Below are 72,089 nucleotides of genomic sequence, written 5' to 3' on the forward strand. Positions count from 1 at the left end.
CTCTGTATCTATAGCCCGTTGCCGGCAGTTGATCGTATGGTGGAGCTGGTCGCCGGAGAAGAAGAGGGAGGAGCGTCGGAGTGTGCGCAAGTGAATCCTCAGTCGGCGGTTGAGGGGTCGGAGGGTGGTGGGATGAGTCTGAAGGAGAAGAGGAAGGCGGCGAAGAAGGAGAAGAGGAAGGAATTGGCGGCGAAGGAACAGGAAGAGGAGGCAGCTCGGCTGAACGATCCAGAGGAGGCAGCTCGGCTGAATGATCCAGAGAGCAGCGGAGGATTCAGTTGGAGGAAGAGAGAGAAAGCGAGAGGTTAGGGAAAGAGAGGAAGGAGTTTGAGGAGCACGAGAGGCAGGTTCTTAAGGCATTACAAATATTGTTGAAGCAAATTACAAGAAATGCATAGTGAACACCGTAATTTATTCAAACTTCAGAATAAGTGTGTAATTTACACTTTTAGGCTCACTTGTTTGAAAGTAAAATATTCTTTTCAAATTTTGTTTTTTAGATAAATTATTTTTTTATTTTTACTTTGTCAATATTTTACAAAAATTTATATCAAAATTAAGATTGACTTTATCGGATAAACATATAAAATAATTTATTAAAAATTAATAAATAAGTTATTTTTGTAAAATTTTAATATTTTTTTTGTTCATAATTATTTTATAATAATTAAACATCAAAAATAAAAAATATTTTTTAAAAAATAAAAAAATACTTTTTAAAAAATATTTTACATTTAAACAAAGATAGTCTAAATAAAAATTATTCGCATGAATCCTTCAAAAGAAAGGACTTAGGGCATAGGGTGCCACCTCACCACTCCGTCTTCCACAAGCCCGGTGAATGATTGACACGTAACGGTTGTGTGGAGTTGCGTAGAATTTATTAGCATTGAATGTAAAGCAAGCTTACGTGTGTTTGCTCTGTGTACTCTGTCATTTATTGGAAGGAGAAAAGTATTGTTTACAATATTCTAAATAAATATTTTAGATCACGAGAATATATTGAATGTGTCCCGGACCATCATCATATCTGCGCCATGTTGTGTATTCTAAATATATAGTTTAAATTGCGAAAAGATATTTAATAATCAATATGTATTGGATTGTGTGTTGTGGACGGACCATCACGACCGTTCATCGATGCACAATGCACATTAAATATATCATTCTCAATCACATCAATAGTCATAATTTTTCTTAAAAGCTGATCATTCTCACTAAAGTGAGCGGAACGCCTGTCTCGTCACGGAAAGGTCGCTTGGACCACTTACAGGCCCAAAGGGCTTCTACCACAAAACAGCCTTGGATCAAGCTCCCTCTCAGCGTGAGTATAGTCTCGTATAACACAATATTGAAGACCAATAAATTTTTTTTAATTTATTTTTACAACTGCAATAGAAAGTGTTTAGCTAAAAAACAACTCAAGATAACAAATTAATTTGAGAGTTCATTATTTTTATTTTTTTGGAATAGTTTTTAATATTATTATAATTATTATTTTACAATGTGAACTCGGCTTGCAACATTGAAGAAACTAAATGAAAAGTAATAATACCAATAAGAAGAAGCTTACAATGAGTTACATTTACATTTCTACCGTTGCTTGGTACAGTGTAACGATATACTATTCCAAAAATTACAAGGAGTAATACACCAACCGACTCTCATCTTCATTAATATTCTTGTCATGTGAATAATTCTGATCACATAAATTTTCTTTTTCCTTTCTCACCGAATACCAGAAAACTTAACTCGAATCCGGTACCATCGGGTATCCTTCCCCCAGAACGTCTCTTTCAGGCCTTTCAACCAATCGATACGACCTCGTAGAGCGGCTTTTGTTAAAACTCAGCAATTTCTAGAAAACTCACTTCAGATATGAAACTTACAAGTATTCAGATGCTCTTGTTATGCATTAAACATAATTACAGAGAATCCATGTAAATTTCATCTCATTTCTTCCACCAATCCACCCCTTTCGATTATAATACCATTTGACCAATACATTCACAATTCGAATAGTTTAAAAACCACTTAAATTTCAGTATTTACAGTGCAATTCTTTCGTAAATAAACGAAAAAGAAAGAAACATGATATAACAATAATCAAACAATTAAGGCCCCTGAGAACAATTAAACTACGATAAACTTACTAAAATTCAAGCCAACCAAAAAAAACACACAAACAACAACAACAACAATAAAACACAAGAATGTATCCATATGCAGGAGGGAAAGCAAACTGTAATTCTTCAAACTTGTTTGCATTTCTTACCAACTGCTTTTTAACAAAATTTGTGCCCTTCCAAATGCTTCTGTAGCCTAAGAGGTATGGTTGCTCCCCGTTATCCTTGGGAGCCCAGCTTAGAGCCTTCGCACCCACCTTCCCACTAATCACCCTTAACATTCTAGCCATGAAAATATAGTAAACACGCCGAATTAAGGAGGATTATTCTAGCAACAGCCCTAACAACTAACAAGCCCTTATTGGGGTACAAAAATACATTTCTGTATGTAACAAAAATGCAAGAGACATGCATGAACAAGTCCAGTAATCTCAGGCCTTACAGAACCAAAATTTAACTCCTTAACTGTGGACTTTGATAATAACCTCAGAACTGCTATCAATTATGCATAGAAAGCTTTCCAAAGAAATTAAAGGATGGAGAGCTAACTTAATTTACTATGCTATTATGTGACCCCCAATTCTTTAGATTGGGTTTTCTGGGAGATGGGAAGTCAAAAATGGAGAGAACCCAGCCTCTCCGTTCTACAAACCATGCTAGACCATTATGCTACAATAGCTTCGGCAGTTGCACGAATAATTCAAGTTTCAAATTTAACGGCCAAGAGAGAAGAAAATTCAAATGATGAAACAAAATCCAAAATTAATGTACAATGTACAGACGAGGAGGAACAATGATCAAAAAAAAAAAAAAAAAATTCCCTCCAAAATAGATTAGTTAACTAGTTCTCAGGCTTCTGTTTCACCAGCTACCATCACCATCACTTTCTCATCTGAAATTGTGTCCGTCTTTTCCCCCTCCACCACGTTCCTCCGTTCCAGCTCATCCTTCAACCTTTTGATCTCAGCATCCTTCTCTCCCAGACTCTCTTGCAAGATGAGCACCTGCAATTAAATATGACCATGTAAAGTTAGAAGGATTGAGGTAGTAAAAGCATTTAAGGAAGTGCATATGGATTAGCATCGAAAATAATATTTTTGAATTGCCTAGATAGGTAAATCAGTTGAGAAATTTAAATCCCCATAAAACAAAGTGTGTAAAAAGACCATATTTTCTACTTCAACTGGAGCGCATGGAAGGAGATTACAAAGTCAAAAGGTGATTATTCAAGCCAACCACACAATGAATTGCTTTAGGATTTCAGTCTATATAAGGTGATTACTTTTTTGTCGGCTGAAGTTCTATGTACAAGCTCGCATTTTTATTATATTATCCCAACTGCACACTAGTGAATTTTGATGCATCGGAGTCTTAGATTCAGATGTTTCTAACTCAGTAATTGATCTTTGACATCTATAACATGAACACATACTACTCAAAAATAAAAATAAAATAAAATAAAAAAACGAACTACTCACATATATAGACCATTGTTACTAAGATAATCACCATCAACCAAAGCCTCAAAGTAAGATTCCAACCATATGTAGAACATCATTAATCTAGGCTCATTATAAAGCTTTGTTCATAAACGATAAAGTAACATAACTGTGCTGAGTTTCAGACACACAGGAAGGAAAAACATTCATTAGGGTGCTGCCCCTTTAATGATTTTTATATCGTAGTTCCATAAAACATTCATTTTGACAAGTAATTTGGCATTGAAATCATAAGTCCCAAAACTGCATATTTTTTTGGGTAAAGCATATAAATTGTCGAAATTTAAAAACTGAGGGAATCAAATTATTGTTGGTTTTCATACTGGATTCTGATAAGAAAGCTACATCTTCATTATGGTTCTGCTATCAAATTCAGTTCTGAAAACCTAATATTGACATTAAACATAATAGTCCTCCCTAGCTTGCTTTTTTTTAGGGTTTTTCGAGTCTCCCTCCACCCTACCTCCCCATAAGACAACATATCAATTTTTTTGTGCACATGATGTACAATCAGTACAAATACTTAAATAAATATGTACATTACCCATTTAAATTAAACGGGTTACACAGGTAACCTGTTAATAAACGGGTCGTGTACGTGTCAAGGGTCCCTGACACGATTATTGAACGGACCGGGTTGGCCTGTTTAACAGAAAACTCATAGGTCAACATGACACAATTGCGACCCGCCAACACGAATTGCCACCCCTAAATTTTATATCCTGTACATTGGGAGGAGCTTTATTGTTGCGCATTTAAAATTTAGTACTTTTTCCTTTGAAGGCACAAGAAAAAAAATTCCATTCTAGGAAAAATCAGAAGTTATTGGACTCTGTAAAATGGATCAGTGTGTGAAATTTAGTAAACATCTGACATGTAGGCTTGGTTTATATCTACAAATTCAACCAAATAATTGGACCTCTGCAAGTACACTATATTAGGGATAACATTGAAAGAAACCCAATTACAAATTAAAATTTAATCAATATCCATGGGAAAAAATCAAAAGGATTACCATATGTAACAGAATAGCATGCCAAAATTGACAGGATTAGTATTAAGATGCAAGACGAGACATGAGTCTCCCAACCATAATGAAGTCAAACCTCCAAGGTTTCACTTGGTCCCTGAGGCATTCGTCTTAATGCTCCATTTGATTGCAAAGATAATTAAGAAGAAAAGAGGACTTGGAACTAAAAAAAACTGCAATGTTGCAACGTTTATGTAAAGATCCCCAGCTCCCATTTCTTCCCATCTCCTCAGCAACAACGGAGCACTAAGTTTCATTCACCTCTTAGAAGTTAAAACCATGATGATCATATGTTTCATTTAAGTAGAATAAGTGAATGAGAATATGTAGGATAGATGAAAACCATTTCATTCGACTTCTCCACATCATTTGTCAGTCCCTCCATATGGTTACACAATCCTGTATACAACACCACAAAAACATCAAAATGACGTGAACAATGATACTAAAACTGAAAAATAAAATTTTGAATGAAAATAAGGCACAAAGAAACAGCAATCAAATTGAAGTTATGCGTGCATTGTGTGCAACCACGTGCCCGCACAAAAAGAAGAAAGCAATCTCAGTGGTTCTAATGTTCTTCGAGCACGAACAAAACATAAAGGTAACGAAAATAAAATTTGATGAAAATTCACAAAAGCAGCTTTTTCGAGTGTTGGAATTGCCTGAGTTAAAGAGCTTCATGCATCCGGAAGCCCCTTGGGTCGAAGCTGATGGGAACAGCTTACACCACAAGGCACAAAGAAACAGCAATCAAATTGAAGTTATGCGTGCATTGTGTGCAACCACGTGCCCGCACAAAAAGAAGAAAGCAATCTCAGTGGTTCTAATGTTCTTCGAGCACGAACAAAACATAAAGGTAACGAAAATAAAATTTGATGAAAATTCACAAAAGCAGCTTTTTCGAGTGTTGGAATTGCCTGAGTTAAAGAGCTTCATGCATCTGGAAGCCCCTTGGGTCGAAGCTGATGGGAACAGCTTACACCACAAGAGCTTTCTTAGAACATGCGATGCTGTTTCTCTTTTTGATAAAACTTTAGCTGTTCCTCTTTTATCACTTAAGGTTATGCAGATGCAAGAAGAATCATTTAGGTTATGCAACTCAACAAAAAATCAACCATTGTTATTCTCTAGTCATCTGCAATTGCCATTGAACATTTGCGAGACTTATAAGGGGTATCTGATGATGAACGAGGCGTGACTCAAGGCAGAGATCACACGTGACTCGCCTCTACTTTTGGAGAAGGGGCAATGATAGATAAAATTAGGGTTAAAATATTTTTTTTATTTTTTCTAAGTTTAGATTTAGGGTTATTTTCATATTTTCTTAGTTTAGGTTTTTCTTCTTTTTTTCTTTTTTGAGTAAATTAAGCTGGATAGGTTTTGATGATTATTGATTATTGAGAATATTTGAGAAATGAAATTCTTCCCCCCTAATTCTCTTTCTTCTCTCTTCTCTACATTCTTCTTCTCTGCGACATCAATTCGGTACATAAGCACTACATGGTATCACAGTCAGGTTCCAAGTCAGAGCAAAAGATCCACCCATTCATTACCGTGTTCACAAGGTCAATTTGCATACTGTTCATCGAGTTTTACCTCTACAAACCACTGTGAACCAACCAATCACCATTACAGCCAAACCCACTGTTCATGCATAAAACCCTAACCCTGGTTGCGATGTCATCTTCACCAAACACAAAATTATGAGCCTTACCCCATCACAGTACTGTAAACCACCATCAAACAACAAGAAATAGAAAACCCATACCGTCACAAAAACCACACTACCATGTAACCAAAACCCTTACCCATCTTCACCACACCATTAACTCCTTACCCTACCACTGTAACAGCTTAAAACCCCAATCGATAACCAACAGTTCACACCAATCGATAACCAACAGCTACCTCATCCTCCCAGAAAATCTGTTGTCACAACCTTTTCTACCTACCCACTGTGCACAATACCAAAACCAATCATAACCCGAACCACAAGACCTTCAAAACCTAAGCCAAAAATCCCTTCACCATCTCCATCCTTCATCGGAAACCAGTCATTGGAAGCACCACCATTACCATCACCTCGCAATCTTCATTTCGTCGGCATCGTGTATTCGTGTCACCATCCAATTCCTCAACAATTCTTTGCCATCAACATCTGTTATCGTATCCTACCTTATTAACTCCACCCACACTTTGGTCTTCCTCTTCCCCTAATATTACCCTTAATGTTATGTCATACAGTGTTTCCATAATTTACATTGTATCATATGTAATTTTTGACAAAACATATGATTATAAAATAGATGGTAACCCATAGCTACGTTACCCAGACTCGCGTACGGGTGTTAGACACGGGTGCGAGTCTAAAGGTCAAATTCGTCAATTTATCAAATTAAGGGATGTGGGGACTCGGCTAAAAAGTGTCCCATATCTAGACAAGGGTACTTGGACACTTCTATAAATGAAAATTGTATAAATTTTTAATGTATGAGCCATCAATTTTGTAAAAAAAATAAAAATAAATATTGACCAGGTTTCATGCCATAGCTGTACCTTTTGTTTATGTTAGCTGTACCTTCGAATGCCATTTGAAAGAAATATGCCAGCTGTTTTTAAAATTTGTTTAATAAAAGTAACCAACAGTTACTGCTGTAACTTACGAGTATTGTATTTTTGTAAGTAAAAGTGCAGTTTAAACTTATACTATTACTTTTTTATTAGTTATAGCAGTAATTAATGCCTCACAGCTGTAACCCATTAGTTACAGTAGTAACCTGTATCCCATTAACTAAAAGGTTGCATCTACCATGGACAAGTGGCCTCACATTTGCCGTAAAAAAATTAAATAAATAACACATTAAGAGATAGCTTCATCTTAGCCACAAAAAAAAAGAAAAAGAAAAAAACATCTCAAGCACTCTCGCTGAGATGCAATCTTCAACGTTTTAGAACTAACACCACCATCAATGGAAGCCAACCCCTTTTGTTTTTTGAACCAGCTTCCTAGCACCACCATCAATGGCAGCCGTGTCCAGTAGACAAATGAAGGGTCGGACTCATATCTCGTGTCCGTGGCAGCATTGTGTCGTGCCAACACGGACACTTGCCGGTTCCGGTGAGTCCAGGTAACATAGACCCATAGAGGATATGCAATTCAAGGACAAATGAGACTTGAATTAAAAGGTCAAGAAAATTTTAACTGATAAATTAAATAAGAGAATGGACAAACATTTTGTTTTCTTTGTCATGATAAATAAATGAAGCTTCTATGTTCTGTAATAAGTGTATGGAGAATAAATAGAGCTTTTACATTACTAAACAATGTCACTTGTAAAAAAAAATCACCAAACAACGTCAGAAAGCACCTAGTGTGAGAGCAAAACAGTTATTTCAGTGATACAAGGCATCCAACAAATGTTACTGCCAAATATTGAAAAGAATCTCTTCTAACATTAAAAGCTATTCCAAAAATGTAGTTTCCAACTACGAATTCCAAAGTCAAATGGAAGCAATAATTTTGCTTCTCTCATTCTAAAGCCTAAAAAAACTCAAACGTGAAGCCAAGAAGATAGTGAGCAAAGTTAAGTAAGACTCATTAAATGACTTAAATGAAAAATTAAGCACAAAAGAGGGTGAAGGGTTATGAAGGACACAGATAATGCAATATTAGTTAAAAAAAAAGGATATATAGATAGATGGAAAAACTACTTCCAAAACCTTTTAAAAGAGGAATACCCTAGAGAGAAAGTATTAGTAAATGAATGTAACATAGGAATGGTAAATAAAACATCAATAAGAAAATTGAGGACACTTCAGAAGATGAGGGCTAATAAAGCATTAGACCAATATAATATACCCATAGAGACTAGGACAACACTAGGAAAGGGAATTGAGTGACTAACAGAGTTGTTTCAAACATTCTAAAAGAAGGAATGATGCTAAATGGGTGGAGGAAAAGTACAATAATACCAATTACAAAAATAAAGGGGATGTACAAAATTGGGGCAATTATAGAGGAATTAAATTAATAAGTAATACAATAAAAGTATGGGAAAGGGTAATGGAACAAAGATTAAAAAGGGAATCTATGGTATTTGATAACCAATTTGGATTCATGTTGGGGAGATATACAATGGAAGCTATATACTTGCAGACAATTAATTGAAGAGTGTAGGAGTAAGCAAAAAGATCTACATATGATTTTTATAGATTTAGAAAAGGCATATGAAAGGGTCCCAATAGATATAATTTGACGGGCTTTACGACAAAAACAAACTACAATGCAAATAATAAAGAGCATCCCAGAAATGTATACGAACACAAAAATTAGAGTTCGTAATATGTGTGGTGAAGCTAGCAAGTACTCAGTAAACATAGGATTGCACCAAGGATCAATGCTAAGTCCAGTTTTATTTGCAATAATTTTTTATGAAAAAACAAATACTTCCAAGAAGACATTCCATGGTGCATGTCGTTTGCCGATGATATTATGTTATTAGATACTTCTATAGAAATCTTAGAAATAAAATTACAAATGTGGAGAAATGCTTTAGAATAAAAAAGATTGAGAATTAGTCAAACTAAAATAGAGTATATGGAGTGTAAATTTAATGAAGTCTCGATCCTTGATAATATAATGAAAAAACAAATACTTCCAAGAAGACATTCCATGGTGCATATTGTTTGCCGATGATATTATGTTATTAGATACTTCTATAGAAATCTTAGAAATAAATTACAAATGTGGAGAAATGCTTTAGAATAAAAAAGATTGACAATTAGTCAAACTAAAATAGAGTATATGAAGTGTAAATTTAATAAAGTCTCGATCCTTGATAATATAATGATAACACTTGAAAGCAAAAGAGTACTCAAAATAACCACTTTCGCTAGTTAGGATCAATAATACAAAAGGATAGCAAAATAGAGAGCGTATAACTAGTAGAATTTGATCCGGATGGATAAAATGGCGACAAGCTAGCGCATGAATGTTCATTTTCGACGTTCATTTCAGGATTGGGAGTTGGAAGAGGTGACCATTTTCTTGGATCAATTGTATCGGCAAGAAGGAATTGGAAGGGGTTTTGACAATTTGATTTGGATTCCCTCCCCTCACGGGCGTTTTGCAATAAGATCTTTGTTCTTATGTCTATCTAAATTTGCATCCTATGATTTTCCATGGAAGACTATTTGGTGTTCTATGGTTCCTACTAGGATGGCATTTTTTGTATGGACTACTGTTTGGGGTAAGATTTTGACGATCAATAATCTGAGGAAAAGGGGAAATCTTATTGTTAACTGGTGTTGCATATGTAAGCGGGATGGGGAGTCAGTCAATCATCTCCTAATGCATTGCTTTGTAGCGCGCGATTGCTGGAATCTCATTCTTGGCCTATTTGGCATGTGTTGGGTAATGCCACGCTCTACTAAGGAGCTGATTCATGCTTGGAGAGGTTGTCGTGTGAGTAGGAGTGTTCATGCTTATTGGAGATCTGTTCCTCATTGTATTTGGTAGTGCATCTGGAAAGAGCGAAATACTAGAATGTTTGAAGGGAAGGAATCGCCTACTACGACTCTAAAATGTTTTATTCTTCGTTCTCTTTTTAGTTATGTGAACAGAAGTTCGTGTTCCTCTTCTGTTGATTTAATTTCTTTTTTGGATTCTTTGGGGCCTTAGACCCCGAGTTCTTTTATGTCTACGGGACGCGTTTCCCTATTGAACGCCTTTTTTAATTTATTATTACTTATCAAAAAAAAAATGATATGTGACAAAAGAATAACACATAGGCAAAAAGGAAAATTTTATAGGACCGTTGTTTGACTAACTACTATATGGAGCGGAGTGTTAGGCTTTAAAAAAGAAATAAGCAGAACACCTTCATGTTGCGGAAAAGAGACTGCTAAGGTAGATGGTTGGAGTGACTAGAAGAGAAAAATTAGGAGTGGTACCTATCAAACAAGAAAAAAGAGTAGACTTAGATGGTTTGCACACATACAAGGGACCTATAAATGCGCCCGTGAGAAGAGCAAAACTAATTTCCATAGAAGGTAAGAGGCAAAGAGGGGGACCAAAAATAACATAGGATAAAGTTCTTAGAAACGACTTTAAAAAGCTAAATACATTAGGTAAAATGACATGTAATAGAAAAGAATAGAGAAAGAGAATTCCCGTGGCCCTCATTCATGTGGGAATAAGGCAAAGATGATGATGGTGATTCTATTGCCAAAAAGTATATAAAAAAAACTATGCCAAATGAGGCCTTACTGGTCGTTCAAGAAGTCCCTGGCGTCAAATAAATTGAAAGATTCCTTTGAATAGGGATGCAGAATTAGCCACTCTCACATATCTAAGACTAATGTTATAAGATCCATTCAACAGTCTGGAACTGAAAATTGACATGCACTCAAGGTAACTAGAACCTGGATAACCCAAGGGTGAGACTTAACCTTAACTGAAAATCTCAAAGGCTTGTTTTCTCTGTTGACTGCTACATGAAAAGCTATCTTAACCATTCATAACCTCAGTAAGAAGAAGCAAGTTCCAATTGTTGATGTATGTGAAAGAAGCAAGGGAGAGTTAGAACTTTAATGCTTCATTGCGTGTGCTAAGGAACTGTGGTGCATCCTTTTACTCACTGTGAAGTTATATGGAGCCCAGAATTGATGTGCAAGCTTGACTAGTTGGTGGGGACTGTTTCTGGAAAAGGACTGGGAAAATTTGGGAGATGATCATTTTAGGCATCATCCACAAAGTAGGAGAGTAGGGAATCCCAAATGGATAGAGTTTACAATGCAAAATTGATTTTTTTATTGTGTGTTGAGTTCTTTGTTATGGTGACTACAGATTCTTTTGTTGAGTTATTTGATGATCTATATTTTTTATTTTGCACTAGTTGATCATTTTTACTCATCCTGTGCACATGGGTTGCACCCATTCAAACGCCAATGTTCTCCCACAAAGTACACACATAAACAGTTAGGATATGTATTCCAAGCCTTTCACTTGCTCAATGTTCCTATTCATTTCAGCTCCCACTAAGCTAGAAAGTAAATCAATCACTGCACTTGGAGAAACAAACGGCATCCTAAACAAAAGAAGGAAACAAAGACCACCCCTTCTCCACGAGTTCGTAATGTGTCAATGCATCTCTGCTGCCTATCTAAACATGCAAAACCATTTGCAAGAGACCTATAAAACCACGGCAAGAACTTTAAGAAAACAGTCTCCCCTCCAGGAAAACTGAACCTCAGTGGTGCCTGATAACAACTTGTGGTATGATTTAACACTAAAACCTCAAGATTACTAGGAACTTGAGCCAAAATACGAAGCCAAGGGCCTGTTTGGCAACCACGTTTGCTTTGACCCGAAGTAGAAGCAGTATTTCTGCTTTAGAGTGTGTTCCACACTATTTCAAAGCTTGTTTGGTAACGTACAATTGTTGCAAAATTTTTGGAAACAAATACATGAAAGCATGTTTGGTAAAAAGTGTTGGTAGTTTGAAAAATTAAATGGCTAGTTAAAAATGTCATTTAATAAAATAAAAAAAAAAATTTTTTTTTTTTAACAGTTCTTTTGCTACAGTGCGGAAGCAACCAAAAGCATCATTTTTATGCTTCTAATTTTGGCCTCTTTTTTGGAAGCGCTTCAGTACTATTCAAATGACAGCAAACGTTACCAAACATGCTTCGTGCATTGCTACAGTACACTAGCAAAAACAAAAACGAAGCAAAAGCATTAGCCAAACACGCCCTAAAGTAGCTATTTTTTTCACTCCCAAGGTAGAGCATATCTTACCCAGATCCTTCTTCCATAATGGTACTGAACAATAGTATCATTAGGGCAGATACACCATCAATTTCAATACCAATTTCAATACAAGGGCCAATAGCAAAAAAATCCTAATATGGGTTAGAAATTTGACTTCACTCTTCCCCAATTTTGTTTTCTTTTTTTAATGTTAGCTTCAGATTACCCGCTTTTTTATTTGGTCCCGCTAGATTTGGATTACTTTATAAACATGGGTAAAGTGAGAAAAACACCCTTAATGTTTACATTTTGGGCAAGTAACACCCTTATCCTTTATGTTGTGTATATAAGTCCGTTAAGTTTGAAAAATAAGCAAAAAAGGGCTTAAAGTTACTGTTCAGATATAAAATTTCGAAAACACCCTTATCTCTTCTGACAATCCCTTATAAGGGCAAAATGAGAAAAACATCCCTAATGTTTACATTTTGGGCCAATAACACCCTTATCCTTTATTTTGAGTATATAAGTTCGTTAAGTTTGCAAAAATGTGGCAAAGAAGGGCTTGAGGTCATTGTTTCATTAAAAATTTAGTCATGTGCATTGCACATGACATTTCTAAGATATATAATATTTCAAAAATACCCTTGTCTCTTCCGATAATGTCCCTATATATATACACTTATCACATTTAATTAGCTTTTTTACCTATTTTTTATTCAGTAATAGAAGGATACTTTAGTTTTTTCAGCATTCAAATCCTTGTTTGCACCAATATTAAATGTTAAGGAGGTTTTAAAATGTATAGGTTTCGGCATTCAGGTCCTTGTTTGCTCCAAAAATGAATGTTAATTATGTTAGGGACTTTTAAGAACGTATAGGGGTTATACACTTTATATGCATTCCATAGGGGTGTTTTTCGCTCGCGACCCTATAAACATTAATTTGTTGCAAAACCAAAGTCGTAGAGATAAACACTGAATAAAATTTTTTGGTGAGTCTGATAAACCACAGTTACTCGAACAAGCTGTGCAAAAATCATCGTAAAAATGAAATGAATGCGTAGTACAACTAACCCAATTTATGATTCAACACGCAATACAAAAATCACTGACCTTCAAATTGACTTCTGAGTTCTGCATTTTGAGATTTCTGCAAGGCAAGTTTCATTCCTAACTCATGCATCTGCTACGCCAGACAATGATATTGAAAAAACAAATCAATTAACCAGATGTTTTGGCTCTGAATCGGATGACATTACTTGAAAAGAAAAAAAAAAGGAAAAAAAAAAAGGAAGAACATAATAGTAATAATACACATTATATTCTATTTATCCCACACAGCAATAAATTAATAACTCTGCGTGCACGAATTTTAGTAGCATTCACCCAACAAATTGTCTGAATAACTGAGTGATCTGAATCGCTAAAAACGTTTCTAATAACTCTGTTGCTTTTAAAAATAATAATAATAAAATAAAAAATCAACTGATTATGTTGAGACAGCTCAACCTCTTCCCAAGCCCCTAACAACCAGACGCTCAACCAAACGAGGGGGGAAAATGAAACGAGAAAATGGAGGATTTGAAACAAAGGGCCTTGAATTTAAACAAAAGATTGTTCACTAAAATTGGATCCCAAATATCAAGGGAACAGGGGCAATTGCTTAGCACACTGGATAGCAGCCACTTTGTGCATATTAATGACAATGGTTAAGTGCACTGGGAGAGCAGCCACTTTGTGCATATTAATGACAATGGTTAAGTGCACCGGGAGAGCAACCACTTTGTGCATATTAATGACAATGGTTAAGTCTGCATCCAGTCCATCCCTCCCAGCAACCTTGATTAACAAGGACCACACTTGGTAATGATCCTTGATCCAACACAAGGAACTATTAGATTATAGGTGCGAGAAACATATTTTATAACAATTTTATGTAGTAAGAAACTTAAAAACCTTACCAGCATGGATTTCAAATAACTCCTTCCACCTAGTTGTTTGAAATCCGTACATAAAAAGCTCTCAAATCAATAAATAGATATTGAAACTTAAACATACTTACCTATTCTAGATTGAAGCTATAATACTTTAAATGATTGAACATAAACCTATTCATTTCAAATCCTTCAACCCAAATGTAGTGTAGTACAAACACCATCCAAATATGTTATCTATTTATCCTCTCTCCTCAAACAATTATTTGAAAACGTCAATAATATCCAACTGATGCAAACCAATACCTTTCCTTCGTTAGCTTGATTTCCAATCTCCTCATTTTCCTGTTGCAGGGTTCGGCATTTTACCATTAGCTGCCTCCCCAACTTGCTTTGTGGGGTAAAACTGACGGCGGCAATGTTGTCATGCAATTCCTTCACCTTTTTATCTTTCTCCTCCACCAAATTCTGCATTGTGACATTACAGAACAATGTAATCAGACTGTAATCTCAAATGGCAGCATAATATATATATATATAGGGTATATAATTTAAAGCTGGCAAGTCATACAACATCTCTATGCAGATGATACACACAGACATGGAAGGAAGGGCAAAAGACATGACAAAGCATAATCAATGCCCAAGATGATAGCAATCACTATTCCTGAATGATATCATTAACTTAACTAAATTAAAGAATATAATTTGGTATAAAGGATATTTATAAAAAGGACCCTAAAAAGTTGGGCAGCATTCTTCAGAAGATTAAAGAGCAATGCATCATAGTGTTCCTGAAATGATGAATGAACCAAGCTAATTAAAGTGTTCTCTTCAAAGAATTACATTGTTCATGATTTACATTCTAAGATTGTGATATTTTAGTGTGTAACAAAACTTACTCTTTGCTGTCTAAGTGAATGCTGAATATACTAGACATTGTACAAGTAACTAAGTAAAGAGAAACCATTGTTTCCATTACAGTCATCATGACTGCCATGAGCCAGCACTCCTGATCATCACCACCACAACTGTCATGCCACCAAGTCTCGCAACTATAGCTAAATTACTACAATTGCAACAGCATAGCTGTTAACAACAGAGAACCACCATTGCAACCACGCACCATTTTCACTACATTCATTGGCATCACCAATACCAGTAAAACAGCCATCAACACCGCAGACACCATTGTTTATGCACGCACGATTATACCTTCATTGTTGCTTGCTTCACATTTTCAAGAGCCAATAAGCCTTGGGGTAGGGGTGTGTGTAAATACTACAGAATTTCTGTAAGCCCACCACCACCGATAGACCACCAACTAGGCAACTACGGCTGCCCCCTTTGTAATTTGCATAAATACTTCTCTCAAATTACCAAGTCACAACTATATTGTTTACGAATTTTTATATGTACGATTCAAAATAAGATTGCAATTTATCAAAGATTACAGTAAAGTATAAACAAAGCACATTACTTTGCCAAGGACATGCAAAGAAATAAATAACTAAATAATCACAAAGAAAAAATTGTATTAGAACTTAATTTTGATGAAACAACATTCACGTAAATGAGTAGGAAAAAAATCTACAAAGTTAAATCTACTGTTTCGTAACTATTTAATATTTAGAAATTCCAGAATGGCCACAATGCAGCTCAAAACTGTGTTTCATCAGCTGTTAATTGGATAATTATCTCAAAAATGGTAGTAAATATTGAAAATTTGCCGAATTATCCAGAATTGGGGCCTTGTCGCAGCATACCCTTCTAAAGGAAGGACTCTTTGAAGTGGAAACTGAATGCTATTTTAATTATTCTTTTAACTAGCTATACATTCTGATGGGAAAAACTATCATCTTCGTTCTACAGCTGCCTTAATATGACATAGAAAGATCAATCTAAGACGATCAGAAATTTCTAGTCTTACAGGTCCAAATACAATCTGCTATAACTAAAGTTTTAGATTAGTTCCATCCACTTTAATCTAATGAGAATTCAGCAAAATCTAAAAACATCACAACTCTGCATGCCGGAATATTAACCCATGCCACGTCAGATAACCCCGAGTCTCGGGCTTCTTAACTAGGCATTCTACAACCATACCCTACTACCAAAGCAATCCTAAATGATAGGCCAATAGCACATCATACATGAATTATAGGAGGCAACCAGATTTTTCTTAAAGTTTAACACATGCAATAAAATAACCAACTGCAAAAAATTCAACTTGCAATTAGGATCAGGAGTCTAAAGAACGCACCTTTAATCGTGTAAACTCTTCATGAATTGCTGGATCTAGTAATAACCTCCTTGCCTGTCAGGTTTGCATAACAAAAAACTAAGCCACTAGCAAGACAGTCAAAACAAATAACCCAGGACAGTATTACACAACCATAGCAATATAGTGGAAACATTTAAGTGGGTCTAAGAAATCTTGATAACCAGAAGCTTGAGATTTATAGATTACATTAATACAAGGAATAAGGTGAAATATGCACATTTCTTGCTGAAATCTAAAATAAACCACAGAGCCTTTAGCTCAAGTGGCATTTCCTTCCAAATGGAAGGCTGAAGGTTCAACCCTTGGGGGCAATATGGGTGTGTGTGCAATTAAAAAGAAAAAAAATCAAATAAAATGCAAATTCAAATAAACCAATGAAGAGAGTATAAGTCTAGTCCACCCAACCAAAACAAAGCGTAAGCTATCATGTAAAATATAACCCATACATTTTAATAAAAACTAAACTCCAGGTTTGTATACATAGAAATAGTTTAATGAGATTTTTTCCATTAAACCTTCTTTTTTATAAGCAGTATTTTGAGTTTTTGAAAAAAATCTGATTTTTCCACGAAGAGGATATTTTTGGCCAGTACAGATTTGAGTAATTTTCAATTGGATTTATGACAAAATAGTTTTTATTAATCAAGATTGTTGACAAGCATATTTCAATCTTTTGTTTCTTTGGTAATGAGGACTTCTCATAACATCTGTTGCTTCTAATTTCATGCAACCACTGCATATGAAATTTAAAAAGGAAAGACCACTTACTTCTAGGCAAAGCAATAAGGTCAACAATAAGTACTTCCTTTTCTAATGCAACTATGCAAGTGAGAGTCTCACAAATAAAGGAAAAAGAGAGATGTTTGTAAACAAGGTTACATGCCAAGTCGAAACCATTCCATTAAAAACCAAAGACTGAAAGACTACTTAGACGACGTATAAATGCGAATATAAGAAGGAAAAAAACACAGTTTATTCATGTTAGCTTCTAGTTTTCCAATTCCAAGCACAATGAAATTTTTAGCCCAAAAAAAAAAGAACACTATTGTCATACCTGCATTGATGGTGGCTTAAGTTGCGCTTTCAAATCCCGAACCGCTGACTAAAAATTAAAAATGAATTCAGATTTAGAGTTTAAAAATAAAAGTACACACACACACAATAATGGTCAAGTAACTCAATTAGCATCCTAATCAAACTTCTCCTGAAGAATTTTCTTTTCTTTTTTTTTTTTTTTTTTTTTTTTTTGACAAGTAAAACTTCTCCTGAAGAAATTAAAATCAACAATAGTCATAACAATGCAATAAAAAGAAAAAGAAGATATTACAGTTCGGTGCACCTGTAAAATTCTCTTTGTGCATCTATTTTGTGCTTGTGAACATTTCAAAGTTATTACAAGCCAAAATCCTGTTTCTTGGCAAGATCAGTCTATTATTATACTGATACACCTTAAATCTCCATTTCAATAATTTATATTAAACATAACAGAAGCTCATGTAGTGATCAATACCACTCCAAAATAGGAGGCATTTCAAGAAGCATATAAATTGCAAGCCACAATCGTTTGTTGTCTATTATCATACTTTATAAACCTTGCCAACTCTGTTTAAATAATTTCTATCCAACATGACAAAAACTCATATAGTGATCGATACCACTCCCAAATAAGAGGCATTTCAAGAAGCAAGCACATTGGATATCTTTACATTTTCAGCCTTATTTGGTGGAGAAGAAACCTCAAGCCGAGCTTATTAGTTGAATACACTATTGTGGTAGCCGAAACAGCAGAGTCCCCTGCTACATTTCAATATTTCGCTCCTCATACAGAAGCAGCTCTGGCTGAATATTTTATATATCATGAATGACACACTTCCGCTATCAGGAAGAAAGAAGAGACAAAACCGTTCAGGCGTAGCTCTTCAGGCGGATCTATCCTGAATTGTCATGAGAAAGTAAAAGGGAAGAAGGTCGGAGGTCTGAATAATAAGAATGACCAACTTTGATCATCTTCCCAGTCATGTAGATTGAAGTAAGTGATAAGAAAATGTTTTCTCAAATTTGTAATAAAGTGACACATGGGTCCGAGACACCCATCACTAATTTGAAAGGAAAAATTAAGAAAAGAATCCCAACTGAATTCAAATCAACAAAGCCTTTTCAGAACTATTTAAGGTTGGTTACATGAATCTTGTTTCTTTATTCCTATTGAAATATATATTATATATATGTATATGTATATTTTGTTTCCTTTTCCCTCCTTTCCTCCTTGATTTACTCCTTTTCCCATCTTTCCTCTTTGATTTACTCCTTGATTTATTCCTTTTGTCTGCAACTTTATTCCCTATATATTGTGTATCAATACAATGTAAATACATCAAGTAATACAAGCAATAAGAGAAATTTAGCATCAGTGGCTCTTGATCCATGGATGTAGGCCTTAGTGCTGAACCATGTATATGTTGTGTTCTTAATCTTTCTCTATTTCATCTTCCTATTTTACATCTTATACTTCTGCATCATAAATTTAACATGGTAACAAAGCAACGATCCTAGATCGTTTGCACCAAAGTTTGCGTTGTTTTCTCTGTGGCTCCATTTGGAGCTCTGCCATTTTTTTTCCCTTTCCTTTATTGATTGCAGAGAGCAGTGAAGGAGAAGACCAGTAAAATCTGATTCGTTTCTAGTTCAGATCTATCTATGTTTTCCTTTTTCAATCAACCACGCGCTTCCATTCGACGTCCCACACCGTCACGCGCCGACACTCTTGCGAATAGATCTCACTTGCGCACCAACGCACTCCTCCTTCACCGACGGTTGTCAACGCTCCGAAGCGGTGACCGACTCACCATCGTTTCAGCTCCTGGTCATCTCACCCAAGCTCCCGCAACCTTTTCACGTGCACTCACGCACCGATTGTCTTTGTGGTTCAGCTCTCTGTCCACCCCGCTGGCAGCCCACACATGCGGTTTGTATCTAATTCAGAGCATAGATTTGCTTTGTTGAGTTTCGTCGGCTTTCCCTTACAGACGCGATTTGACGTCCATTTGTCATTCAATCTGTGCCTGCACTGTCACCGGCGTTCTGTTCTGCCGACCTGTTCTCTCTATAGATCTCTGCTCAATTCTTCTCCAGTGACCTATTCAATTTCGCCGTTCTTCTTTGTTGGAGAGAGAGCATGCGAGTGCACTGATAAAAGGGATGTGGGACCCCTTTATACCACACCCGAGAGTTTCCCCTTTTTTTATTAAAAAAAAAAAAGAGAAGAGTGAATTTTTGGGGGCAGCGAAGTTGTTTTAGTTGGATAAAGCAAAAGTAAAAGAAAGAGAAAAGAAATATAAGTGGGTGAGAGTCGGAATGCCTCTCGGATGGAGAAGGAAAAGTGTGAAGAAAAGTAAAGTAACAGAAACTTGTCGGCTGTTCTCTGTTGCGTATGCGCGCATGGATCAATTTGTCTAGCCTGCTCAGCCGTTTCAAGAGAATATTACACCATCTCCAATCCTTCTTTTACAAAAAAACAAATCATATCGGATGTACCAGCAGCCCATTTCGAGTTTGAGGGGGAGCAATTCTCTCTGCCATGTAGTTACCCGGCGTTTTGCCGCCCCGTTGATCTCAGCCGTTGCCGGCCATGTTGATCCAAGCGTTGCCGGCTCTCGTTCCACCAAAGTTTTCAGGCCTTGTTGTTGGTGACCGGCTCAGATCCAGCACAGTTGTTGAAGACCGGCGAAGTTCCGGCCTGTTGTTGATTACCGGCTTAGTTCTCGCAGTTTACCAGCATAGTTCCGGCCATTTACCAACTTAGTTCTGGCAGTTTACCAGCTTAGTTCCTGCCTTTTACCGCCTTTGTTCCGGATCTTTTTCATTTCTTGGATGGATCGCCCCGGTGTTGTTCCTGCCCATTTCTCGACTGTGTTCCGACTATTTCCCGGCATTGTTCCGGCATTTCTCAACATTGTTCTGACTATTTCCCGACTTTGTTCTGGCATTTCCCGACTTTGTTCCGGCATTTTCCCAACGTTGTTCCGGCCTTTCGGATGCTTTTCGCTCCACCACCGTTTTCAAGATTTCATCTCCAAACTCAAGTTGGCTTCGAAAACCCATCTTGAGTTTCTAGGGGAGTATTGAAATATATTATATATATGTATGTATATGTATATTATGTTTCTTTTTCCCTTCTTTCCTCCTTTATTTACTCCTTTTCCCTTCTTTCCTCCTTGATTTATTCCCTATATATTGTGTATCAATACAATGTAAACACATCAAGTAATACAAGCAATAGAGAAATGTAGCCTTAGTGGCTCTTAATCCATGGATGTAGGCCTTAGTGCCGAACCATGTATATGTTGTGTTCTTAATCTTTCTCTATTTCATCTTCCTATTTTACATCTTATATTTCCACATCATAAATTTAACAATTCCGCTACATCTAGTTCATAAAACTCAATCATATCACATGCTATCATATATTAGTTTTGGTATTCTCCTCCCCCTGACATCACCCTCTCAACATTGACCACATCATTTTCCTTGCCGGACAATTATTCGTCTTTCAATAAAAAGGTAAAAACTATCTTAATCAATTTCAATTTATTTAAATTGTGTGTTACATCAAATGTGTAACAGGAGTTCATTTCCAAAATTATACTTTCTTGTTTTGTACCACTCTCACAACATTTGCATTACAATTGCACACATTTTTAAAATATTTATTTTTTTGTAGACACAACATTTTGTTCCATTAAGTATGGTTATAGTAAGAAAAGTATGATAGAATTTGGCTTTCAATATTAGATGTGATTGTTTTTTTTATACGTAAATTATTATAAAAGGCACTTAAGAGGGGAGCGCATGCTATATCCTTAGACTATCCCAAAAAAACAAAAGTTCCTCCTCGGATTTATAGTATCGATCATGAATACCAAAAAATAAAGATCTAAATATCAAACTTAAGCACCCACATAGAAGTGTCCTCATCAAAGGATCTCCTATTCCTCTCCGCCACAGACCCTAACAAATACAAAGGGGGAAAGCCCTCCAAGCACCCCGAAAATGTTTCCCCAATATACAACCATCCCAAGTTTCGAGCATGCTACTCGTAGAAAGTGGCGTAACCCCAGTATCCAACACACTCCAAACAGGGCAAAAATCAAGTACCACCCATCCCAAGCCACTAGCAAATGGTTCACTGACTCCTCATCTCTCTTACACATACAACACCAGGGGCTTAGGACCTTCAGATGGCCTCCCAAGGGAACTGAGACTCCTGCAAACCATCAAGCTCTAATAGAAGGAGTGAATAAATCTGTCATGAGAATCAGCCACCCAAACCCACTCATTCGCTCCCTCACCACCCACTTGCTGGCTATATACAACAACGCCAGAAACTCCGTAAGTCGTCTACCTCCAAATCCTGAAGATGCCTTGAAACTGAATATCCCATACGAATCCCCCGCAATCAAGGCAACAGCAATCCGCGCGGATGAGGATATGTTTGTAGCAATCCTAAAGAGTCTCAGGAAGGCATCCATAAATGTCTTCTCTCCACACAAAATATCACTCCTAAACTAGACCTGACTTCACCTCTTAGGTATAAATGGAATATGTTTAGAGAATTAATCCCACCCCTTCCAGATGAAGAAGATCTCACCTCCAAAGGGCTCCAGCCACCCTTGCCTTCCCCAATCTTGGGGCTGATAACCCTCCTCCACAGTATGTGCCTCTCCACTCCAAACCTCCAAAACCGTTTGCCCAACAAAGCTTTCTTGAACAACTCCAATCTCCCAACACCCAAATCTCTAGCACTAAGCGGCTTGCAGACCTGCTCCCAATTGACGAGGTGGTATTTGACCTCATCACCCATACGACCCCATAGAAAATTCCTCTAAAGCTTCTCGATCCTCTTCGCAAAAGAAGCTAGCAACATAACCTACCAAAATCACCCCATTTAAACCATCCTGTTTTGACATTATTATTAATAATATCTGCAATTTCTTATTTTTGAATAATTGAGCCTATGTAACAAACATGTTCACTTTTTGGTATCTTTGACTCTCAATCTTCACTGCATCCACATTTGTAATTTATGCTTTGTGTGGTAGGAAGGAAGGAAGTGGGGTGGAGGGAAGATAAGAAGGAACAAATTTCCTTCGTTCTATAGAGAGGAGATAAGGAGAGAAAAGATAACACAATGGATGAGTCATACTTCCTCCTCTACAAATTTTCATCCCTCCAAATATGGGCGAAAGAGAGGGAGGGAATACAAGTGGGTCTATCATACAACTTTTAAATTACAATATTATCCTCCATAAATTACAATACAATCAGTGTTGTCAAAGGCACCAATAGAAAGATGCCCAATTCAAATTCGCCTAGGCACGCGTCTAGGCTCCAGGAGTAAGACTTGCGCCTGTTGTGTGCCAGGTGCGACTTTGACAACATTTGCGCCTGTTATATTGAATATGAATACTTTAATAGTAAATTATTTTTTTCCATTGTGAGCCTCACTTCACTCTGGCACACACCTCGCCTTCTGCCTAGGCTTCAGAGAACCTCTAGCGCCTTAGGGCGGGCCTTTGACAACACTGAATACAATAGATAGTGATAGGTATAATGGAAAAACCAAAATAAAACTCTCTCTTCCCTTCTCTCCTAACGAACAGTCATTTGTGAACTCATTCTCTTCTCCTCCGTTCAACTGAACAAAAAGAGGAAAGGACACAGTTTCTTCACTAGAGATGTCTCATTCATCTCTTCTGCTATCCCTTCCATCAAAAAATTTTCCTTCCTACCGAACGAAGCATTAAGTTTCCTGAAGTACATCCCATATATTCAATTTTAGTACTACTTATCCGGAAGCTTTTTGATTCAGTAACTTCACTCCAGACCTTAATTTAGTAGTTCTAACTCTAGGTTCATCCATCATCAAAAAATAGCATAAGACGTGGAACGTAATCCTAAACAGGTCCTATAAGTTCATCCATAACAAATACAAAAATATATGGGCTTGACACTCGTAGAACAGGTAACAATATTGTCATGGCCCTCAAGAACACTCCCAACATCCTCAAAGCATTGGATGTTGCTAGTCTTTTAAACATTTCTCTAAAGAACCATTATCCACTCATATTAAAGTGAAAGCTCAAGCTATAGGAAGTACAAGTTCAAAAGAAGATTTTTTGCAGGAGATTCAGAGTTATCTTTGTTCACTTTCACTGAAGCAATGCCCATTCTACACCCATGGATTTCAGCTTCCTCTTAATTAATATAATAGATGCCTCTTTCAAGAACTGCAACAAAGCTAAAAACCTACAGAATGTAATTAAAACCTGCACACACTACAAAAATGGACAGGAAAAGAAAACTACTTACCTTCAACTCTGCTATCTCCTGCTCTCGCTTTGCAAAAGTTACAAGGAATGCAGCTTCCTTTTTCTTTGCTTTTTCCAGCTGATAACAATAAAAACCATACATGGATGAAATCGTCCATTGACTAATGAAGACTCCTTACACGGCTAACAAAGAATAATATTGAACACCAAACCTGTTCTCGCAGTGATTCCTCGGAGGATTTAAGGGTCTGAAGACAACTGACAACTAATCTAGGTTCTACAAAGATGAAAGAAACGTAAGATTAGATGACAGAGGGAAGAAAAAGGAAAGAAGCTCATATGTCCTAACTGGCAACACAACTAATGCACCACGAAACGACTAACCAGGGGATGTGCCTGCAGGTACGAAGGACTCATTTTGAAATGAAGAATGCCACTTCTGAATCTCAGACTTAGCAGCTTCAAGCTCCGTCTGAAACCAATACAGTCATGAGTAGAAATACAATAAATAGCTCGAATTATATTCAAAATGTAAAAGGCATGAACTCTGCAACAGATTGCATGATAATTTCAACCTCATGCTACAAGGTCAAAATTCATGCCAGTCGAAAATTTTGATGCTCAACAAATAATACATTCAGATCCAAAACCAATGCAATCTATAGGGATTCAAACAATTATTACAATTACATGCCAGTCCAGACCAATAAAAATTAACCAAGTCTTGATCAAGGACTTTTCAAAAATGCTATAAAAGAAACCAAAATAAGACGAGCGTACACTGTAAAATCATATGATCTGAATGCCTTAAAAACATAAAAAAAGGTTGCTAGCATTTGAGCAATAAGACATTTCTGAAGTACAATATGTAAGCACATTATGTAAGCATTTTAACCAACCTATCAAAAGCAATGTAGCACTCAAATCAGAATGATAGTGCATAAGTCCATCAATATCATGCCAATAAGGATAATCATGACTCATGATGACTACAAGATCAATTAATTCTGACTGTTATGGTGTAACTTGGAAGTGCTTGATTAAGCTAAGGGGCAAGAGAATAACTTAACTACAAATGTACTGCAGCTACACCATATCAGTATGGTGTAGTTTCAGTGCACTCAAAGTCATTAACTTTTATGCTCCTTTTCACGTGAATCTTTTCTTCTTCTTTTTCAAAGGCATCAGTTTTAATTGAAAGGTAGAGCTATTTTGGCAACTTTGAATTAATGAAAGCTTCAAAAATAACTCTATGCAGTATTTAAGATAATTAATATTTCTTCATACAAGAACAACCTTCTTGTATGGCAACAGAACAGGAATGACAAAGTTTCCATTCCGATCAACTCCAATAAAGAAATAATAACTTAATTGCCTTTCGAGAAAAAGTTTAAATCTATAATCTCTATTACATATTTCAGATTTATTAGAGAGCAACTTCTAAGTAATGTAAGCAATAATTTTTAGCGAGCAAAAAAGTATATTATAAGGGAATGATGTAGTACCAAGAAGAATAACAGCCCCTGTGAGAAAAACAAATGTCTAGATTCTAGAAAACAGGAAAAGCAAGCATTCAAGTAAAGTCCTTCCGAGGTGAAACCAGTAAGCGACAGTAGAAAGTAACAACGCCATAAAATCACAAGGGAACCGAAAGAAACTATGCACCAAGAGGTCAGGTACTTCAACATTCTATCCAGAAGATGAGCATGTTCACCCGGCAATTAGTACATAATTATATCAGGAACCATGTTCACCCGGAAATTAGTGCATAATTATATCAGGAACCATGTGTTCCATTAAAAAGTTCAGCCAGTCCAAATCTATAGCTGCCTTTGAGCCAAAAAGAAGCAAATAAACCACAAGGCCATAAAATATTCTCTAAGTGACCTCTTGATATCCCACCTAAGCCAAAATAACCAGGACTCCTATGTGAAAAAACATGTAATGCGCAATCAATAATATTCTTGAAGAAGGTTGTCAAAGTGCGGCAGCAATAGACAGAAAGAAAGTGTAAAAGACCACCAATCATTTTAAAATAAATAAATAAATCAATAACTTGTAAACAGTTAAACTGATTAGGTGATATCATTGGGCTAAGAAGTAATCAACTTGTGATTAAGATAGCCTTTTTCCCTACATATTAAACTTTGGCTATGTTACTCGCTCATTCGAAATCTCGGCTGCTGCTTTCAAGAACATATGACACCTCTCTTCCTCTATTTTTCAACTTGATTCCAGTATTCTTAGTTTCTACCTGCCCAATGATTAACCAATACACTTCATACACTGAATCATGCTGTCCAATAATTCTTAATTTCGGCATGTACTAATCACACACTGAATCTAAGACACTTCATAATACTAATACCATTAGAATGTCATATCACAAATTTATGGTATCTGAAAGGCGGATGAATTGCAATCCTATCTAGTAAAGTGGACTTCGTCAATTTTGGATAGACTCCACCAAATAGCAAAGAAGGCAATATAAATAAGTCAACAAAGCCTTTGTCACATATACAAAAAGTAGTATCTAATTTCCATAATTTTAGCTCTACTTATCAAAGAATTACAATCAAATAAATTTCAATTCCAGAAACTTTCATTAACTAGCAATTTATTTATTTTTATAAGAATTAACTTGCTAATATTCATTCCATTTCCTACATGTAGCTGACTCTAAATAGCTGAAAAGGCTTCATTTGGGTTAAGTTAAAATAAATGTAAATTAATTTAAGGGCAAATTTCACGAAACCCCCAATAATATCAATTTTTGATCAAATACACCCAACCTACTTTAGAAAATCCCCAAGACCACATTGCACCAACTCTGTGATTAAATGACGAAACTAACCTTCTAATATATCAAATCAATTAAAAAAACAAAAATTGGTATTTTGCCAATTACAAAAATAGCCTTGGTGACTTTTAAGTCACCAAAGCACAAAACGACCGCGTTTTGTCTGTATATATTATATGTATATGTGATCTCGGTTTTTTTGGCTCTGTGCTCATCTGGGTGTTTGTAATTGTTGTTCTAAAGATAACTGTAGTAGAAATCAGAGGAAGTTTGGGGAGTGAAAGTAGGAATGGTGATAAATTTGCCCTATATTTTACCCTATATAGGGCAAATTTCACAAAACCAGTTTATGGTTTCGGGTCTTCCTGACCGGATCACCATGACCAGGTCTCAGCTTCCCGACTATGTTCGGACTCCAACCGGGTACACCCAGTTGATGGAACAGTGGAGACAAGCTGAGTTGAAGAGCTATGGAGTGTTGGTCAACAATTTCTACGAGTTGGACTCAGCTTACACCGGGCACTACAAGAAAGCCATGGGTAATAACAAAATATTTCACATTGGTCCGGCATCCCTGATTCACCGGAGCACCGGCGAGAAGGTTGAAAGGGGCCACAAGACGGTGGTGGGTGAGCACGAGTGCCTGAGTTGGCTCAACTCGAAGAAACCCGACTCCGTTCTCTACGTTTGTTTTGGCAGTGGGTGTAGATTCCCTGATAAGCAGCTCATGGAGATAGCGCGTGGACTCAAGGCTTCCAGGCACAATTTCATCTGGGTCGTCCTTGGAAAGGACGATAATGAGGATGAACAAGAGAGAGAGAAGTGGTTACCGAAAAGGTTTGACAAGAAGATCAACGGTAGAGGTTTGATTGTGAAAGGTTGGGCCCCACAGGTATTGATTTTGGACCATCCATCAATAGGTGGGTTATTAGTTTACAGTTCCAAAAGGGCGAAGGTTATTTCTGTAATTGGCAAAATACTGATTTTTTCTTTTTTAAATAAATTGGTATATCAGAAGGTTAGTTTCGTCATTTAATCACATAGTTGGTGCAATGTGATCAAATTTCATAGTGTTGGGGGTTTTCTAAAGTAGGTTGGGGGTATTTGATCAAAAACTGATAGTATTGGGGGTTTCGTGAAATTTGCCCTTAATTTAACACTTAAGATATGTATGGCCATTGTTCATACCAATAATTTTTCTATAGAGAAATTGTTTGTATTGATATGTCCAATTCTATTTATTACTAGTACCTATGTTCTTTAAATGTAAAATATTGTTTGATAATCCCAAGAGAGTGTGCGTAGCTGACTTGTCTTCTCTTCAATTCCTAAATGTTTCACAAAAAGAGCATGGGAAATTAATCAGCTCAAATATACCCAATTTCAAGTTAAATTGTCATGCTAAATTTTGCACCAAAACAGTTAACAAATTCTTCAGAATTGGTCGACAGTTTTCTGAAACCAAAACAAATCCATAATGTATTCAGATTTGCCGAACTCATGCCCGAAATGAGGAATGATAAGATCTACAATAAACAAACCACAAACTCAGATAAGAATTCTTCCTTAATGGCGGGAACTAAATTTCCTCCTCTAACACTGTTCCATAACATGGTCATTAAATGTATACATCCTTGCAGAAATAGATACATAATTACCATGAAATTATCATACAATAGAACTCAAAAGACAACCAAAAATAGAAACGATAATTACAATACAAAGACTTATACATACTTGGCATGTTGCGAGGGAATCCTTACAGTTTTGGAGACTGCAAAAAATTAAAATAACAAAGGGAAAAAGTATAAGGTGCTAGACAATATATTATAAGAATGTCTAACAATGACATGAATGTTTAAAACATTTTAACAAGAGAATCAACCAGTTTCTAACAATACCTCTCACGAAGAGACAAAATCATTCCTGTTGCCACACCAGGTGCAGTTTCTTCTACTTTCAAGTTACCCTACATCATAAACAAAGGCAAAGATATTCCCTTAGATTCAGAAAAACAGACAAGGAATTGGTCCAAATGCTCGTTCCTACACTGCAACTAGTTTTGACAAATTGCACATTACACAATCAGCAGGACATACTAGTTCCAAAAAAAGTTCATTTTGCATTATATATATGTGTGTGCGTGTGTGTGTGTGTAAATATGTATGTTTTCTCAACACTCATCCCACCTACTTGGAGCCAAAGAAATCATAAAGGACATCAAGGAATACATTTTACATAAAGGACCATTTGATTGGTTACTACAGTGCACTGTAACCAATTGACCTGCCTCTCTATGTCATGTCAAAGACTGATTGATCATAAGTTGTTGCATTAATGCCTTGGATTAACATGTCATGTTGAGAAAAGAAGAACACCCTTCCTCTAGTGCCCTGTTTGCCATCTTCGCAAGCTCTCTTACTCTTATTCTCCTCTCTTGTCCTTCCTCTCCTTCATCCCTCTTCACTAAAACCCTGAAATTCTCTTCTTCCCCCCATCTCACAGCAAACTCAGCCCCCACCCTCACACCTATCCTCAATACATTTGGTTCAGGATTTTTTTAATGATGGAAATACAATCCAAGATTGCTTCCTGGCTCACTGGGGCTTCAGAGGCCCATGAAGGGCCTACCAGCTTAGACATGAACTGCTTTGCTGATAGTGTTAAAACACTCTTCAGAGAAATTCAAAGGGGTCTTGAAGTCCACCTTGCTCAAATAATTGAATTCAGAGAAATTCACTTGAAGACCACCTTGCTCAAATAATTGAATAATTGAAGATGTTGAGGGGACTCTGGACTGTGACAAAATGGTCTAGACTTAAAGATTAGGACCAAGAAGGGAATTAAGGTCTTGATTTCATTAATTACTGTTTCTGTAGAGGTTCTAAAGCAAGTTTGTATGGTGCTATTACTCAATTGACTTATATAGTGCAGTAGAATGTGTAATGTGCTTCGGGTCTATTGGTTCACTAAAATGAAGAATACCTTCTTGGAGCCAAAGATATCATCCTCGTCATCTTCCAGTTCTCCAAAGGTTCTCTTGTTGCCTGAACTCATACAATAACTCAAAATGCATCACAAACTGATCAACATTCAATAATAATAAATAAATAAATAATGAATAACAATTTTAGAATAAAAAAACTGATTAACATTAAAAACAAATATATAAATAAACAATTTTAAACTAATTAAGTTACCTGAACGCCTAGCACTGTGGCTTCCGGGTAAATCACCTCCAAAATCATCCTCCTGTGTTTTAAAATCAAGAAAAGCAGTCAATCCTCAAAACGCTAGATTTATGAGAGTTAACAATGAGATTGAAATCATTGAACAAAGCACTTACCTCTTCAAGATGAGCAGTGGACGCCATGAATTTGAGAACGAGCGTTTAAATTATATATTTTTGCACAAATCAAGCAATTGGGATAAACAATTTTCTCACTCTGTAATACCTGCAAAAAACTAAAAATTTTGTCAAATCTCAACATAACATGGTTCACTGACAATGTGAGAGAGAGGGAAGAAAGAAGAAGATGAGGAGAAAAAAAATCTGAAATAACTTTGTCGTGGAAGAGAGAAAATTAGGACATAAAAAATTAGGGCTTCTAGTGGAGAAGAAGAAAAGGAAGAAGAGAAGGAAAAGGAGATATGAAAGAATACGCAGAACACTCACTAATCGGGTTACGGCGAGGGTTCCCTGTTTCTCCAACCTGAAACTCTGAAAGTGGGGTTCGGTGGTTCGGAGTATATAATGGAATTCTAATCCGAGTAAAATTTGTGTTTGAATAACCTATAATTTATTTAAATGAAAATAAATTTTATACTACTATTTTACCCTATATATGTGTGATACGGAGTTAATAAATAAATAAATAATACGGAGTAACATATATTTGCATCAGTTGGCCAAATTAGACCAAAATTATAAAATAAAATTAATAATAAATAACAGTAATAATAATAAATTTAAATAATAAAAAAAAAAAAAACTATAAAGATTGTGTAGCTCCAATGCAATAATCTTGTAGTATGCGGTTTCCTGTATTCCTTGTATATAAGCAACCCTAAATTAGTAGATATGTCAATTTTACGTGCCCACCTGGACTCGTCCCAATGGTCGTAATTCGAACGTATTTGAGAAAATAATTTAAAACTTACAAAGTCCGGAACCCACCCTAATTAGTAATTAGTATTATATAAATAAATGTTATTTTATTAGCTATAATTTTTCCTTTCGATTTATTTCTTTTAATAATTTTAGATTTTTCAACAACTTTTTTTGTTATTTTAATTGTTAAATATTTGAGAATACTACAAAAAAAATTACAAAATTTCTCTTAAATTCATTCAAATTTAAAATATTTTCTTAAAAATTATGTATATGAGATCCTCAAATTGAGTTTGAGAAAAGATTTTGATTGATTGGACGGGTTTGGAAAAGAGGTCCCGTCTCAAACTCGTTGTATTGACATCTCTATACCTTAGTCCATACTTAATGTAATATTTTTTTTAAAGAAATTGAAAGACGGGTGAGTGAAAGAGTGGTAGATAACTTCGAATGCTAGACTAATGGATTATGATTTGTGTAGCAAAGAAATAAAATGTAACATTGATAGTCGTGGCATAGAGAAAAATGAAAGACTGATATATAACTACAACCCATAAAAATGAATAATTTTGATAAGATAACTTCAAGGTATAACTTAAGAAGATGAATAATTTTGATAAGTTAAATAGAGTAATAGTCGGTTACCAAATCCCCTTAAATCAACACATTTTTTTCAAGATTTGTCTTCTCCCGAAAACACATCTCAAGAATTTAGAAACCCAAAAGTTGTTCTTGAATAATCGTAAAAGACATTTCCCTAAAAATAACCTTTTTTTAATTTAATTTTTAGAAAATACTTCTTTTGAAAACTATCAACTAAGTATATTTTTTTATATAATTTTTTGATTTTTGGTTCTTAAAAAAATAAGAAAATTGTTCTTAGAAAATTGAAGCAAACAAGCCATTTCTTTTTTATACAAATTTTTTAAAAATAAAAAATAAAAATTTGATTTTAAAGATTTGAAGGCACAAAGATGATTGATGTTTAACGGGGTGATCGATTCAGAGTTGGTTAAAAATAGAATTAAGATCCCTAGTGTAACTTTCTAAGTTGAATCAATTTTAATTTTATAAGAATTGTTTGAATTAACTTTCTAGATTGAATCAGTTTGAACTACATAATAATGGTTTGAATTGGCCTTACTTTACAACTCAATCCCTATTTTAAAATCAAGCCTTACTCATATTATTATAAATATTTATTTGGTGTGTACAATTAATAACCAAATATTAAACCAAAACAATGAAAACATATATATTTGAATACCATTGTTGGGTTCAAATTTGGCATTGCGATGATGATTAATGTAGAAGACCAAAGTAAGGGAATGCTCCTCGTCTATGTATTTATAATCATTCAATAATTGGAATGAGTTTAAATTTATGATTTATTTGAAAATAATATCAATAAATGGACAAATCGAAATTACATTTGCTTCTTACCTCTTTTTATATCATCGTTATAATTTTTTCTGAGAGCGAAGATCTTCCTCTCTAAAGTGTCAAACGCTCGTCAGTCCTTATTGATGAGGTGAGCCACTTTGTAGCATTAGCGAGTTGTGGCAAAGCCAAGAATTAAGCCCAATGAAAGCAAATCTATTACAATACATACTAAAATGTTATTATTGTCTCAATATCGTCCAATCAGTCAAAGACTCAATTTTTTTTATTTTATATCAAGTCCAAATTTAAATACGAGTTCATTAATGGACGCATGATAAAATATCAAGGTTAAGTTTTTCATTGAAAGTTTGATAAATCAAATTTTAATTCGGATTTATTTTGAATTTATTTCAAAATAGAGAGACAAATATCTCTTACTTTGAAATTTTAGCACAATTATGGAGTAGTTTTCAAATTGAATTTATGTGAGTGTTGTGATGGGCCTTATTATATGATGTCATCATGACATCATTTGATGGGACCCACCACTTCTCTCGTCACATCATATAATAGAACTCACCACAACACTCGCGTAAATTAAATTCGGTAACCGTCGAAATTGATCCAGAAATCACTTCTCTAAATAAAAAGCCACCTTAGACATTCAACAAACAGAAAGACTAAGGATTGCCAAAGCTTTGTCGAATCTATGACGTATCCAAAACTCAAACTTCTAAAAACGAAGAATAATAAGCACGTCACATAGGTGTCGTTCTTATATGAAGATTTTCAAATAGCCATTCGAGATCAAACTTTGTCTACCGACGATCAAAAATGCAATCAAGCCTTTCTATTTCAAATATTTGAAGAAATCTTACCACAATCGGTCCAAGATCAAGCTGTTGAAGCTCTTGCATTGAACACGTTAAGGAGATTTAATCAAAGGGAGATTCTTGTTGTAAAAGAATTGACCACGTAAAATTGTACCAATTTCTTGATTATTAATCAAATTAAACATATTCCCATGTGTTCAATCCTTTCAGACTTGTTGAAGCAAAAATCTGCATGACCCGACTTGGCACGAACTTCCTATAAGATGGAGCAAATGTGATTAGGACTGGAACCAGCGGTGTGCCAGCTAGGTACACTCCGACAATCAAGTCAGTGATTGGAACCGTATAATAGAAAAGTTATTTTATATTAAATATTTTGCGTACCAGGTTCACTAACGGACTCCTCTCCTTTATAGTGGTTGACTTGTACTGTAGCAATCAAACTCGACTCATTGTACACCATATCGGATCATATTATCATTTGACTGTCATTACCTTTATCTGAAGTTCAAACTGATTGATTTATCCGTCATTGGGGAAGCTATATCGAGTTATTGATTGCACTCATTTCTTCATCGTACACACTTGTTTGGATTAATCGATCAAAATTTCCTTATCATTTGCCCCCCATTCTCGAGTTCTTGCTTGTCGAGCATCAGGAATGCCAAATAAATCTCTCTTCTTTCTTTTTCTCGAGAAGTACGCAATTTAGGACTTTTATTTATTTATTTTTTCAAACTCGGTAATCCGAGCTAAGCATGTATAATCGATTTCATTTCAAATCGTTCCTCTACAATTTTTTTTTTTTTTTTTTTTTTTTTTTTTTGTATTTAACTAATCCTTTTAATAAGGAAAGTATTATATGTCGAGCTTTACTCCGCTTGCCCTTAATATGGGAAGTGGAATTTGTCGAGGTTTACTCTTCTTGTCATTTAATAAGGGAAATATATTTTACGAGTTTCACTCAACTCATCTTTTAAAAAAGAAAGTATATTTGATTAGCTTCACTTGGCTCACCCTTTAAAAAGGGAATGGGTTTTCCTGAACTTTATGAACTCGTCCCTTTAATAAGGGAGATATATGTTTTGAGTTTCGTGAGCTCGCCATTTAAAAAGGGAGTAGACTTTCCTAGAGCTCATCCTTTGTTAAGGAAGACTGATTTCCTTGAGTTTCATGAGTTCATCCTTTTAAGGGAGGTTCCGAGCTTTGTGAGCTAACGGGATGTTGATTTTCTAAGCTTCAAAAGCTTGTCCCTTTAATAAGGGAGGTCAAGCTCAAAGAAAAAGAAAGAGAGAAACTTTTTTTAGCAAGGGACATATGATAACAACATAGAGCTTGTTTGATTAAGTTTTCTGTTTTTCTTATAACTAAAATTCATGAATTTGTATAAAAATGTGTTTGACTGAGAATTTTTTAAAATTCAGCTAAAAATTTGTTTTTTATAATTCTCTAAAATTAGTTTTTAGTTTTCTAAATTCTTGAGAATTATTTTAAAAAATTAAACCAAGCGGATCCGTAAGTCCTCTGATTGTGTAACTAAATCTTCTAAAAAGTAAAAGTGAGTAAGGCTGTAAGGTAGTTTGTTGTCTCCTTTGTATATAACCCAATCTATTTCTCTAATTTAATAACCATTAATTTTATTTTTTTCCCCCACTAGGTTCAACTATTACGTCTCCCTCTCTCTCTCTCTCTCCCTCTCTCTTCACATATGCAAAATCACTAGGGCTAAACAGAGAGGCTTGACCTAGGTACTCATTTGTCTCAATTTCTCAAGTAGACATCCTGTATATTTATTGTAATATGGAGAAAATACTTTTAAAGTATATTCTGCATAGCACTTTCACCTTTTATTTTAAAAAGTATACTATTAACACCCTTATTCTTTGAAACTTGAGCGAAAACGCCCCTTAAATTACCTTTGCATAGATCTAACATAAATTAATGTTGTAATATCCGTTTTGCCATTTTACTCTTTCGAAAATGCCCAAAGGGGTGTCTGCTAATAATCTCATACTACAGGGGTGGTATGTGCGCATTAACTATATTCAACCCACTTTTGTGGATTTTCTCACTTTTCCAAAAAAAAAAAAAAAAAAATTTACTCTCTATATATTTTCCCTAACAATGTATTATGTTTATTTGAGTTGATTGTTTTACATTTTCTAAGATTTAATACCACTCATAAGTTAGAAAGTTCTAATATACGTATTTTTTTTACTGATCAAATAGAGATAAAAAAAATATAACTAAAAAAAATTATTTGTCCTCCTAGTTTTCAGATTGGTGTACAATGTATGATACAGAGCCTCAGTGTTTTCTATAGTTATATAAAAAAAATTTAGTTCCGATTAAAATAATTTTTCATTAAATATATAATTAAAAATAAAATTAAAGATATTATATATATATATATATATATATTTATATATATATATATAATTTTTTAAACTTTAGAGTTTGCAATAAATTTTAACAAAATATATATATATGTATGTATAATTCTTTACATAACAACAAATGGGTGTTCAATTGTGATACTCCCGGATTTCCGAATGCGGGTTGGCCAGGCCCACGCCCAAATACCCGAGGATATCGAAAACAAAATCGACAATAAACGAACACAGAGTACAAAAGAATAAAGAAAATGCTGATAAGAAACTAAAATGATAATCTAATAATAAACCTCAGAATATATTTCCATTAATTAATAAACTCTTCTGATACAACTGATCTTCCAAAATATAACTCGGGAATCCATACTGTGTGGACCCCTAAAAAATTCAAACTAAACAAATGACAGCAATAACTGTCTAAATCAGGAAACTGAATCATAAAGGAACTCCTATGTAGCATTGGAAGAATGAAGTAGATTGATCACCGTTCAGTACGAACAACCTCTCCTCTTGACGAACACCTGAAAAATAATTGTGAGTTTGGCCCACAAACAAGTTCTACTCTACTACAGTTCAAACAGAGATCCGATACACGTATACCTAGTCAATCCAACAGTAACTAGTAGTCCGTATATATATATATACACACACACTAAAGGAACATCACTAGACTATAGGGTTGTCTCAACCTGAATAGTAAGTAACGTGCAAAACGCACATATAGTGTGTATGAGTACATAGACCTACCAGGGTACACAACTACACTATATCTAGCTACACATCCCAAGGGATACACGCGCCCTAACCACTGATCCTGAGACTCAAACTCATATCAGGCATCATACTTACATATATTTATAATCTAGTAACCATCCTATCCAGTATAAATTAATCATTTATAAGTCATTCAACTTGTTCAGCTGACCTAACTTGAATATAAGTAGGACTTAACATTTTAGTTAATCCATTCCCTTATATAAAATAGGTAGGACTTAACTGATAAGTTAATCCGTCCCTAAAATACCACCGTCCCATACTGGTGCATTAAACCACACAATCCAAAAATTGATGTAACGATTAAGGAAATACATCAAACAATCCAGAAATAACTATGATAATATGATATCAAGTTATCACAAAATAAGAATGACTTATTATTTATTTAAACTTTCTGTATCATATGTCATACACAAACTGAATCTTATACATGATGATATTTTATTATACCGTCAAATAAGCATTATCCATATCCAATTCATCCTACGCATTTAATCTCAATTGCTAAAACATTTTAAACGATTAAATCCATTCGTTTGTTTAAAACATTCAAATAGCAAGTATCATTATGATTGAGTCTATTTAAATTTATTTAAACCCAAACCTAGTTTCTATTTAATGTTCAGGAATCCTAGGCATGTTTCTACGTTCCATCATTCCATAGATATGAAAAATACAAAGTTTAAACATATAAAAATTCATACCGAAAATCAAATCAAAATCATGCATTTATCAATTCATAACACAAGAACAGATATGAACCAAATTCATAAAACCCATGTTCTAATCCAATTAAACATGTATAATTATTTAATTTTATGTGTTTAATAAATCCTGAAATTTTCTAGGCATGTACAGAAACACGAATCAAGAGGACAGAGATAGAAGAAGAACTTGTCTTAAACTTTCGGATCGAAAGTTAAACTTCTCTTCCTTGATCTTCTCTCTACAGGGTTTTTCTCCTCCTTCCTTCCTTTTCCTCCTTCCTTCTCTAACTCTTTCTCTTTAGAATATATCACGTGAATATTTCTAACCCCCTTTTACAACCTATAGCTATATATTTATAGGCTAAATAAAATAACCCTAACCCTTTTCCCAATTCAAGTCAACTTAACAAAAAAAAAATTTTAATATTAAAAAGGTAAGTAAAATATGTTACGTATATAATTTATGTATATCTTTATTAAATAAATAAATTATATATATCCCATTATTTATTGATAAATTATCCAATAATACCTAAGTTACCATAAACTTTTTACATAACACGTATCAAATCTATATATATATTTATTATTTAAATATAAAACATATACATCAGATTAAATATTATTAGCCAAGTAACCATAAAAGTAATTAATAAATTACCCATTAATTATTAATGCATCATCCAACAATACTTAAGTTACCATAATATTATAAAGTAACTTAAAACATAACACGTATCAAATCTATGTATATTTTTATTATTTAAATATAAAACATATACATCAGATTAAATATTATTACCCAAGTTACCATAAAGTAATTAATAAATTACCCATTATTTATTAATGCATTATCCAATAATACTTAAGTTACCATAATATTATAAAGTAATTTAAAACATAACATGTATCAATTCTATGTATATTTTTATTATTTAATTATAAAACATATACATCAGATTAAATATTACTACCCAAGTTATCATAAAAGTAATTGATAAATTACCCATTATTTATTAATGGATTATCCAATAATACTTAAGTTACCATAATATTATAAAGTAAATTAAAACATAACACGTATCAAATCAATGTATATTTTTATTATTTAAATATAAAATATATACATAAGATTAAATATTACTACCCAAGTTACCATAAAAGTAAATAATAAATTACTTTCCCTTTTATATATATATATACAAAATTATCCATGGGTAATAATCCGTATCTATCCAACCTTCTATCCAAGTAGTCCATGGGATCCAATTGGTTGGCCCATTACTACTAACCACAAACATAAAAGAAAAATAAAATAAAATAATAAAATAAAAGAAAATATTTAATTTACAATTAATCAAAACACCATTTAAACACATAATCTAATTAAACAATTAACACATAGACAAATACAAATAACACATAGACACATAATCAAATACTCAAGTAACACTTAATTCAATTAAACCCATAAGTAATTAGTCAAATAATCAATTAAATAATTAAAAATACAGTTAAACCAAATAAATAAATACCGAGACTATTCTTTTAAAATTAGGGGTATTACATCAATCTTTACCGGGAAAAAAAAATCGCATCACTACATTTTACTCCTTAATTTTTCACAATATAACTATATATATATATATATATATAACTATATATATATATATATATATATATAATTCATTACATAGCAGCAAGTACGTTTTCAATCTTTATTTTTAAAAAATAAATAAATAAACAAACAAATGGGTGTTCAATCACCCCCATCTAGGGGTTGCAATTCGTGTTTATGAGTCGTGTTCGTATCGTATCGATATAAGGGTATTATACTAAATAGGTAAACCCAAACCCAACCCATTTAATAATCGTATCAAAAATCTCAATACTAACCCAACCCATTTATTGAACAGGTAAACGTATTAACCCGTTTAATGACCTGTTTATCAAAACGAGACATTTAATATTTAATCAAATACTAAATAATAGAAAAAAATAATCATAATTAACCCAAATATTTAAAATAAAAAGAAAAATCATAAAGCATAAACAAGGTTTATATTGAAATGACTTAACTATCTATAATAATTGAGTTTAAACAGGTAACATAGGTCATAATCACGATTAAAACATGTTGAGTTAAATAGGTCATAAGCAGGTTACACGGGTTGAACTCCTCAACCCTAACCCGACACGGTTAAGTAAACGAGTTAATTGTGTCGACCCTTTTATGACCCAAACCCGTTTATGCCAAACCCAAACCCTTTTAACTCGTGTCGAGTTTGTGTCGTGTTGTCGTGTCGTGTCGTAATTTGCCACCCCTACCCCCACCTTAGTGTTGTTTTTCGCACTATACCCTGTCTCAAAGGTGCATGGTGTCCTTTTTTGTCATTTCACAAATGACTATTTTTAAAATAATGTATAAATTATCTCCATAAGGGGAATTTAGACAAAGTCTATCTTAAATGTGTACTTGCACAAATTGATACTTTGGGGTGTTTTGCGCGGACTTGGATCATTTAAGTTAAGTATTCTTTAAGTTATCCTAAAATCTAGTTAAGTATTCTCTAAGTTATCCTAAAATCTATCTACTGATGTTGTTAAACCACGTCAACTAATTTAAAGAAAATTTGAAAACTATATCGTTTTGAGATAAGAAAAATTTAGGCAAAAGTGCAAAAAACCCCCTGAACTATCCACTTTTTTGCAAATTCCCCCCTAAACTACCAAAGTGTGCAAATACCCCCTGGAACTCACCGGATCAATTTTTCCGGCGTGTGTAAAGTTACTCACCTGGTGAAATTATAAAAATGCCCAAACTGCCCTTTTTAATATATATATATATATATATATATATATATATATATATATATATATATATATATAGTAGTAAAACCCCGATTTCTCATATTAAGGTAATTTATTTTTTTGTGATATTTATATATTTGATGGTGTATTTTCCTCTATATATATATATATATATATATATATATATATATATAGTAAAACCCCGATTTCTAATATTAAGGATTACATCATATGATGCTGGGTCTCTCAGGTATGGGGAGTGGATAGAATTGGGGACCCTTAGTGAATAATGGAGAATTTCTTCACTGGCCTTGATCAACAGACGATTCGGCAACAGAAAGAACCTTAACTTAATGAATATTAGGCATCTTGCTCATTCCTATAATAGATAACCCTTTCTGCAAAGGTTGATCAATGTGGCGGCTGCAATTGATGAAGAAAGAGTGAGTGAGAATTCTCAACTGCAAACATTGATTATCATATGAAGCAATATTGTGTTGTCTTCTTTTCCTAAATTTGAATCCAAATTTACCCGTATTGCTTTTCATAAGTGGATGGGATTCTTGCCAAGATTTTGCTTTGGATTTTTGCTTTTATCATTACTGCTTTTCCTCTCCCGGTAGCCATGGCTACCGGAATCCGACGCCGCCATGATTGAGTTGTCCACAATTATTGGGTTTGAAGATTTGGACAAAAAATATTTATTTGGATAATTGGAGGTGATGATGGGTTGGTATGGGCTGGGAAAAAAGTAACAAAGTTTTGTTTTTCAATTAAAACCCTAAACCAAGACCACCAAATTCAACCACAAATATGTCACCTAAGCTTTCATTCTTTGACAAATTGTCATCTCTCTTTGTGAATCTTCACCGATCTGATAACTCAACAATCACAAATCGGTGTTGTTGTTGGAAAGAGACACTTTTCACCGGACTGAAGCTTGCCAGAACTGTTGCTGCAATTGGGTCTCGGCATCTCGCTGATTTGTCACTTGCAGTTAGCCATCGAGAGCTCAAGCTCCTCACCGGTGTTGTTGCTAGAAAGAGAAATTTTCATCGTTCTGCAATTCTCGCTTGAGTTCCGTCTCTGCAACTTCACTAGAGTTGGTGGGTCTATGAAGGTGAAACTGGCTGGACTTGTTCATGTTGATGAAGGAAGTTGTAGCTTTCACTGATATTCACGATGAACATGCCTCATTGTCTTACCAGTAGGTCTCGTAGATTTTTGCTGGTCTAATCGGCTGTTCTTTAATGGAAAGATGGGTTCTAACTAAGCCGGTTTAATGTTGGAACTCTAGCCACTGATAGGTCTTTAATGTTGTTCCAGCCATGGTAGTCATCGTCCTCATCGCCGCTGATGCTATGTGACTGTTACTTGGCATCAATGGTGGAGTAATTAACGAACAAACCAATTGATGGTTTTTGTCGCGCGCACACTGGTTTGGTGCTAAAACGATGCGGGGGAGATGATGAGGTTGGAACTTAGATGTTGGTTGTGATAAGGCAGTGAGTTCCGTCTTCCTCAACTCGCCGTCTCGAGCACATCCTTACTCGTTGATGTGGGTTATACAAAGCTCTCTGCACCGTAGAGTCCTCCAATCTCATCGATCTTCCCACCGTCGACAAAAAATAATTTCACCGATCTTGATGACATTAGAGTTAATGCTAATGGATATGATGACATTAGAGTTGGATACCTGAGATCTTGGTTGTCTTCTTTTTTATGTCAGAACTCTACAAGAAAATTGGGTTTTTCAATCTGAATTGCTGCCATAACTGCTTTACTCAGGCTTCTTCTTGTCAATTTTGAAGACCTTGTTAAGAGTAATATCGAGTTTCCAGCAATTGTCAGTAAATCTCTTCCTGTTGATTGTATAAGGGAGTGGTTTTCTTTGTTGAGCAATGAACAACAGTCCTTGTTATTCGGCCTTCTTCAATCTGCCGGCATGACTTATTGTGGAACTGGATAGTTTACTATGATGTGTGCTCTGGCCCAAGTTTGAATGGGACACTTCATTCCATAAAGGCCATCAAATTGCCACCCCACTGTACATGCCATCATCCCACTGATCTCCGCCTTGGCCACCGAATGACGCAACATCTCACCAGGCCGGTAGTATGAACCGATTGAATCAAGACGATAACCGGAACAGTCCAATAATATTGTTGGCAGCTGGTGAGGGATTAAACATGGAATATTTCCCTATTTCAGTGCGGAAAGGTCCATATGATTTTTTACCACCCTCCAATCTCACCGATCTTCCCTCTCGACTTTGTGCTTCAGTTTCTAGAGGGCATTTTCGGCATTATAATACTTTGAATAGGCGTGTGGCATTACACACGCCCGGAAAGCTGATCCGGTGACTTCCGGGGGGGTATTTGCACACTTTGCCTAGTTTAGGGGGGAATTTGCAAAAAAATGAATAGTTCAGGCGATTTTTTGCACTTTTCCCAAAAATTTACCAAAGTTTAAAAAATGCACCATTTTGAATTATGGAAAATTCACCATACCGTTTGCCGTCGTTATCTCTCCCTCATCTTTTCCAAAAAAAAAAGATCTTCCCTCTCTCTCTTCTTTATTCCTATCTTAAACAAGTCGTGGTCTCTGTTTCTCTTTTAACCTGACCGACGGTTCTCTCTCATCTTTTCTATATATAGGACTTTTGGTTGTATTTTCCTAACTCCATTAATATCCATTTACATATTTATTGGAATTGGAAAGAAAAAAAAGGGAGGATTTTTTTTGAAAAAGATGAGGGAGAGATAACAACGTTAAACGTTTGTTAGAGTATGATAAATTTTCCTTAATTCAAAAGTGTGTAATTTTAAACTTTGGTAAATTTTTCTTATCTCAAAACAGTGCAGTTTGCAAATTTTCTTTAAATTAGTTGACATGGTTTAACATCTGCAGTAGATCGATTTTAAATATCACTGTGTCAGTAGCAAATTCAACTTATGATAACTTAAAAAATATTTAACTTAGAGAATCCAAGTCCGTTTTGCGCACGAGTGATAGGCACTATATTATAAGAGTGTTTTATGCACATATAACTATAAGATCCATAGAAGATTAAAATTCGAATTCTTACATCATTTTTAGCATTTGTTTCCAACTTCAAACCATGTAAATGGTATATGTATCAAGTGTAAAGGGCCTGTTAGTTGTGTTGAAAGCCACAAAAGCGGGAATATACATGAGTTCACCCAGAAAGAGCCCAATCAGAAAAGAGCCTAGGCCCAAAGAAGGCTAATTGGTTGGGTCAAGAGCATTACCCAATGTTTCCATGGTAATTTTAGACAACTACATACAGTATCATTTTGGCACCTAAAAGCCCAATAAGAAATTTTTATGGTAAGAGAGATCACAGATAATTTTTATCAATTTTTTTCTAAATAAAATTTATGCTAATAGATAAAGGCCTAATACAGTGCACAAGACTGAGAAGGATAGAAACGATTAGATGCATGCAACCTTCATCCGTAATATGAGACCGACATTGAGAACCTAAATCTGTACAATATTTTAGGAATTAGTGAAAATAAGAAAATATAGTTGTATTTTGTGTCATACAATTCTTCTTAACAAGTGCTATTCTCATACTCCCATCTATCATGCTCCTATTTCCACTATAGTTGTACTCGGGCCACTCAGATCTACTCAGTTGTAAAAAAGTATGTCCGTTCCCAAAAAAAAGCCCTAAAACTCCCCTATATTGAAAAACCATGGCTTTTTAGACTTCATTTTAGATCATAGATAGGTCCTTGGACACCCAACAAATTAATATAATTCTATCATTTCACTTTTGAAAAAAGTATGAGAAGGACTATAAACAGCTACATCAACTAAGTTTTTCCTACATTTGTAAACCATCCATACTATGTCCATCCACCAAGAATGGCAAACACAATCTCTAATGCCTTTGAATATTCCTTTAAACTCCACTGTCTCCATTTCACCATCCAAACCACAATAAAATTATAATTTATTTCCCTTCACCACATGCTTAGAATAGTTTCACACAGTGTTTCACCATCAAATTAACCTACTAATGTTGGGTGAAGGAGGGAGAGGTAGGCATTCAATCAAATCTCCTTCTACACGAGAATCCCACTATCCAAAGTTCCTCTTCTTTTTGGCACCATTCAAAAGGCCAAACAAAGAAAAACACGACCAGCTCTGATTGTATTTTATTAGCTCAGATTTAATATCAATTCTTTTGGAGGTCTAGTGAAAGACAAGTACTAGCTTCACTAGGGCCCCACTAAACTCCCGTGATTGGCTCGTGGGGTTAGGGTCCCACTGGTGTGGGGCCATCTGCCATCCCATGATTGGCACGTAGCACGTGGGGACTAGCACTCATGGGAATTAAAAAAAAATTAGGGTTCATTTTTAAGTTTACTTTGATTTTCATGGATGACAAAAGGTAGGTTGTTATGATTGACACGAGTGAAAAAAATTAGGGTTTGTCGGCAATGGGTGTTTTAAACTTTGTTGAATGCATCGATTCAGGTAGGATAATTCTTTCATGGAGGGAGACATGGTTAACCACTTGGGCCCTAGGGTTTTTAGGGCACTTTTAATGAAGATAGTTATAGATTATATCCCTCATAAATCTCTATCTATCTATATATATAATTTTTTTTTTCTCTCTTTAATGGGTTGTTGGGATAAATTGCTAGAAAGATTTCATTCTCATTGGTTAGGTAGCTAATGGTGATGTTTAATTAGTTTCTTAATTATTTCTGTAACACCCATTTGGTGCATTTGTCGGCAAATGAATGGAAGATGATTAAAATAGAATATGATTAAGATTAGGTTGAAAGAATATTAATTTTCCAATAAAGTGAGAAAAAGAAGACAATATATAAATATATAGTGGGTTTGAAATTTGATATCCGTTGCCTAAAACTGTCAATTTCAATTTGAATGCAATGTTTTCCACTATCTCTTTATTTGGTCATACAAAGTAGTCTAATTCTCTGCATCTGCCAAAAAAATCAAAAGAAATCATAGTGAGAAAGAAACTCTTTTGGCAAGGTTTTCTATTTTTTTTTTTCTATTGTTTAATTTTTATTTTTTTAGAAATTTCTGGTTTAGTAGTATAAAACACATACACATGTAATTTGTGTTTTATGAAAGGTAAGGATAAAATATTTTTAAAAAGTTGGTTGAGTGGTTAACTTAAACTGTTTGACCTAAATTGCGATAATTGCATAATTGAGCTTAGCTTCTCAACTTATTGACTGCTTAAATAAATAATTGACAAGTAGAAAGAAATTAATTAAAGATGGTATACATTCAATAATTAAGAAACAATGCAAATTAACTTGTTTTGTGTGCGGGGGCCTTCTAATGGGTTTTTTCTAGTTTAGTTCCTCGCCCGATCCCACAAAGTCTTATGATGTAACTAAGAATATTTTATCTCGTACACGGGTGGAGTGTGTAGATTATCCCACGTGGAGTATGGTCCTTAGAGAGAGCATGGATCTCATCCCATGTGAGGTGATCTCTACTTTTTCTTATGCATAAGAGAAGATTCGGATCCTATAAACCTTGTATATATAAACTCGTGTTTGCGTAATTAAAATTCAATGTCTAATGTCTTTTCATAAGTTGCGCGTTGTAAAAGTGGTGTGAAAGGTTCGAACTCGACCAAAGACGTAAAGGTGAATAAGAGGACTTACTCAACGAAAAATCAATCCACACAAAACAGTAAATAAAGTAAGGTGATAGATGACATTAGGATTTTTAACGTGAAAATCTTTATAAAAAAAAACTCATAAAGACTAGTCGTCTTGACAAAACAATTTACTATTTCGAAACAAAGTACACCACTCTGTTTCAATCACAAACCCACCACACTCTACCAAGGATTAGTTGCTAAATACCTTCAACTAACTCCTATGATCGACTCCACATCCTTTTATTGCAGATTATAGCCTAACTCAATTTTTATAGATAGGTGCTGGAATTTATATATACAAGGGTTACAGGAAAAATACAAGTGCTTTGCAAACACTTTGTCCCATTCGTAATCTAATCACATTCCTTGCAATCACAAAGATGAAAGGAAAAACAAAATCCTACTACTTTGATCAACTGAGACGTTGATCATTAGAAAAATATCACTCTAATAACACTCATGTTTAATAGCGTGTACTAACGAGTAAATAAAAACACTTAGAAAAACTAAGGGAATTTTTTATCTCACAAACTCACTTGAAGCTCTAACAATGGTGACTCAATGTTATTTCTCTACCCTTATGTAGAGCTGAAGAATAGAGGAGTTTAAAAAGACAACAAAGTCCAAATTTAAGTTAAAAAAATGTTGTAAAAATCCTATTGTTCATCAAGTATGAGTTAAAATCTTATCTAAAAACATAAAATTCCAATTTCAAAGGTATCAGTGTAAGTCTCACCCTTAAAAAGTTTCCAACGGGATTGGCCCTATAGGTTCAAAGTCCAAACTACTGAGACTATGTTCAACTGTAAGGAATTAGAGTCTTGGAATTATAATTGGAATCGACAAAATTAAAAAAAAAACAACTCAGAAAATTAAACTAAAATTTTCTCCAATTCTACTAATTCTAATTCCATGCAGCCGAACATAGCTGAGAACAATTGGATCAGTTGAAATATTTTTCTGACCGATTGGGAAATATTCAAGACACTACTGAAATAATTTCTTGTAATAGTACAAAAAACTCAACTTTCTGGACTTCATTGAGGAGTCAAACAAACTTGAATTTAAGCAAATAATATACCATTGGAAAGCTTATCGAGTCTAGTTTCTAACTGTATAAATGTCATCTCAAAACTCCAAGTACAGAGTGACATATTTAAAAAAAAGACAGGCACGTCAAAATTAAACCAAATATAATATATACTCAATGTGAATATTGTTTCGAGGCCCACTCAACTCATGTGTTACAAGTTTTGAAAACATATTTTGACTATTGAAAACATTCAAAAATATTTTTAAAAAACAAAGTTACTCAAACACTTATTAGCTCCTCTAAGTGATATTCAAATCCAATCAATGGGTTTTGTGTCAACCACTTGCCGTTCAACTTCCAAAATCAAAATCTAACATAAATATAAAATTATAACTCAATTAATACATTTTGACACCGAAATTTGCTAACCAAATAATAATAATAATAATCATAAAATCTCACACTTTTCTCTTCTTCTTAGACTTATTTTCTCAAAATTCATATCCTTTTATCACTTGAAGCAACATCAAATCATTTTCGAATACTATGTTATTTTATTTTATTTTTTTTAAAAGAACAAATAAAAAAATGAAGGTTTTTTTTTTTTTTTTTTCATTGGCATGAAACTTACGTACACATTTATTCATATGGGGACTCAAATTTTCACAATTTCTTTAGGAAATAAAAGAGATATCACTGACCAATAACCTTTAGTTAAAAACATGAAGTTTAAATTGTAAAATTTCTTACATATTTCTATATACTTATGATATTTGCATTAAATTTTGAGTTTTTTATAACTATAATTTGAGTGCCTTAAATATACATTTGAATAACTTTTCTAGAATGTATATATATTAATTTTCTAGGAGAGAAATGTCACGAATTATGGCAGTCAAAGTTTAGCTAAGAAACACCTAAAAGACAAGTCCAAAAAGTGCTCTCCACATTTCCTAATCTTAATAATGCATGTCTTAGTAGAAATATATGGCCTTTCTTTAAATAGTTATTACTCTTGACTTGTATTATAAGTACAATGCACCATACTCAACTTGTATTTTTGGTACTGAATATAATATGTTCATATAGATTTGAGATAAGTTCAACTTCAACATTTGCTATCGAATTAAGCATAAATAATTTAATTCTTTGTTCAATCGATAAAATCTTCTGTAACTATAGATTAAAAACCTAACATAAACTCGTGTTTTGATAATTAAAAATCAATCACCTCACGTGATAAATATCTTTTCTCTTCTTTCTCAGGCTTATTTTTCTCAAAATCCATATCATTTTATCACTCCAAACCTGAACAAATCATTTTCACTAGAAATACAAAGCTGTTTTAAGTTTTAATTTTTCAAAAAAGAAGAAATAAAAAAAATAAAATGAAGCTTAACTTGTAAAGTTTTTCAGATAATTACAAATACTTATGATATGTGCATTGAAATTATAAATGTTACTAATTGAGGCTAAGAATAACCTAAAAGACATGTCTAAAAAGTGTGCTTCTTAATAATGCAAAGTTTTATATAGCAGTAGCTTTGTGTATACAGTTGTTTTACTCTCGACTTAGGTAATAAGTGCAATGTCCTCTACTCAACTTGTATTTTTGGGTCGTGGAATATAATATTTTCATATAGATTTAGAGGAAAGTTTTACGTTTGCTATCGAACCAAGCTTAAATAATTTAGTTCATTATTTAACTTAGACAAAATCTTATTTGTCACTATTATTTTTAATAATTATAGACGTTAACATAAACTCGTATTCTGATAATTAAAAACCAATACTTAAGGTCTCTTCTCTTCTCTTCCAGATAAAGATGTCTTTCTTTTTTTTCTTCTTTTTTTTTTTCAAGCATATTTTTTCAAAATTCATATCATTTTTTCACATGACACAAAAGAAGAGGAAATTAATAAATAATAATAATAATAATAATAATAATAATAATAATAATAAAATGAATTAGAAATTGTAGTGTTTTTTGTTGAAACAAAAAATCCCACTTCTTTTCCTTTCCAAAAGAAGCTACTCCATAATTAATCAAGTAGCTAAACCCTAATTAGGTTTTAAATCATGGGTAATGAATTAAACCTTTTGTTTCCAGCAAGATTGTATGGCTAGTACAAATCCAATTAAAATAGCTTTCCAATCAAATCTCTATTTTGCTCACTTTTATTTTATGTTTTTATTATTATTATTTTTTTGGGTCGACATTGAAATGAATAAGAGAGTGAACAAAAACGTACCACCAACAAATAAACAAAAAAAAAGATTGATGCCCATGTGAACCTACAAGAGTGTTGCTTCATAAACTTGTGACATGTTCATGAAACGTGTACTCAAAATAGGGAACCAAATGGGGCCCATTTTTGCAATTCACAACCCACATCCGTTGTTGAACCAAATGGGGCCCATTTTTGCAATTCACAACCCACATCCATTGTTGAGAGGTCAACCTCAATGTCTCTCTTTGGTCCTTCAAACCTCCAACAATGGACATCATTTCTCAAAGTGAGAAAAAATAAAAAAAAACAGGGTCCATAGCATACAAAACGTACCATTGGCACGCAACAAAAGCAATTTTTTCCTTTCTTTTTTGTCCCCAAAAACTAATTTTCACACCCTATAAATTTCTCTCTATGATAAAAGTCAAATTTTCGAGGGACAACGTATTATTAATGTTTCTCACTTTATTTAGTGTGCACGTGCGAGGGGTTGGTCGAGCGCAAACCTAGAATTTGAGAAGAGGTGGGGGAGGTATGTGTAATTAGGATAAATTTTCGCATAACAAAAACATTTTAGTCTGTCCCCAAAATTAATTTTTGAATAAATTACACCGATCTTTTTTAAGATTTGATCAAATTACACACAGATAGAATGTTTGGTCTTTATTACTTTAATCTCTTCTGATATTTGGCACGTATGCTTAATGACACTCATAGAATAAAAAAATAAAAAAACTAAGTTATCATTTTTTTTTGTGTTAAAAAACCTCATCAACCTTATATTTTTGTCATGAAATGACAAAAATACAATGAAATCCAAAGTAGCGATTTTCATACGAATTTTATATTATTAAGTTCAACAAAATAAATTATTTATTTAGTTTTGGTTAATGACATTTGATTGGTTTCTTTTTAGAATTTGATTAGGTGTTTTTTTTTTTAATTTTTTATTTTTAAGTAGGGTAATATAGTGTTCATAAGATTGGGAAAAAAAAAAGGTAATAAATCTTTTGGTTTACAAATTCTTTTAATTGAACTATCATTAAATTAGATAAAGACATGATAAATATTTCACACTTTCAAGAAAAACTCTAACGCTCAATTTACTTAAACCTTATTTATCCATTAATTTTCACACCCTACCTATTTCTCTCTTTCTCATGATAAAAGTTAAATTTTTGAAGGGACAACATATTATTACTGTTTCACACTTATCTAGATGTGCACGTGTGAGCTGAGCAATACTCACACGGGTAATACCCACATGCGCACCACTCTTTCTCTCTCTTCTCTTTTGTGAAAGTAATTTGTTGCGACTTGAAAGGAATCAGTACTCTTTTCTTTCAATTTTAGGGACAACTTTGTTGAGTAGGAGGAGGATAGGTGCATGTTCCAGATCGAGATGGGCCAAGAATGTGTTTTTGTGTGGTACATGATGCAAAACATGAATCTAAAACACTTTTCTAAGAGTGTTTGGGCATAAGATTGGCATATATGTCACGTGGATGCCGACGTGGGCCAGCGAGAAAGCAACACGTGGAGAGGAGATATTGGTTGTTGAGGTAGAATTGTTCAATGACATGGCGCCAATCAAGAAGAAGAAATGTGATTAATTCAGGTCACTTATATCATATGCTAATGCTATGTTCCGTCGGAAGAAAAATAAAGTATTGATAGATTTAATGGTAAAAATAATTTAAAAATTTATCTTTTCTTTTATTTTACCGATTAAATTAAATTGTCAATTTTTTTCATTCTCTTCAACCAATCGAATAAAAATAGAGAAACAATTTAATCTTTTTTCTACGAATGTCTCAATCATTCTTTTTTCTCTTCCTTTTATAATGAATAATGATAGGGATATCGATGAATTAACCTTGAATAAGTATTGAATCGTTTTTTTTTTCACCTATCTACTTAAACAGTTTTTAAAAATAATTATTTAATACGAATGACCAATCACGTAAAATTTAATATTAATTCGGTGATTCTTTTTCGATTATTCTATAATTACTCTTTTATAATAGGGGATAAAGAAAAAAAATAAATTCGTCGTTGTTGTTACCCACTGAGATTGATTGATAAGCAGTTGTAAAAATGATTACGAGATATATGCATCATGGGTGACACATGGTTGATGGAGAAACTTTCTAAAGTGGAATTATTACGATGAAATAACTGTCATTTATGGAAAATGCAAAAGGCGCACTTGGAAATTCAAAGACCCTGTCTCTACACTCTCAACTCCACAACATACTTCAGTTTATTGGCTTACTTATTATTTTACATTGCATTCCTATTTTGGCATAAGTTGTACTACATCAATATTTCTTTTGTACTTTGATCTTGTTAATGAAATATGTTCTCTTCTTGTATTCAGGGTGTTCTGTCGTATAAAATAAGAGTCTTAAAATTTAAATAAAACAATTGAAAAAATTGAATCAATTTTATTTTTTTCAACTTTTACCAATTCTAATTCTAAAGTTCCAATTTCATACCGTCGAACAAACCATCAGGCTATGTTTGGTGACAGGGACGGAGCCAAAATTTTTATTCAGGGTGGCACATTGTACACTAAATACATATAAATTAATATTTATGTAGTATATATACATAAAAAGAAATATGTGGATAAATATAGATAGAGATTGATATTTTTGGAATGAGGTAAATTAATAAATTACATATATAGAATATAATGAAACAATTTAAGAAAAAAAATTTAAGGAAACATATAGAGTATACAAGGAAATGAGAAATTTGAGGGGGAACACTTTTAAACATTTTCAAAAAAAATATATACCTATTATAGGAATATATATATATATATATATATATATATATATATATATATAATAAGGAGAAAATTGGACCAAATTTTTCTCCAATTCTACTAATTCCATTCCTAATTCTAATTCCAATTCCAATTCCATGCCGCCAACATAATCTCAAGGTATTTCATTTCATTCCCTCAAATTTACAATATCTGCCACATTTAACATGGAAAAATAAGGGGATTCAAATACAAAAAGGGCATTCAAGGGTATAAAAGACAATCTCCAAACAAAAAATTTCTGTCTAAATTTCACGAAGCATCAACATAAACTGAATTTGTGATTAAGACTCCACAACCTCATCCTGGGCACCAAATTTTGACACCTCTATTTGTAAAAAAAATTCACACTATTTGGGGAGGGGGTAAAAATCCAAATTGACAGACTGATAATAATTATTTTTAATGATTCCATTTATCTTCATTTGTCAATTATAATCCCACCAACAGTAAACGGTACCAATGAGCACCAACCCAATTTTTACATGATTATAAAGGGTTTGACACTTGATTTATAAATTTGACTTTGAATTTAATATCATTGAAGTGCCATAATTGAAAATATTGATTAAGGGACCCGGTTTATGAAAATTTAAAAGGCTCCTAATTTTTGGAGTATTCTTAAGAAAATCACATTTTATTCAATTAAAGAAACCAAGTGTATCTCATCTTTCGGAATGAAAAGTTAATAGAACTGTTATAAAAGTGTTGTCCATAAAAATATATGTTACAAGTTTGGTAATGTATTATATAATACTTTTTATAATTGAAACACTTTTAAATTTATTTGATAAAAATATTGTTTAAAATACGTTTATAACTAATTTTACTATATTATTCATACAATAATAAATATATGCATTACTCAAATATAAATAATTAAAACATTAATTTCTCTTTGATATGAATTTTTTGTAGTAATAAAATACGCATATTTACACATAATATTTACTAATGAAATTTAACCAAATAATGCTTTACAATATAAATAATATTATATAAATTCAATAACTTCAGGATCAAGCTCACACAATATCTAAGGGGATTAATTGTTAGAGAGAGACATATATACTTGTAGAACTATGGTAATAACAGTTGTCGAAGCATAGCGATGGGTGATAGAATAACTAAACACATTGTTTAGCTAAACTTTTTTTTAAAATCTAAATTAACTTATAATTATAAGAATTAAAGAGGAATTAGATTATCCAACAAAAGTTAGACAATTTCAGCAACTCCAATTTTCAACTTCATTAAAACGAACTATTTTTTTTTAAACCTACTCTATACACGCGCATTTTTTTCTTCACCAAACCCACTAAACGTTATTTTGTAAATTCAACGCGATTTTGAGGTTGAAAATGCAATTCCAAACGGGTCCAACTTGTAAGAAGAAATAATAATACGGAGTAATTAAAAAAAAAATAGTTAACTAAAATGAGAAGAAATAAATAAAGAAAGATAAGAAGACATTAAAGACACGGAACATTATCCTATTAGAATTATGATAGACGGAACATTATTACAATTTTTTTTTTTTAGTTTTTTATTTATTTATGTTTGACATAAAATTTTGGAAGAAAAAGAAAGGGAATGGAAGGATTTGAAGCGATACATTAAAACTTGATGAGTTGGTTTATTTAATGTTCCAAAAAAAGGAGGAAATGGAAATAGAGGGAAGGAAATGCTAGCATTTTTTATAAATTTGTTAATATCAAATTTATACTTATTTTTATAAAAGACAATAAAAAAGGTATGATGATAAATTTATTAAAATAGTTTTAATTTTTTTTTCCTAACATGATTACTATTTTTTTTTTTTCTTTAGTCAACCAGATATGACAAGTGATTCAGACTATATTATCATTTATTTATTTATTATTATTTTTATTTATTTATTTTTTTTTTTTCGTGACTAGTATAATTATTTCTTTTCTTTCCTCTTTTTTTTTTTTTTTTTTTGATACTAAAATAGTCTTACTTTATCAAAACAATTTCAACACATATGAGATCATGATTTTGTTTAGGGTAAAGTGAGAAAAATATTCTTTATGTTTTAATTTTGAACAAATAATACTCCTATAGTTTATTTTTGATATATAACTCCATTAAATTAAAAAAAATGAGCAAATAAGGGCTTTTGTTATGTATATAAGTCCGTTAAGTTAAAAAAATGAGTAAAAAATGGTTTGAAGTCACTGGTAAGATATAAAATTTCAAAAATACTCTTATTTCTTTCCATAAATGCCCTTACTAGGACAAAGTGAGAAAAACACTTCTAATGTTTATATTTTGGGCAAATAACAATCACATCCCTTTCTTTTGAGTATTTAAGTTCATTAAGTTTGAAAAAATGTGATAAAGAAGGGTTTGATGTCATTGTTTCGTTAAAAAGTATGCATTAATATTTTTAAGATATAAAATTTTAAAAATACGGTTATTTCTTCTGATATTGTCCATATATATATACATTTGTCATATTTAATTAGTTTTTTTTTTAATCTATTTTTTATTCGGTTGTAGAGAGATAATTTAGTCTTTTCAGCATTCAGGTCTTTGTTTGCACTAAAATTAAATGTTTAGGAGATTTAAAACCTACAGGGAGTTATATACTCTATAATATAGAGTCTATATGCATACCATAACGGTATTTTTTGCCTGTAACCCTATACCGGTTACCATATATATAAAAAAAAGGAGTAATTTAGTTATTTCACATTTAATTAATTAATTATTTATTTATTCAGTTCTGGAAGAACACTTTAATTAATTTTTTTCACATTCAGATCATTGTTTATTTCAAAATTAAATATTTGACACTTTTTAGAACCTAGCTATTATCTATTCACGATCATTTAGGCAAATGCTACACCAAAAAACGAAAAAAAAAAAAAACAAAGGTAAAGAGGGAAAACATTTTATCTATTTAATTGGAATTAAATAGATGCACACTTCTCAGTTCTCATGAGATGATACACTTGGTGACAAAGTTTCCAGGTAGCCATTTAATTTGTGGCCATGTGAGACCCAACCAACCAAATCGAAAGAAGAGTGAGAAAAGAGAAATCAACAGTCAAACTGCTATTTGCATTCATTTACTTTTCACTATTTCTGTGAAATGTCTTCTTTACACTTGTCTCTACAAGCAAATGGAACTTATTAATTCACTTGAAATTAGACAAAACATGGCCGGAAATAACAATTTCTACAGACACCTTAATAAGGGCAGACAGCAATTATAAGCACAAAACAAGAAGACAAGAACAACACTAATTAGTGGGCTAGCTTCTTTTTTCTTTTTTTCCTTTTCTTTTTATTTTTATTTTTTATTTTTTATTTTTCTCCACAAGAATTAATCAGCTAGTGAAAGGAACACCTAAGGTTGGTGGTCTCAACCAATCACTTCCCTTAGGTGAAACTGAAGCTTCTGAAAAAGTCAGACACTGTTGAAAAAGTCAGTGATATGATTGGTTGCCTCCTCCAATCCTTAGCTTGGTCAATGGACTATATTAAAAAAAGCTATTATATACACATGCCTCATATATATATATATATATATATATATATGTATGTGGGTGTGTGTTTTTGTACCATATTTTTCAATGCAGTTGCGTGTGGTTGCTCTAAAAAAATTGTATCTGGCCACATGAAGGAAACACTGAGATACCTAGCAGGTCTTGCAGGCCCAAGTGGTTATGGATCAAGAACAACAGCTGAGCAAGTTGCTGAAGATTGTTCTTGCTTAATCTCTTCTCAAAATCTTACTGCAATTGTCACTGGTTAGTCTCAGATCATCACAAAATATATAAACCATCATGTTAATGCATTATACTACATTATTTTTTTCCCCTTCCATCCCTATATAAAAAGTTATATATATATATATATATATATATATATATATATATACATATATATATATGTATAAGGTTAATTGTACCCAAAAAAAAGTTTAATTTTGTACATATATTCTTTCTGCTTCTTAGAATGCTTTAATGATAATGGGTGGTGGATATATTAGGCAATGATTTTGGAAGTTTAATGGTGTGTCAGGGTGATGCATGTATATATATATGTATATGTCTTGAACAAAGCATGGTAATATATTTTGAATTTCAGATATATAATTAACAATTTCTTTTTCTTTTTTTGGCTTTGACAATTCATGGAAGAATATTGTTAATACTTTTTTTTTCCCTATCTTTTCCTTTTTATTTTTAGATAGTTTTCCCTATATATATGACATCTCAATCCATCATTTGTTTTATATTGCTGAAGCAATATATACACACACACACATACACATATGCATGTGTTGAAAGTGTTCAACATATGAGAGTTGCTTAATTTTTTCTTGATCTCTATTTTTCTTCAACAAATATAAGAACAGGGTTGGTACTTTGCCATCTCTCCTTTACTTTGGTCACCTTTTTTATTTTTCCTTTATATATATATATATATATATATATACACACACACACACATATATTTTGATGAACTTGTCTTCAAATTTGGAATACTTTTTGCAGCTTGATGGTTAAGCTAGCCAGCCAATAAGGTTTTGAAAAATCCAGAGTATAGATCTTCTCTGAAGATAGAGTACTTGTTGATGATAAAGTACTGCAGACCACACACATATATGATGTATATGTACTATTATTCTCCTCCAATCAGTAAATAAATATATATATATATATATATATCAATATATTGTATTTTTGTTAGTGGCACCTTTTGATTTTAGCAAGATACAGTTTTGTCTCTTTTGAATAGTTATCTCTCATTGGTTCATATATACACACACACACTAGATTATTGCTTTATGGACAGTAGTAAGTACTTATAATTAATTATGTATGTCATCTTAATTAATACTCAAAGCTTCATCAGGGTATTTAATATCTATATGATACATATTTAACTTTCAAACAACACATGATACATGTTATATTATGGTATGTTATATAAAGATCAGACAATGCATGGTATTAATTTTGCTTTCTAAAATTTTAAATTAATTTTAAATTTTGTATGTTACAAGGCGCGACGTCAGGGATTGGGGCTGAAACAGCAAGAGTACTAGCAAAGAGAGGTGTGAGGATCGTAATTCCGGCGAGGGACCTAAAGAAGGCTGCTCAGGTAAAGGAGGCTATACAGAAGGAGAGTCCACAGGCTCAGATTTTGTTGCTGGAGATTGATCTAAGCTCATTTGCTTCTATCAAGAGATTTTGTTCTGACTTCTTATCTCTAGGACTGCCCCTTAATATCCTCATGTGAGTGTGTGTATTGTGTGTTTGTGTTTGTGTGTGTGTGTGTTTTGGAGTTTTTTCTGATGGATACAAAATGACTGTGCAGAAACAATGCTGGGAAATTCTCACAAAAGATGGAGTTCTCTGAGGAAAAAATTGAGATGACTTTTGCTACTAATTACTTAGGTAAATTCCCAATTTTGCACTCATTAGATTAAATGATTCAAGAGGCCCCACCTAATTAAAGGTTCATTCATGTGGTTCAAATAGTCAAATTAATTAGACGGAACCCTCCTTAAATTTTGGGCTGCACCAATGATCTATGGACTGGGCTGTGACCTAATTAAAAAGTGTTACTCTGTTGATGAATCCAATGAGTTTAGGTCGTGTCCATAGTCATAAGTCATTGGAAGTAGTCAGATGCACACAGTTTAGCATGAATAGTTAATCATGATGTTAATTTAATTTTGTTTTGTGTTTTCTTCTATCTGTTTGTTAGGTCCTTTTCTACTAACAGAAATGCTGTTGGAGAAAATGGTGGAGACCGCGGCGAAAACCGGCATTGAAGGAAGAATAATCAATGTTTCTTCTGTAATCCACAGCTGGGTGAAAAGAGATGGTTTCTGTTTCAACCAAATGCTCAACCCAAAGAAGTAAACATATCATTCTTTCACTTCTCATAACACATTTCCATACATTCTTCATATATATATATGTGTGTGTGTGTGTGTGTGTGTGTTTGTGTGTGCAGAGTCTTAGATAATCTCTTAAAGCAAATTAAAACAGTTACTAATTACTATCTCATCTACTGATTAATGCAGTTATAATGGCACTCACGCATATGCACAATCAAAATTGGCTAACATATTGCATGTCAAGGAACTGGCAAGACAGCTCAAGGTAGAGAGCATTCCCCTTTTAATTTCTTCTTTTCAATCCAAGTTCATATTTAGTCATTTATTATAATATATATATATATATATATACACACACGTACATAATAAAATAAAAAAAGTATATTAGGACTTAATTTGGTTTCATTTTAAGAATATTCAAAATTATACAAATTATTAATAATTGTTGTCCCATGAAATAAGGGTTTTTTTTTTTTTTTGAATGGAAATTTGTCAACCAAATAAAATTTCCAACTGTTTTTAACTTTCAGAGGACTCTGATGAAAAACAGAACCAAGTAGGCCACCAAATTTTGACATATGATGAAATTAGAAATAATATATTAATTAATAGTGAGTGAATGAGAAGTGTTTAATTATTGGAATATTCTAACTGCAGGCAAGAAATGCAAGAGTAATTATCAATGCAGTGCACCCTGGAGTTGTGAAGACTGGTATTATCAGAGATCACAAAGGCCTTATCACAGGCATGTATATATATTATATATATATATAAACTCTATTTCCTCTGCTTTTGATGAATTTCACATTTTTTTAGACAAATTAATCAGGAAAATTGATATTTTAGCCGATAAGTTAGGGCTGTTAGGCCTACAACATTATCGGAACTTGGAAGGCTTATCTATTCTTATGTTATGTTTGGAAGCACGGACAACTTGGATTTGAAATCAAAAAAAATTTAGTTTAACGTTTTAACTAAATTTTTTCTAATTTTTAATTCAAGCAGTCAATTCGGTACTTTCAAACATAACATTAAATACGAGTATGGTTTAATTGAGATCTATATTTATAAGGGACAAAAGTCATAGTATGGTTCATTAACCAATAAAAGAAAACTAAAGCGACTGTTATATATTTCAGATTCTCTGTTTTTCATTGCATCCAAGTTGCTGAAATCAACATCACAGGTTTGTCCACACATGCTTGTTTGTTTCATTCTATTACTAAAGAACATATATATATATATATATATATATATATATATATATATATTTCTCATGTAATGTAACACAGAGAGAGACAGAGTACTCTACTCTACTCTGAATGTACTTTTGTTTGATGCATGCATGAAATTAAATTTGTGTTGTGTTCTCAGGGTGCATCAACCACATGCTATGTGGGTCTAAGCCCAGAAATAGAAGGAATGAGTGGGAAGTACTTTGCAGACTGTAATGAAAGTCACTGCTCAGCCCTAGCAAATGATGAATCTGAAGCACAAAAGCTTTGGAGGCAGACTCGTGCTTTGGTCTGCAGAAGATTACATCAACCTGTAATTCACAATGTTTGTTCTATATAGTTGTAGTGTAGTCATGTGTATATAATATATACATATATATATAATTATTATTTATATGTTTAATTACAAATTAATATCCACTTGTGACCAGAATAATCTAGTACTAGTCCTAGCAGATTGCTGCAACCACTTGACAATAAAGAGACCATAATTAGCAAAACATCCCCTCTTGCCTTTTCATTTTAACAAATTTAACCATTGATAATGTAGAGTTCCACATCATCTTCATATGATCAAATTTGAGTTAAGACTGTCACTTTGCATTGATTTCATGCTTATTAAACATAGTTTTATGTTGATTTTTCTTTGTGAGGAGAAAGATTTTGTACGGGTAATACCATATCATTTATGTCATCAACCAATTATATATCATTTATGTCATCAACCAATTATATCTTTGTCATATAAGAAAAAGTGTATTTTGTTCGATGAGTCCTATCACGGCTAAATAAGCAAGTTAATGTATGTGATCAATCTGATTTGAGATGACAAAGACAAAACGGCCTTTACTCTTATCTTAATTTCCTAAACTGCCATCTAATTTAATGTCTAATTTAAAATTTTCATAATTGAGAGTAAAAATTCGGTGTGCCTAGTCAGTCGTGTACTAGGCTAATCAAAATCGTACGTGCACAACACGCGCCGGCACGTGCCCATTATGGACAACTGTAATTAGCACAGTGCATGGGCACCCTAAATATCTATTTCATAATTGGGCCCAAAATATGCCCCATATATATACACCACAAATAATAAAACTAGTATTACGAGTGTCCTTGGTTCATTCTACCCTAGAGACCAATGAATGAAAAAAAGCCTTTTACGTGTGAAAAAGTCCCATGTCTCGCACTAGGAGAAAAACTTGAATGCTCATGGCATAGTGATGATATAATAACACTACTAATTAACATAATAACACATACTAATTAAACACGGCCACATAAATAAGAATATGCATCTATTTTGATAGGTCCTATCATTGCGTGCCAATGTTATGCTATCACCAGAAGCATTTAAGTTTTTCTCAATAGAGAGCCAAACTCATCACCAAGTGACCATAAATAATGCAAATGACATTATCTCAAAGGATCTAGATTGTGACCCAACTAATCATTGCATGGTTAAAACTTAAAACAAAGGACTACCAATGCCAATGCAAATAAAAAAGAAACAAGTCCCATTTAACAGATGACCTACAAACTGAAAATTGATGAAAGAAACATCCCACTCCTACCACAGAAATATTCTAGTAGAATTGAACCATGTGTTGAGATTTATCCATTAAAAGTAACTATTGCAAAATTTGATTGGTCAAAATACCATCTTGACGAGACCTCTCTACCTCAGTATTACAAACTTATGATATCGCTCCCTACTGTCAAAGAAGTTGCTGCTACACATCTACTGCTAAAGCTCTAGATTGCGTTGGCTTCAGTTCAGTTGTACAGGTCTTCATCATCGTCAGCACCAGGCGCAGAAGCAAAGGGGTCTGCAGTTCCAACTGTCCTTGCAGCATGATCTGAGAACCGAAACTCAGATCCAATGCCACGAGATTGCTGTAAAGTTTGAGCAAAACGTTGGTACTTCCTGATGTCCGCATCACTGACACTTCGTCGGGCATATTTCATCGACTCCTCAAAGTGAGCTGCCCTAATCTCCGGGACATCATCGATATCATCTTCTTCCATTGCTTCAGGGTTCTCCATCTTCTTTCTCTGTCGTTCAATATCCTGCCATCCCCAAGGTGTTAACATCAGTATATATAAAAGGGGCAAAACCAAAAAGTGGGGGCAGAAAAAACAAAGTATTGTTCCTAAAACTCAAATGCAGATATGGAGAAAAAAAAATTTATGCAAAGGTCGCCCCTGTAACGCGGGCAGTGCATCTTTAGAAGGTGAAGGGTTCCCCATAGGGACAAAGTGGGCGAGTTTTCAAATAGGGATTAAATCACAATTTCACAAATAATCATGAACCTGGAAGATATCCATTCTCTCGAATGCTGTTGACTTCCTGTGCACAAAGCAACTGGCTTTGTGCTGTGGGTCAGTTACAAACTTCTATGTTGACATTTTGAAATTTAATAAATAAAGAAAAAGGAGGGCATGACTAACATAAACGACCTTGACCAATCAACTGAGGGCCTGTCTCTTCACATTCCTATCTGCCAATTCTTAATTGAAGGCGACAAAATTTGAACCTTGACTGACTGGCTAACCCCACCTCCCCCTTGTAGATGTCATGCCAACAGCTTGCGAATTGTGTTATTAGACCGGCTATATTCATTACCTCTAATTTTATTGCTTCAAAATAATAAATATATTTTGACATATGCAAGCTAATGCAACTAAGGTACATCAAGTTAAAGAAAATTTGTTTTACCTTCTCAATATCTTCTCTGATGGCATATTTGCAGGCACGCTGAGAAATTTCAGTTATATCTGCACCACTAAATCCATGTGTGTACCGTGCAAGAGCTGACAGGTCAACATCCTTGGAGATTGGAGATTTGCGCAAACATGCTTTGAAGATCTGAAGACGGGAAGGTTCATCCGGTAGTGGGATGTAAATCAACTGATCAAGACGTCCAGGCCTCAGCAATGCCGAATCAATAATATCTGGCCTATTTGTTGCCCCTATGATGAAAACTGTTTTCTTCGCATTCATCCCGTCCATTTCTGTCAATAGTTGGTTTAAAACTCTATCTGCAGCACCCCCTCCATCTCCTCTCGAGTTGCCGCGCTGAGATTGGGACAGGGTTGAGCAGGATTGAGATTAATAATTTGAAGTAAATCAATGTGATGCAACAAGAATTAAGTGAAAAATCACAGCTCTATATCAGTCAATGAGCAATTGAGCATACAACCTCTGATGCGGTTCATGTAACCAAAAGATTAACTTATCGAGAAAGGCTTAGAATTTGGTACCTGAGTGGCAATGGAATCAAGCTCATCAAAGAAAAGTACACATGGAGCCGACTGACGTGCCTTGTCAAATATCTCTCGAACGTTGGCCTCACTTTCTCCGAACCACATTGTCAGCAACTCAGGTCCTTTGACACTTATGAAGTTGGCTTGACATTCATTAGCAATTGCTTTGGCAAGGAGAGTTTTGCCACAGCCAGGAGGTCCATAAAAGAGAACTCCTTTAGAAGGTGACATGCCAAATTTTTCAAACTTCTCTGGATGCTCGACCGGATATTGGACAGTCTGCCGGCAGTCACAAATTTGTCATGTTATCACATACATCATGGGCAAAATAGTTAACAAAACCACAAATGAAAATCTAGTCAACTAAAGTTGAGAGAGAGAAAGACAAGTAAATGAAAACTGAGAATTTACAAAATAATATATTCAGTAGTATAATTCAGGGGAAAAAAAATAGTTCATGGTATAAAAAAAATTTAAACTATACCTCTTGAAGCTCTCTCTTAACATTTTCCAATCCACCAATATCCTCCCAGTTGACATTAGGAACCTCCACAACCTGCAACCAAGATAAGCCATGTTTGTTATATTCATGCGACTATCCAACATCAGCAAGGAAACATTTGAAACAACTCCTAGTAGCCAATAACCAATTCTCAATTTCATAAGAACTATATAATCCATTTATGCAAAGGAAAACTTAACATCTCAAAGAAAAGAAACTGTCATTGCGTGCAAACGAGTCTTGCTCAGAAAAATATATATGTTCTGCCAAACTCATCCTCATCATCCTTGCCTATATCTCATATGAATGGATTGGACGCATCAATTATCTTTTTTCACTCTTTTCTATAATAAGCCATTTATTTAATTTTTTTAAAAACATAATTTGTAATAAAAAAATTAATGAATAAAATTTCAATGAAAGGTGGCTCAAAAGGGGAGCATACCCAAAAAAATAAAAATAATAAAAAAAATAAAAAATTTGTGTGGATAATATTGTGTTAGTTTCACTTGATCTCTCTATCTCTCATCTTGTATGAGAGTTATTCTTACTCTTCTTACTGGTGCATTTATAGGCATTCATTGTATCAATCCATATCATCCAACTCTACTTTCTCTTATTCTATCACTAATAGGTGCACTCATTTCAGCTACATGAACGCTTTATTCTTATTTCTTTTTTAAAAGCTCAACAGCTCTGCTCCATATAAGATAGCCGACCCAATACTTGTCCTATAAAATTGTCCTTTAAATTTATTTGATATTCTTTTATCACTTAAAACAACAGTAGCATGTCCCCATTTTGTTTTGTTTTTTTCCTAGTTGGTACTCACACACACATGCCTCCACTGAGGTTCGAACCCCTTACCTCCCTTTGGGAAGTAGGGGCCTGGTACCGCTACTAATTATATTATAATCTATCTGTTTGTCCTTTTGTATTATTGATCCTAAATATCAAAAACTATTATTTTGGACAATCCCTTGTTTTGGAAGTGTTATTATTATATTGTCAATCTTAGACAGTTACTAAATATATATTCCATATATTCTACCAGACTAATTTCCCTAAAAACAAATGGCACTCAAAACATATATTTTCAAATTAAAATCAGACACAGATGATCATAAAGCCTTACTGTTTCACGCAAGGCTGACGGATTCGAAGCCCCCAATGCAGTTTGGAAGTGCTCATTAGTCACAGCCATGGAATTCAATATTTCAGCATCAATTGTCTCATCCTCTAAATCAATCACATCCATTTTCTCCCTGATGCATTGAAGAGCACCTTCTGTGCAAAGAGCAGCAAGATCTGCACCAACATAACCATGCGTATCTTTCGAAACTCTTTCAAGATCAACCTGTAAAGCAGTATCAATAAAAAAAACGATCATATTGGTTCAAGTATCGATAGTAGTGCAGAAGTAAATGTGAAAGCAGTAGATCGAATCTTACATCTTCAGCAAGTTTCATATTTTTTGTATGGATCCGAAGAACTTCCAATCTCCCCACTTCATCTGGTACACCAATGTCAATCTCTCGATCAAATCTACCAAATCTCCTCAGAGCAGGGTCAATACTGTTGGGCCTGTTTGTAGCCCCCATGACAATCACATGAGCTCGTGCCTTGAGGCCATCCATCAAGGTCAGGAGTTGGGATACTATACGCCTCTCCACTTCACCGTGTGTCTTTTCCCTTTTTGGAGCAATGGAGTCTATCTCATCAATAAAGATAATAGATGGGGCATTCTTCTCAGCTTCCTCAAATGCCTTCCTCAAGTTGCTTTCACTCTCACCAGCCAACTTTGACATTATTTCAGGCCCATTTATTAAGAAGAAAAAGGCACCAGTCTCATTAGCTACAGCTCTAGCAATCAGAGTTTTTCCAGACCCAGGTGGCCCATAAAGCAAGATGCCTTTTGGGGGCTTCACACCAATTGACTTGAAAAGCTGTGGGTGCCTTAGAGGAAGTTCTACTAGCTCACGGATCTGAGCCATTTGCTTCCTTACACCACCTACATCATCATAGCCAATTTCATTCAATCTCTCCTCATCCTCGCGCTTGATGGGTTCTCCTCCGCAAAAGATCTCTGTATCTGGTGCAACAACACAATATTCACCGGGATCTGTCTCAACTACTTTGAATTCCACACTGCGCATTCCACCTCTAACCATGAAAAGGTCACCCTTTCTCACAGGTCGGTAAGATTCCAAGAAATATGCTGTTGTATCAAGAAGAAATAATCAAACAAAATCAGAGATGAATTAGATAACATAATACAGAGTGAGAATGAGAAAACACAATAATGACCAAAAAAAAGGTCAGTGTAGACTTACGCTTCAGGTATACATCAAACAAGTTGCCTGTAAGACCTTCAACTGAGTCATCAATAGGAAGAATGTGAACCCGCTTTCCGTACTTCACATCAGGACATTGGTGGACAGACACAACATCTCCAAGGCGTACCCTGAGGTTAGCTCTAACAACTTTGTTCATTCTAATTTTGGGTTCTTCACATTCTTCATCGGCAATAGCAATGCATACTGTATCTTTTCGTTTCTTCCCCTGTATCACAACAGATTCTTTGTAAACTCTCAAAAGCAAATCCAACCTTGAATAGGAAAAACAGAAGAGGAAAATCACCTTGATCAAAACTGTATCTCCTCGAAAGAGCTGAAGTGCTTCCATTTTAGTAGGGTGCATGGAAACCACAGAATTATCATCATTTATGGCTTCGTCGACAATAAGACGGTTGGGGGACTTCTTGCGTTCCAAAATAGCAGTGGAATAATCTCTCTTATTACTTTTCCTAATATAAAAGATTAATTGTTTCAATATAAATGGAATCCAACAACTAGATAATTTCGATACATTGGAAAATCATATAAGAATGAGAACCCATAGTAATTAATAATTTATGCAAATTGAACTCATACAATGAAGGAGCCATTATGTTTTCATAATATCAACATGGAAAAGATTGTCTTGAAATAATTAGGTCAATGTCAGCTCGAGCTATGTACCCAAGACGTGCACCCACCTCGTTGACAACCAGTGATGGAGCCATGAGTCTAGGGGACAAAGGGAGTTATAATTTTGTATACATGTTTTGCATAATTATAAAATTGCCCCCAAAAAAGTTTTACCCTTCTCAAAAAGTCTTCCACCTATCTAGTGTAGATTATTCCCCACTTCTATCACAACTCTCTAAAGCTTGATAGGCTTTGATTGTTGATAGTGAAACTAAAAAGAGATGTATGTGCTTTGCTGGTTTCAGTATTCAATTCTGAAGCATGCAGCCTAATTTCAAAGTCCACTCGATGTACAACAATCTAAATCAAAGTTTTGTTTTGCGATCAAAAGTCAAAACCCATCATGGGTCCAGAAACACCAAAAAGATCATTCAAATTCGTTCATAAAAATTTATAGTGTTCAAAATTGCGCAACCCAATAGAGAGTCCAAACTGTTACTATCATGCATGTGTACACACATATGAACTCACCTAAATTGAAATAAATTCCAAGCCCAGAAATTCAAATTTTCCCTTGTTAATTATCCCATAAACTTCAAAATTTGATCTCTTCTACAATTACCATGTAGAGTCAAAATCATTGTTCACTTCGAACTCAATACATATAAAAGCAAGATTAGGGTGTCCAACAAACAAAAAAGTTCAAAACTCACCAGGAAACAAATACGTTAAGATAAGAACACAAAGAAATTCAGTAATTGAGGGCTCTAAAGGATGAAAAAACATACGATGAAGAACACTGAATATTGTCTGGGGCGGATGAGTTAGGATCCGCCATTGTTATCAGAGTCGGTTCGCTTGAGAATGTCCCTTCGGATTCTAACTGGGTTTAGAGTCAGTTAGCTTTCTGTGAGGGCACTAGACAGACATATATAGAGACGAAAAGCTCAGAATGCTCCTTCCGATTGTAACTGGGATTCTCTTCTCTTTCCTTTTTCTTTTAAAGCAAGTGTCCTCTTACCCTTTATTTGGAATCCAATTCTTTTAAAATTTGGAATTAAAATTGAAACGGAAGTTGAATTATAATCAAAATAGAATTCTAAACTTGGTAGGTTTTACAATTAATTTATTTGATAACAATATTTTTAAAATATTATTATTATTATTAATTTTATAATTTTTTTTAATAGGAGGTTACCTTATTTGATAATAACAATTTATACAGTAGCGACTATAATTATTTTTAAATAAAAAAAAAAAAAAAAAAACTAAAAACAAACAATAGTTACTTAAAATACTCAACTTTTTCAAATTATAGCTTAACTTGGAATGGAACCCACGAATCAACATGACACATCCCTATATTTTCTATTAGGCTTGAGCCCAGTGTCCATATGGCGTACTTCATACAGGTGGAACTAGACTCAAGTGTTATTATATGTCTCGACAACAAAACTCACAAGAAGGTACTCGAGGTCCATAGGAGCGTTATAGACTGACCAGAGGGCCTCAGGACCGATGTTCCTCTAGCCTATAGGCTTAGTTAAGAATATGATAAATTCACGTTCCTCAACTATAAGTCATAATCACATTAGTTGTTTTCACTTGCGACACTTTTGAAAGGACATACATTTAATGCAACAACACTCATCATCTAGTCAAATGACCAAAATGACCTTATTAGATCTTATAAGGTCATGATGGATACCCTTACAGGAGGGATTAGGAGTTGAGTCCGACCCTCAAAAGTAAGGCGAAGGTCTGGGGCTATAAAAGAAATCTTTCATGCACAGACAAAAGGAATCCTCCATCTTCATCTTCCATCATTTTTTGTATTTAGATATCACTTCATGTTACTAGTAATAATTATTGTAATAAAGAACCCTTATAACCTCTACTTAATTATATTGGTAATTATTCAAACACGACACCTTTACAATAAAAGTAGTTAAAAAATAATTATAAACTAGCTCTTCATTTTCTCTTCCGTGGCAAAACTTTTTATTAAAATTTTAGAAGTTTTGAATAATTAAATTTATAAAATTTAAATTTAAAGATAGATAATAAATTCTTGAATTTGAAGTTGTAGTTATACAACAATCACCCAATTTCATTGAGAAAAAGAAAAAAAAAAAAAAATTGCTCCTTAATTATAAAATACTATTTTCTAAGATCAACTTTCAGCCACTTTTATGCTTAAGAAAATCTTAACGTATAATTCTCATATCTTTCAATTTGAATTTATTTTTAGATATTAAAATAATTCCTTAAGAAAATCAAATCAAATCAATCAGTATATTTCGCCTACTTCAAACATTTTTATTTTATTTATTTTTATCAATACTTCAAAGGTTCTATAAGTTTTTTTATTAATTAATTTATTTTTATTTAAATTGATCCCAAATAGTTGATTTTTTTTTTTTAAAAATTTTTTATTTATCAATACTTCAAACGTTCTATAAGTCTTTTTATTAAATAATTTATTTTTATTTAAATTGATCCCAAATAGTTGAATTTTTATTTTTTATGATAAAGAATGTTAAGGTTAATGGTTAGTAGGGAGGGGGTACGAAAGCTCCAAGTCGGGCTCCCAAGGACAACGAGCCCAATCCTACCTATTGGGCTACAAAGGCGTTGCAAACTTGAAACAAGTTAGGAAACTCTTATTATGCATGTAAGTTTAGAGTTATTTTTCATGTTATTTATTAATTTATTTAACACTTAATTTAAAGAGTTTGAACTAATTTTTTCACTTCCAATTTTGAAATTTCAATTGAATCCCTCCAAACTCAGTTTTTTTTTTTTTTTTTTTTCATTTTTCTTGGCATCCAAAAAAAAAAAAAAAGGCATCTTTTTCCGCACAGCAAAATGTGGAAAAAGTTTGAAAAGCCCATTTAGTGCTTGAAGGATTTCTAGTGGTTGTAGTACTATGATATATTTCTCGATTCTTATTTGATTTTAGACAATATTATTCTGATCTAATAGTCTAACAAAAAATTTTAATGTAGAAATTTCTATTATTCAATCCATTCAAGGAATAGAAATCTCTTGGCTCCAAGAGATAGAATTCTCTTGATTAAGATTCTCGACTAAATTACTAATGCCGTATTTGGTGTGCAAGAATGTAATGGAATACAAGTGGGAATGTAATTAGAATGGGAATGAAATGCAATGGCCATTCTAATTCTATTGTTTGGTTTAAATATGAAATATGGAAGAATTGAATGATAAAAACCATTCTAACGTTTCATTGGACCAATTTAAAATTTAGAATGGAATAAATTTTAAATTGAGTTCTCCAAAATATTCTTTGTAGTAACACATAAATTAAATTAACAGAATGACATTCTTCTATAATTTTTTTAAAAATAAATGGGGGCAGTGGTGATGGTGGATGGTCGTGATTATTGTGGTGGAGGTGGAAAGTGGTAGTGGTGTATGCGGTGATGTTGGAAGGTGGCGGTGGTGGCAATTGTGATGTTTCCATTTTTTGCCATTTTTTTTTAATAGGAGGTTACCTTATTTGATAATAACAATTTTATACAGTAGCGACTATAATTATTTTTAAATAAAAAAAAAAAAAACTAAAAACAAACAATAGTTACTTAAAATATTCAACTTTTACGATTTTCAAATTATAGCTTAACTTGGAATGTAACCCACGAATCAACATGACACCCCTATATTTTTTATTAGGCTTAAGCCCAGTGTCCATATGGCGTACTTCATACAGGTGGAACTCGACTCAAGTGTTATTATATGTCTCGACAACAAAACTCACAAGAAGGTACTCGAGGTCCGTAGGAGCGTTATAGACTGACTAGAGGGCCTCACGACCGATGTTCGTCTAGTTTATAGGCTTAGTTAAGAATATGATAAATTCACGTTCCTCGACTATAAGTCATAATCACATTAATTGTTTTCACCTACCGACACTTTTGAAAGGACATACATTTAATGCAACAACACTCATCATCTAGTCAAATGACCAAAATGACCTTATTAGATCTTATAAGGTCATGATGGATACCCTTACAGGAGGGATTAGGAGTTGAGTCCGACCCTCAAAAGTAAGGCGAAGGTCTGGGGCTATAAAAGAAATCTTTCATGCACAGACAAAAGGAATCCTCCATCTTCATCTTCCATCATTTTTTGTATTTAGATATCACTTCATGTTACTTGTAATAATTATTGTAATAAAGAACCCTTATAACCTCTACTTAATTATATTGGTAATTATTCAAACACGACACCTTTACAATAAAAGTAGTTAAAAAATAATTATAAACTAGCTCTTCATTTTCTCTTCGGTGACAAAACTTTTTATTAAAATTTTAGAAGTTTTGAATAATTAAATTTATAAAATTTAAATTTAAAGATAGATAATAAATTCTTGAATTTGAAGTTGTAGTTATACAACAATCACCCAATTTCATTGAGAAAAAGAAAAAAAAAAAAAAAAATTGCTCCTTAATTATAAAATACTATTTTCTAAGATCAATTTTCAGCCACTTTTATGCTTAAGAAAATCTTAACGTATAATTCTCATATCTTTCAATTTGAATTTATTTTTAGATATTAAAATAATTCCTTAAGAAAATCAAATCAAATCAATCAGTATATTTCGCCTACTTCAAACATTTTTATTTTATTTATTTTTATCAATACTTCAAAGGTTCTATAAGTTTTTTTATTAATTAATTTATTTTTATTTAAATTGATCCCAAATAGTTGATTTTTTTTTTTTTTAATTTTTTATTTATCAATACTTCAAACGTTCTATAAGTCTTTTTATTAATTAATTTATTTTTATTTAAATTGATCCCAAATAGTTGAATTTTTATTTTTTATGATAAAGAATGTTAAGGTTAATGGTTAGTAGGGAGGGGGTACGAAAGCTCCAAGTCGGCTCCCAAGGACAACGAGCCCAATCCTACCTATTAGGCTACAAAGGTTTTGCAAACTTGAAACAAGTTAGGAAACTCTTATTATGCATGTAAGTTTAGAGTTATTTTTCATGTTATTTATTAATTTATTTAACACTTAATTTAAAGAGTTTGAACTAATTTTTTTCAATTCCAATTTTGAAATTTCAATTGAATCCCTCCAAACTCAGTTTTTTTTTTTTTTCATTTTTCTTGGCATCCAAAAAAAAAAAAAAGGCATCTTTTTCCGCACAGCAAAATGTGGAAAAAGTTTGAAAAGCCCATTTAGTGCTTGAAGGATTTCTAGTGGTTGTAGTACTATGATATATTTCTCGATTCTTATTTGATTTTAGACAATATTATTCTGATCTAATAGTCTAACAAAAAATCTTAATGTAGAAATTTCTATTATTCAATCCATTCAAGGAATAGAAATCTCTCAGCTCCAAGAGATAGAATTCTCTTGATTAAGATTCTCGACTAAATTACTAATGCTGTATTTGGTGTGCAAGAATGTAATGGAATACAAGTGGGAATGTAATTAGAATGGGAATAAAATGCAATGGCCATTCTAATTCTATTGTTTGGTTTAAATATGAAATATGGAAGAATGGAATGATAAAAACCATTCTAACGTTTCATTAGACCAATTTAAAATTTAGAATGGAATAAATTTTAAATTGAGTTCTCCAAAATATTCTTCGTAGTAACACATAAATTAAATTAACAGAATGACATTCTTCTATAATTTTTTTAAAAATAAATGGGGGCAGTGGTGATGGTGGATGGTCGTGATTATTGTGGTGGAGGTGGAAAGTGGTAGTGGTGTATGCGGTGATGTTGGAAGGTGGCGGTGGTGGCAATTGTGATGTTTCCATTTTTCACCATTTTTTATTTTTCTGAAATTTTGTCGTTGTAAAGGCATTTTCGTCTTTTGCCGTTTTCGTATCGGATACTGTGGAGTGTGCTGGTTGTGTCCGAGAGTTAATTGGGGCATTTCATTGAGTTTAGGACTCTTGAAAATGTAAGGTTCGTCATTTTTGCATTTTTCGGGTCGGGCGGTCCCGTGTGGGACCCGCAACCGGAATTGTCGCGTACGAGAATCTTAGTTGGGTCTATTTGCATCATATGCATTTTATTTAATGTGTTTTATGTGGTTATAATATAGTTGTGTGCATATATATGTTTGTGGTGAAAATAAAATAAAAAAGAAGATATTTTAATTTGGAGGGACCCACCACCACTTTTCCTTCTTTTAAATGGTCAAGAGACCATTATTGGTCTCAAATCTCTTTCTCTTTCTTTCCTCCCATTTTTCTTTTCTCGTTTATGCAAGTTTCAAATCTTGATTTCTCTCAAACCTTTGGGAGATTTTTGATGCCGTTTGCGGTAAATTAAAGAGCAAACCTCATCTACGTTTTGATCAGAGCCAATTTTCATTTGGCCACCATTGTGGGGATCATAAATTCTAGGGTTTGGGGTGAATTTGGGGTTTTTCTTCAATTTAGAGGTAGGGGTTTCTAATACATGTTTTCTTATGCTTTTGTGAGTTGAATTTCTACAAATTGTTGATTTGCATGCTTAATTAGCTTGAATCCTTGCAAATTGCTTATGTGTTGTATATAGAAAAATATGTGCCAATGTGTTAGTTTATAAATTGTGTAGTAGCATGCATATGTGAAATGGAATTTATACTTTGTATGCTTAATATGCTAAATTAATGTTGAAGGAAAGCGTGAATTACTTGTTTTAGAAATTT

General features: G+C 33.5%; 3 protein-coding genes across 5 annotated transcripts; 1 reads left to right on the plus strand and 2 right to left on the minus strand.

Moving 5' to 3' along the window:
- Positions 1–2,854: 2,854 nt before the first annotated feature.
- Positions 2,855–30,530, minus strand: LOC132282769 (FKBP12-interacting protein of 37 kDa). Of its 3 annotated transcripts, none has more exons than XM_059784556.1 (15): positions 30,430–30,530; positions 30,100–30,208; positions 29,954–30,005; positions 29,739–29,800; positions 28,655–28,722; positions 28,491–28,527; positions 24,338–24,425; positions 24,166–24,230; positions 23,994–24,071; positions 17,680–17,727; positions 16,605–16,658; positions 14,648–14,809; positions 13,521–13,590; positions 4,999–5,054; positions 2,855–3,130 (listed from the first exon to the last, which is right to left on the minus strand). In XM_059784556.1, the coding sequence occupies exons 2-15, from the start codon at positions 30,124–30,126 to the stop codon at positions 2,975–2,977; spliced, it is 1,023 nt and encodes a 340-aa protein (XP_059640539.1). In that variant the 5' UTR covers positions 30,127–30,208; positions 30,430–30,530; the 3' UTR covers positions 2,855–2,974. The 3 variants fall into 3 exon arrangements, with proteins under 3 accessions (XP_059640539.1, XP_059640540.1, XP_059640541.1); XM_059784557.1 differs by having other exon boundaries at positions 30,100–30,218; positions 30,430–30,519; XM_059784558.1 differs by having other exon boundaries at positions 30,317–30,519.
- A 24,601-nt stretch (positions 30,531–55,131) lies between these two features.
- LOC132286001 (short-chain dehydrogenase TIC 32 B, chloroplastic) lies at positions 55,132–59,216 on the plus strand. The gene is made up of 8 exons (XM_059788253.1): positions 55,132–55,327; positions 56,590–56,821; positions 56,904–56,983; positions 57,297–57,450; positions 57,619–57,697; positions 58,090–58,177; positions 58,572–58,618; positions 58,807–59,216. The coding sequence occupies exons 1-8, from the start codon at positions 55,195–55,197 to the stop codon at positions 59,005–59,007; spliced, it is 1,014 nt and encodes a 337-aa protein (XP_059644236.1). The 5' UTR covers positions 55,132–55,194; the 3' UTR covers positions 59,008–59,216.
- An 867-nt stretch (positions 59,217–60,083) lies between these two features.
- LOC132284410 (cell division control protein 48 homolog E-like) lies at positions 60,084–66,410 on the minus strand. The gene is made up of 9 exons (XM_059786528.1): positions 66,194–66,410; positions 65,077–65,242; positions 64,770–64,998; positions 63,888–64,654; positions 63,572–63,793; positions 62,419–62,490; positions 61,932–62,213; positions 61,387–61,746; positions 60,084–60,737 (listed from the first exon to the last, which is right to left on the minus strand). The coding sequence occupies exons 1-9, from the start codon at positions 66,241–66,243 to the stop codon at positions 60,444–60,446; spliced, it is 2,442 nt and encodes an 813-aa protein (XP_059642511.1). The 5' UTR covers positions 66,244–66,410; the 3' UTR covers positions 60,084–60,443.
- Positions 66,411–72,089: the final 5,679 nt, after the last annotated feature.

This window comes from Cornus florida, unplaced genomic scaffold (genome assembly GCF_030987335.1).
Source record: "Cornus florida cultivar Cherokee Brave unplaced genomic scaffold, ASM3098733v1 CherokeeBrave_3.0.0_Hap2_Chr11, whole genome shotgun sequence".
Classification (NCBI taxonomy): Eukaryota; Viridiplantae; Streptophyta; class Magnoliopsida; order Cornales; family Cornaceae; genus Cornus; species Cornus florida.

Bases quoted from the DNA above. Each gene is read 5' to 3' on its own strand.
- LOC132286001 (XM_059788253.1), top strand. From the start codon at position 55,195: ATGAAGGAAACACTGAGATACCTAGCAGGTCTTGCAGGCCCAAGTGGT. The intron at 57,451-57,618 runs GTAAACATATCA...TGATTAATGCAG, and splicing joins CAAATGCTCAACCCAAAGAA to TTATAATGGCACTCACGCAT. The intron at 57,698-58,089 runs GTAGAGAGCATT...TTCTAACTGCAG, and splicing joins AACTGGCAAGACAGCTCAAG to GCAAGAAATGCAAGAGTAAT.
- LOC132282769 (XM_059784556.1), bottom strand. From the start codon at position 30,126: ATGGCGTCCACTGCTCATCTTGAAGAG. The intron at 14,810-16,604 runs GTGCGTTCTTTA...GTCACAATGCAG, and splicing joins AAGAGTTTACACGATTAAAG to AATTTGGTGGAGGAGAAAGA. The intron at 13,591-14,647 runs GTATTGGTTTGC...CTGGCGTAGCAG, and splicing joins ATCAAGCTAACGAAGGAAAG to ATGCATGAGTTAGGAATGAA.
- LOC132284410 (XM_059786528.1), bottom strand. From the start codon at position 66,243: ATGGCGGATCCTAACTCATCCGCCCCAGACAATATTCAGTGTTCTTCA. The intron at 64,999-65,076 runs GTGATTTTCCTC...GTTGTGATACAG, and splicing joins GAGATACAGTTTTGATCAAG to GGGAAGAAACGAAAAGATAC. The intron at 62,214-62,418 runs GTATAGTTTAAA...GACTGCCGGCAG, and splicing joins TTAAGAGAGAGCTTCAAGAG to ACTGTCCAATATCCGGTCGA.